At 44.0% G+C, this 72,089-nt stretch overlaps 1 non-coding gene and 1 pseudogene across 1 annotated transcript; both read right to left on the bottom strand.

The window, feature by feature from the left end:
- Positions 1-42,045: 42,045 nt before the first annotated feature.
- LOC103668053 lies at positions 42,046-52,824 on the bottom strand. The gene is made up of 4 exons (XR_005833282.1): positions 52,700-52,824; positions 52,540-52,600; positions 45,302-45,361; positions 42,046-42,093 (listed from the first exon to the last, which is right to left on the bottom strand). It is a non-coding gene; the product is annotated as an ANTXR like (transcript).
- LOC121101337 lies at positions 52,054-52,144 on the bottom strand (annotated as a pseudogene).
- Positions 52,825-72,089: the final 19,265 nt, after the last annotated feature.

Raw genomic sequence — 72,089 nt, 5'->3', positions numbered from 1 at the left:
AAAAAGATCTCTGCATCCTCCTGTTCATTGCAGCATTATGTACAAAAGTCAAGATATGGAAGCAACTCAATGTCCAATGATGGATGGATAAAGAAGTTTGGTCTATGCATTCAATGGAATATTATTCAGCCATAAAAAAACCCATGAGATCTTGCCATTTGCAACAACAGGGATGGATCTAGAAGATATTATGCTAAATGATTAAGTCAGATAGAAAGATAAATACCACATGATTTCACTTATCTGTGAAATAAAAAAACAAAACAAAGAAGCAAACAAAGAAAAAGCAGAAAGAGACTCATAAATACAGAGAACTATCTGATGGTTGCCAGAGGGGAGGGGGTTGGAGGGAGGGCTGAAATGGGTGAAGGGGAGTGGGAGATCCCGGCTTCCTGCTGTGGAATGAAAAAGTCACAGGGATGAAAGGTACATCATAAGGGATATAGTCAATGATATTGCAATAATGTTGTATGGTGATAAATGGTAGCTACACTTGTGGTGAGCATAGCATAACATATAGAATAGTCAAATCACTATGTTATACATCTTAAACTAATACAACTTTGTGTGCCACTTATTCTTAAAAAAAAAAAAGGAAAGAAAAGGAAAATAAAGCAGCCCCAAGCTGTCCTGGAGCCACTGTGCAGTGTGTAGACCTGTCTGGCTGGGACAGGACACAAGTCAAGTAGCCTGGTCATGACCTTCTGCCCTCTGTCTTTGATATTTACAGCCTTGCTCAGGCCTCCTCTGTCCCCCGTCCGATGAGCATAGGGTGGGAGATGCTGCTTTGCTGGTCCCATGGGTATGGCCTGGTTTTCTCTGCACTCGTCACTGTCTCAGGCACAGAGTCCTGGGGAAACCCCAAAGCCCTGCCTTGACCATCCACGGTGAACGTGGGGCACACCCATGGATGTGCCACTGTGAGTCCCCACTCACGATGTGACTGGCAGGGCTGCTAGAAGCTACTGGGTCCCCCAGGAAGGCACACTACCCTCCAACAGGTAAGGCTGAGTTTGGAAAAGGTCATCCTGATGATTGATACATCTGCCTTGTCCCATCCTCCCCTGCCCCAGACCCCTGAGGTTGACTCGGTCCCCCAAGCTTCTTCCCCTCTGGATTGCCAAAGGAAGTAGCGAGCTGCTTCATGAGAGCACTAGGGATCCTGTGTTCATGGGCTCCTGAAGAAAAAGCCACAGGCTGGGGAAGCAGCCCTGAGCGTGTCCGTGCAAGTGGATAAGCAGGGATCCCCTAGCTGCCACGGGTATGTGGCCAGACAGCCGCTGCGAAGACAGATTTCACAGGTGGGACTGGGACACAGGAGGGGCTGGGGGCTTAGGTTCAGGCCAATCCCATGAGATGAGTGGAGCTGGCACAGCCAGACTAGGAAAGTGTGGACCCTGAGAAGGCTTCTCGCTGTGGGGAGTGGAGATGTTGCTGTGGGGGGAGACCTGAGAGCCCCAGGTCCGGCCCTGCCCAGCTCAGCCCAGCCCAGGAGGTGAGGTCTGGTACCCGTGCCAGTAGAGGCCAAACCAGGCACTGCCCTTCCACCAGAAGCACTCCCCGTCCTCTCTCATCACACACTGGAAGATATGTATTTTGTGAGAGCACCCCCAAGTATGGGGAACTCTCAGCTCTTCCCAGTGTCTGGCCCAGAAGCCCCAGGCCAGGCATTGTTCTGGCCCATAGGCTCCCCTCCTGGGAGTGCTGCCCTTCCAGTCTACTCCCAGCTCTGTCCATGGAAGGGACACCAGGCCCGTTGTCCCCTAGCAGTCTCTCTTAATACATGTGTCCTTAATACATGAGTCCTTAATACATGTCTCAACTCCTTGGAGTCCTCTATCTCTTCCATGTTGTCATCCTCCTGGCCAACACCCTTGGGGGTTTCCTAGCCCCTGTGCCACCTGGCTTCTCCAGCATCCTGAACAAACCCCTCTTGGACTGTATCTGCTTAGCCTGTTCGATCTTAGCAGAAAGGGCTCAGAAAGCACCAAGCAAGGTCCTAGCGTTGGTCCTACATTCTCTGCAGACCTTCCAGAGTCACACTTGTATCGAGTAACATTGTCCCCTCCTGGAGCCCCTTGCATGCCTGGGCCCACCTGGGCTCTCAGCCACAGGCCTCCTCAACTCCTAGGCAGTGGGGCACATTCGGGAAAGCCCAGTCCCAGGCTGAGTCCAGCTACAGTCAAGATCCTGTGGGTTTCTCAGGAGCTGGCAGCCTTAGGGCCCTGATCTGAGTGTGAGTTCTCTTCCCAGCTGCACATCTTGTGCCATACCCAATTTCACATCTTTTCCACTCCCCTGGGCATCACTGCCACTCCTGAACCCTCGCCTGGGGAGGACGTCATTATGTTCCCTGTCCAGAGAGGACCAGGAGGCCCTCCCTGAACCCCCACATAGCTTCTCACATCTGGATCCCAAGCCCAGAGGGAGGAGGCAGAGGTCTTCCTCTCTCCAAGGGGAGTTCCTCCACCAGAGCCTCTTGTCCAGCAGCCTTGCATCTCTCTGCTACCTGCCAGTGTCCCTCCCAGTGTTCCTTCCAACTCATATGCACTCAGGTCTCTCTGTCCTAAATGTATAACCACACATATGCACAAATCCGTGCCTCCACTAGTGCTTGGAGATGCAAGCCCACTCCCTGCTTGTCTTGGAGTTAGACATGAGAGTACTGTCTCCATGTACTGACACCAGGACACCCCCTCCCCTGCAGGCTGGTTGTTCTTGCTCACCCTGCTGCTCCTGGCTTCTCTCCATGGTGCTGAATGGCAGATCTGTGACTCAAATTCTGGGGTCCATCCAGTCCTAAGGATGTTCAACCTCTCTTTGCTGCTTAACTCTCTCTGAGTTGGGTTCCAGTCAACTGTGCCCTCAGGAATCTTAACTTCCCTAGTCAGCTACTCAGAAGCTCCATAACTCCCTACTTCCAGGCTTTTGGGAAAGCTGTGGGGCCCACCATGACCCACCTTGGATTTGGGCATGTCATGCCTTCCTCAAGCTTGATGTTCAGAACCCCACTCATGGGCTCCCCTGTCTCAGACCCACCAAGGAAGCAGGATCCCCTTCATTGAGACCATCAATAATTAGATATTACTCATCCTTTTCCTCCCTGCTTATGACATTTTTCACTGGCACCCCCACTGGCTCAGGGCAGAGAGAGACACATGACAACAGATCTTTAATGCAGGTCACTGTTTGTAAAGGAACCACACATCTGCTTGGTACAATCCTGGGAGTCCTCACAGCCAGCCTGTTCTAAGAACAGGGAAGAATGCAGAAAGAAGGACTCAGGACAGGTGAAAGGCAGGGCTTAGGGGGCGGAGAAGATCTAGTAGCACAGGTCGACCAATGTCAGAACAGCAGGGGGTCAGAGAGGGTTGGGGAGCCAGAGCTGGGAGTCATGGTGCCCAATGAGGGGAGCCCAGGCCTGACTAGCTTGCACTACAGGAGTTGGCTGCCTACTGTGGTCTCGGAGAACCCATTTGCTCCCTGGCTCTGTCTGCAGTTTTACCCATTGGGCTTGCCTTGGGGGTCAACATGTCACTTACTTGTCTGATGTGATTTTCATGAGGGTGTGGCCATCTGTGGAGTAGGTGATGAAAGATATCCGCACTTTTGGGCTGGGAAGGAAGCATGTGCTTGTGAGAAGTCATAGAAACAGGCTCAAAATGATGCCAATGAGAAGCCAGGGAGGGGTACATGACAGTTTCCCTGCCCCCATCCATTCTTCTCCTTTGGGGCCCATTTCCCAAACCTAGAATTTCCTATAACTTTAGTAAGGAATTCTGAGGCCTGTAAGACATCTGGCCTTTCTGGAAGAGTGTGCCAGAATGACATCTTGATCCACCCTTACACTCACAACATCCTAGTAGTGTTTGTCCGTCTGTCTGTCTGTCTGTCTTACGTGCACGCACACACACACAAACACATACACACACACAGATGCACTCACACAGGCAGGTACTCACACAGACAGCTGCATGAACAAGGAGATAGAGAAACATCTGTACACTTCTGCAGGAGTGTCTCCTACCTGGCCTCTCTTCTCTAACATTGTTTGGAACTTCACTGTCCTTCCTTCCTTGCATGTCTTCCCCCACCTCATCTCTCCTCTCAAAGAAATTAGTTTCCCTCTTGGCAACCATTCATCTACATCCCTCCCTTTCCTGCTCCTGGCCATTGTCTTCTGGTCTGCTGACCTTCATTATCCTTGGCTAAATTGGTACCATAGGTCCCTAGCTGAACTCCCTACTGCTCTTGGCTCTTGTTCCCACTCATTTTACCCATTTCTGTCAGACTTTTCTCCTTGACGCACAACCTTGATCATGTCAGACCCTTAAAGAAGAATCATCTGTAGCTCCCTATTGTTCACAGCACAAAATCTAGGCCCCATGACCTGGCACTATGAGCTATTATGGCCTTGGCTCCAAGCCAACATGCCCATCTTCATCTCCTAGCCCTCTCATGAGATAACCCTACTCTGCAGCCAAACAGACCACTTACTCCACAAGAAGTCTCCTTGACGGTTCTTGTTACCCTGTCTTTCCTATCCATCAAAGCCTAGTTAATATCACCACATCTTCTGGGAAACCATCCTTGGAATTAAAATTCTTCCTTTTTCCTTAAGCTTGTCATATAAATTCTTTGTCTTTTTCTTTTGGCCCCTGCCACCTTTTAACCAGGTGTTTAATTACTGTGTTGCTGGTTTTTCTGTTTCCTAATCTGTTAGGTTCTCAGGGCATTATTACTGTGTCCCCAGTAATATGGCCTGATTCTCAGGCAGGAGCCAAGTAAAGTTGCTGAGACCCTTGGAATCACTGTGATCTGTCCTTTCCTGCTTCAGAACTTCACTCTGTGCTCTGTGTTCCTGACTGGAGGGACTCCCAATGCCCACTGAGTCTAAACAGCTCTGTACTGTGTCTGGCAGAAGAAAACACCCTATTAACACAGAGAAGCCATACTTATCAAACTTCTTGACCAAATCTTCCACCATGTTGTAAATGTCCATCCAGTTGTTGTTCACACTGCCCGACCTGGAAATGAAGAAACATGAGTTGGAGAGATGACTCACATCTGTTGCGTAGGAATAGTTCCTGCCTTCTCTGCCTTCCTACAGGCCCTTTTGCAAGCTCCTCACCCCTACTCTCCTCAACATAGCCAAAGCCTGCCACACACTGTTCAGTGACCTCAGTGGGTCATCAATGTGAGTTGTGGGAAGATTGTCTAATGAGACCTGTGTGCTAGGGACTGAGGAACTTTCAAGGATGAGGGACTTCTGGTGGCAAACCAGAATGTTTGGTCATGCTAGGTGGTGCTGTTGGACAAGAAACGAGGGAGGATGCATTGGTTGGTAAAGCCTCCAGTGATTCTGATTTGTTGGCTCTCCTGGTTGCCCATTGTCTCCCAGATGTCTGCTCCTCCCCTGACCCTTAAAGGTGTGTGTGGTTGGGTGGGAGGCAGAGCTCACTGACACCACATCCCAACAAAATGCTCCTGGCTTTTTCTTTATATCATTTCTTCTCTCTACTCTAGACTACATCCAAAACTATCAATGGGTGGTTTCTAATGATGTCAAGATTATCATTCATGGAGCATGTATATACCAGGCCTTTTACATGCATTATTTCCAATTCCAGAACAACCCTATGATATCAGCAGTATTCCCATTTTGCAGATGAGACTCACAGGTCATGATATTTGCCACAATATCAATAGTGATATGGATCTGAACCCATACCAAGCTTCAAAACCCATGCTCTACCCATTGCACTAGGCAGATCAGGGTGAGTCTGGCTGAGTAGGACAATTGCTGAGTAGGAAAGTACTATGCTCTGACAATCAACCCACAACTCAGACTTTCTTTCGGAAGCTTCCATGCTAAAGTGCAAGACAACTTCCTTAATTAATGGAAACCCTGTCCACTCTCCTCATTACTTTTCTCTCCTGTTTTTCCCCTGAGTGAAGAGGATCTTCCAAAGATGATTTACAGGAAACAAGAATCTTCAACTCACCCACTTACTCTGGGGAAGTTTCCAGTTTGTGATGATTTTGAAGAAATATTTAGACTCCAGAAACCCTTGGACAAATATGAGTGCTCCTGGATAGTGGAAAACACTGCAGGTACTACAGGTATCTAGGAAGGAGGCAATATGGAACAGCAACTATGTGGGTTTCCAGCACACAGAGCTCCAATCATGTTCTCATGTCTCACTCTTAAATGAGAATGAAGATGATCAGCAGACATTTGAAGATATCTCCATCATTGCAGCTTGAGGTCAAAACACCCTAGTGATATAACTATGTTGGAAGAATGGAGAGGATGGGGAAAATCATGTGGGGAACCTGATCTGTAAGAAAGCTAAATTCTCTTCCCTCATAATAAGGAGTCAATAGAGAATGAATAAATCTCACACAGCAAAAAACAGCATCAGTACTAGCATGGTATTAGAAACAGCATCATAATACCAGAAGAAAAATCTGTACAATGACAGATAAAAAAACAAGACCCAGATAATTGTTGCCTACCAGAGACTCATTCAGCTTTAAAGACACATGTAGGTCCAATGTGAAGGGACTGAAGGTATTCCACACAAGTGGAAACTGAAAAAATTGTAGTTATACTTATATCAAACAAAATAGACCTTAAGCCAAAAATGGTAACAGAATCAAAGAAAGTTATATAATGATAAAAGGATCAAGATGATCCTTTTACAAAAATTATAAATATATACATACCCAACATCTGAGCACCTAAATATATTAAACAATACTAACAGTTCTGAAGGGAGAAAAGATAACAACACAATAATAGCAGACAACTTTAATACCCTAGTTCCAGCAATAGATAGATCATTTTGATAGAAAAGCAACAAGGAAACTTTGAAATTGAATCATGCTATGGCCAAGTGGACTTAAAAGACATATATAGAACATTTCATCCAACTGTTGCAGAATGCACATCCTTTTCAAGTCCACACAGATTATTCTCTGGGATAGAGCCTATGATAGGACACAAAATAAGTCTTAGCAAATTTAGGAAGATTTAAATCATAGCAGCTATCTTTTCCAATAACACGGAATAAAAACCAACAGGAAATCTGGAAAATCTACATATATGTGGAAATTAAACATACTTTTGCATGACCAATGGGTCAAAGAAGATGAGAATGGGAAAAAGAACCAAATAGGAGAAGAAACCCTTAAGACTAATGGAAATGGAAACAAATAGAAAAACCTATAGAATGCTACAGAAGCAGTTCTGAGAGGAAAATGTATAATGAGAAATGCATGTAGTAAGGAATTAGAAAAATATCAAATAAAATATTTTACTTTACATGTCAAGGAACTAGAAAAAAGAAGAACAGATGAACCCCAAAGTTGGCAGAAGAAACAAAATAATAAAGGTGTTGAAATAAATGAATTTAATTTAAATTAGAAAGAGGAGATACTGCAACTGATACTACAGAAATACATAGAACCATAAGAAACTACTCTGAATAATTATATATCCACAAATTAGATACCCTAGAGCAAATGGATAAATTCCTAGAAACATACAACCTGCCAAAACTGAAACATGAAGAAGCATAAAATCTAAATAGACCTATAGACCTCAATAGATCTGGTAAAGAGATTGAATCAGTAATCACAAATCTCCCCAAAGAGAAAAGCCCGAGACCAAATGGTTCCATAGGTTAATGTGACCAAACATTTAATAAAGAATTAACACCATTCCATCCCAAACTCTTCCAAAAAATTGAAGAACACTTTCAAACTCATTCTATGAGACCTGCATTACTCCAGTATCAAAGCCAGACTAATACTACAAGTACAGATCAATATCCTATATGAATATGGATATAAAAATCCTCAACAAAAAAATCTAGCAAACTGAATTTAGCAGCATATTAAAAGATTTAATTCCATGACTAAATACAATTTATTTCCACAATGGAAACATGATTCAATGCAAAAATCAAACAATGTAATTAACAGAACAGAATATAATAGGCTTAATAGATCAAAAAAAACAAACTACATGATCATTCCAATTGATGTAGAAAAAGCATTTGATAAAATCAACATACTTCCTTCATAAAAACACTCTTTTTAGGAATAGAGAAAAGTTCTGTGGTAAACCTAATAAGGGCCATATGTGAAAAACCCACAGCTAACATATCAGTAGTGAAAGACTAAAAGATTTTTCTAAGATCAAAAGTAATACAAAAATGCCCAGTTTCATCATTTCAGTTTGATGGAGTATTGGAAGTTCTAGCTAGACCAATTAGTCAAGGAAAAGAAATAAAGGCAAGCAAATTGAAAAGGTAGATGTAAAATTGTCTCTGTTCTTGGATGATATGATCTTACACTTACACGTAAAAACACCACATAGATTCCACACACAAAAAAACTGTTTGACTAATAAAAGAAATCAGCAAAGTTGCAGGATACAGAAAAACATATAAAATCAGTTACATTTTGATATACACTAACAATGAACATTCCAAAAAGGAAATTAAGAAAACAAATCCATTTACAATATTATCAAACAGAACAAAATACTTATGAGTACATTTAACCAAAGAGGCAGAAGATAGTACACTGCAAACTACAATATGCGGCTGAAAGAAATTTAAAAAGACACAAATCATTGGAAGGATATCAATATTCATGGACTGGAAGACTTAATATCCTAAAGCTGGCAATAGCAGCCAAGGCTATCTATGGGTTCAATGCAATCTTTCTCAAAATCTCAACAATTTTTTTTTTTTGCAGAAACCGAACAATTCATCCTAAAATTCATAAAAAATCTTGGGGTTACTCGGTGGCTTGGTTGGTTAAATGCGTAGCTCTTGATTTCCGCTCAGGTCATGATCTCAGGGTTGTGGGATCAAGCCCCGTGGGCTCTGCCCTCAGCAGGGAGTCTGTTTGAGATTCTATTCCTCTGCCCTTCCCCCTACTTGAGCTCGCATGCACCTGTGCACATGCTCTCTCTCTCATTCTCAAATAAATAAATAAATCTTTTTTTTTTTTTTAAAGATTTTTATTTATTTATTTGACATAGAGACAGCCAGTGAGAGAGGGAACACAAGCAGGGGGAGTGGGAGAGGAAGAAGCAGGCTCCCGGCGGAGGAACCTGATGTGGGACTTGATCCCAGAACGCTGGGATCACGCCCTGAGCCGAAGGCAGACGCTTAACGACTGCGCTACCCAGGCGCCCCTCAAATAAATAAATAAATCTTAAAAAAAAGTCTTGAATAAAAACAAAGTTTGTGGACTCACATTTTCTGGTTTCAAAATTTATTACAAAGCTACAAGAATCAAAATTATGCTAAGTGAAATAAGTCAAGCAGAGAAAGACAATTATCATATGGTTTCACTCATTTATGGAACATAAGAAATAGGAAGATCAGTAGGAGAAGGAAGGGAAGAATGAAGGGGAGGTAAACAAAAGGGGGAATGAAGCATGAGAGACTATGGACTCTGAGAAACAAACTGAGGGCTTCAGAGGGGAACGGGTGGGGGAATGGGATAGGCCAGTGATGGGTATTAAGGAGGGCACGTATTGCATGGTGCACTGCGTGTTATATGCAAACAATGAATCATGGAACACTACATCAAAAACTTGGGATATACTGTATGGTGACTAACATAACATAATAAAAAATATTATAAAAAATAGTGTAGTACTGGCATAAAGACAGACATATAGACTAATGGAATAGAATAAAGGGCACAGAAATAAACCCTTGTATATATGTTCAATTGTTTTTTTAACAAGGATGCCAAGACCATTCAATGTGGGCAAGGACACTATTTTCAACAAATAGTGTTGGTAAAATTGTATGTCTACACGCAAAATAATGTAGCTGAGCTCCTACCTTATGCCATATACAAAAATTAACTCAAATGAATAAAAAACCAAAATGCAACAGCTAAAAATATTAAACTTTTAGAAAAAATTACAGAGGAAAAGCTTCATGATGTTAGATTTGGTAATGGTGTTTTGGATATCACACCTAAAGCACAGGCAATAAAACAAAAAAATAGATAAACCAAACATCAAAATTAAAAACTTTTGTGCAAAGGATACTTTAAAAAAATGAAAAGATAACCCATAGAATGAGAGAGAACATTGGCAAATCGTATATCTGAAAAGGGATTGATATCTAGAGCATATAAGGAATTCCTACAACTCAACAATAAAAACCAAACAACTCAATTCAAAAATGGACAAAGGACTTCAATAGGCATTTAGCCAAAGAAAATATACAAATAGAAGATGGTGGAGGGGTAGGCGACCCTAAGTTTGTCTGGTTCCTCAAATACACCTAGATAGTTATCTAATCATTCTAAACATCTGAGAAATCAGGGGCGCCTGGGTGGCGCAGTCGTTAAGTGTCTGCCTTCGGCTCAGGGCATGATCCTGGCATTCCAGGATCGAGCCCCACATCAGGCTCCTCCACTAGGAGCCCGCTTCTTCCTCTCCCACTCCCCCTGCTTGTGTTCCCTCTCTTGCTGGCTGTCTCTCACTAATAAATAAATTAAAAAAAATAAATCTTTAAACATCTGAGAAATCAATTGAAGATCTGAGAAAAAAAATGCTGCAAGTCTACAAGAAGAAGAGTGACCATCTTTTGGAAGGTAGGAGATGCAGACACTTGAATCCAGGGTGAAATAGCTGAGGATACTGCGTGGGGAGGAGCGTGCTTGAGGAGGGCTACCGCAAAGTATTATAAGCGGTGCAGTGTAAAATCAGAACTTCTAGAAGTGTGCTATAGTGGGGTATGTCCCTGGCTTAAATGTACGCAAATGGCAAAGCAGGGTGGAATCCCAGGTGTGACAGTGTGACCTTAGGATCCCCAGGGTCACAAGAAGAACAGGGGTGCCCGAGTGTGGCAGAGTTCCCAGGCATCAGAGCGAGGAAGCTGACTGAGAACAGCAAGTCTAGGTGCCGGCTTTCTGCTCTGTGATACCTTAAACTGCGAACCATTGAACAGTTGTGCAACTGCTTTCCTGGGAGGGGTCCAGAAAAAAGCAAAAAGTGAGCCTAGACTCTCCCTTCTCCCTTGGAGAGGAATAGCATGAGTCCGAAAAATTTGGAGTTTTGAAACTCAGTCACGTGCCAGATAAAAACGCTCAGTCACAGGCTGGGTGAACACAGAGTTGCGACAGAAACCAGGGAGACGAGTGATTGACTACTTTTCTGTGAGGGCTCACTGAAGACTAGGGGGAGTGAGCTTTCAGCTCCAGAACTAGAGAGCAGGGCCCATCAGTGCTGAAAGCCTTCAGGGAGGAAAACAGCACCGCAGACTGGAGTCCAGAGTTGCTGACACCGAGCCCTAACTCCCTGCACACTGCAGGTGCGGTTTTCCACCAGGGCCAGTGCCCCTGAGAATCAGTGCAACAGGTCCCTCCCCTAGAAGACCAGCACAAACCACTGTCTTGCACCAAGTTCACTGATCATAGAGGGCTGCAGAGCTTCAGCTCTTGGGGAAAACAATATACAGCATTCTTGATATTTTTATTCTTTAGTCTTTCAGTATTATTTTTTTCAGTTATTTTCTTATTTTTTTAATTCTTTTAAAGTTTTTATTTATATTTATATGTTATATATATTTATTTTTCATTTCCTTTCATTGTATTTCACTTTATATTATGTCTTTCTTTCTTATTTTTGAATCTAGTTTCTTTTATTTTTATTTTTTTATTTTTTATTTTTATTTTTTAAAGTTAAATTCAATCAGCCAAGGTATAGTACATCATCGGTTTTTGATATGATGTTCAATGATTCATCAGTTCAATATAACACCCAGTACTCATCACATCTTGTGCCCTCCTTAATGCCCATCACTCAGTTACATCATTCCCCCACCCCCACCCCCCCACCCAACTCTCTTTCAGCAACCTTCAGTTTGTTTCCCGGAGTCAAGATTCTCATATAGTTTGTCTCCCTCTCTGATTTCTGGCCATTCAGTTTCCCCCCACCCCCACCCTATTGTCCTCTGCATTATTTCTTATGTTCCACATATGAGTGAAACCATATAATTGTGTTTCTCTGATTGACTTATTTCAGTTAGCATAATTCCTCCCCCCCAGCCCCTGTTCCATCCATGTTGATGTAAATGGATCTGGTTTCCTTTAACAAGCAAACTAAAACACACCCAGGATCTGTTTTTTTGTTTTTGTTTTGTTTGTTTGTTTTGTATTTTTTTTTAATCATTGTTGTTATTGTTTTTTCTCTTTCTTTCTTTTCTGGACAAAATGACAAGGTGGAATAACTCACCCCAAAAGAAAGAAGAGGAGGTAGTACTCACTGCCAGGATTTAATCAATACAGATATAAGTAAGATGTCTGAACTAGGATTTAAAACAACAATTCTAAAGATACTAGCTGGGCTTGAAAAAAGCATAGAAGACACTAAAGAATCCCTTACTGTAGAAATAAAAGAACTAAAATCTGGTCAGGCCAAAATTAAAAATGCTATTACCAAAATGCAATCCCAAGTGGAGGCTATAAAAAAGAGGATGAATGAAGCAGAAGAAAGAATCAGTGATATAGAAGATAACATGATGGAAAATAAGGAAGCCAAAAAGAAGAGAGAAAAAAAAAACCTATTAGATCACAAAGAGAGACTTAAAAAACTCAGTGATTTTATAAAGCAAAATAATATCTGGATAATATGGGTCCCAGATGATGAGGAGAGGGAGAAAGGGGCAGAAGGTTTATTTGAACAAATTATAGCTGAGAACTTCTCTAATCTGGGGAAGGAAACAGGCATTCAGGTCCAGGAGGCACAGAGAACCTGTCTCAAAATCAGTAAAAATAGGTCAACACCCAGACATATAATAATGAAGCTTGCAAATTTCAAAAATAAAGAGAAAATCCTGAAAGCAGCTGAGGGCAAGAGGTCCTGAACCTATTAGGCAGACACATAAGGTTGGCAGCAGACCTGTCCACAGAGACCTGGCAGGCCAGAAAGGACTGGCATTATATATTCAACATGCTAAATGGGAAAAGTATGCAGCCAAGAATACTTTATCCAGCAAGGCTGTCATTCAGAATAGAAGGAGAGATAAAGAGTTTCCAGGACAAACAAAGACTAAAGGAATGTGTGAACACTAAACCAGCCCTGCAAGAAATATTAAAGGAATCCTGGGAGCCCGAAAGTAACAAAGAGAGAGAGAGAGAGAGAGCAAGAGTGAGCAAGAGAGCCCCAAAGTAGCAAAGACCAGAAAGGAACAGAGACAATTAACAGGAACAGCAAATTTACAGGTAATACAATGGCACTAAATTAATATCTTTCAATAATTACTCTGAATGTAAATGGGCTAAATGCTCCAATCAAAAGACATAGGGTATCAGAATGGATAAAAAAAAAAAAAACGCAAAAAAACAAGACACACTGATATGCTGCTTATAAGGGACTCATTTTAGACCCAAAGACACCTCCAGATTGAAAATGAGAGGTGAAGAACTATTTGTCATGCTAATGGACATCAAAAGAAAGCTGGGGTAGCCATCCTTATATCAGACAAACTAGATTTTGAACCAAAGACTGTAAAAAGAGATGAAGAAGGACACTATATCATAATAAAGGAGTCTATCCAACAAGAAGGTCTAAGAGTTGTAAATATTTATGACCCTAACTTGGGAGCAGCCAAATATACAAACCAATTAATAACAAAATTAAAGAAACTTATTGATGATAAATACAATAATATTAGAGGACTTTAACACCTCACCCACAGAAATGGACAGATCATCGAAGCAGAAGATCAACAAGGAAACAAGGGCTTTGGATGACACACTGGACTAGATGGACTTCACAGATATATTTAGAGCATTTCATCCTAAAGCAGCAGAATACACATTCTTCTCCAGTGCTTATGGGACTTTCTCCAGAATAGATCACATACTAGGTCACAAATCAGGTCTCAACCAGTACCAAAAGACTGGGATTTCTCCCTGCATGTTTTCAGACCACAATGTTATAAAACTTGAAGTCAATCACAAGAAAAACTTTGAAAGGACCACAAATACATGGAGGTTAAAGAACATTCTACTGTAGAATGAATGGGTCAACCAGGAAATTAAAGAAGAATTTAAAAAGTACATGGACGCAAATGAAAATGAACGCGTGACAGTTCAAAACCTTTGGGATGCAGCAAGCGCAGTCCTAAGAGGTAAATATATAGCAACACAGCAAGAGATGTTTCAAATACAAGACCTAACACTTTACACCTAGGAGCTGGAAAAAAGAAGAATAAATAAAGCCTAAATCCAGCAGGAGAAGAGAAATAACAGAAATAATAAAAATTAGAGCAGAAATCAATGATACAGAAATAAAAAAAAAAAAGAACGAACAGATCAATGAAACTAGGAGCTGGGTTTTTGAAAGAATTAACAAGATCAATAAACTCCTATCCAGACCTTATCAAAAAGAAAAGAGAAGGACCAACATAAATAAAATCATGAATGAAAGAGGAGGGATCACACCCAACACAAGAAAAACAAACAATTGCAAGAGAATATTATGAGCAATTATATGCCAACAAATTAGGAAATCTGGAAGAAATGGATAAATTCCCGGAAACATATAAACTACCAAAACTGAAACAGGAAGAAATAAAAAACCTGAACAGACCCATAATAAGCAAAGAAATTGAGTCAGTAATCAAAAATATCCCACCAGAGTCCTCCTACCCCCAACCCTAATGCCTAAGAGAGAAATCACCATCCCCCTGGGCTGCGCCAAATATCATTGAGGCAAGACCTGCTCAGGGCAATTCAGAAGTCCCTCCACCAGACAGTGAGGAGGGACTCATTCCAGTGGGCAGAGTGGCTGCCAGCTCCACTGGCTTTGTTTAGAAGCTGGTGGCTGGGCACACATTGCCCCCACCCCCAGTCATCAGTCTCCATGGAGAATAAGAGCCTGGGATGCTACAATCAGGGCACAGAGGAAGCCTGAGTACTGTCATCTCCACCAGCCTGGGGGCTACTTCATGCAACTTCCAGATCTCACCCCCTTCCCAGGAGACAGAAAGTGCAAATGTCTTCCCTGCTCAACATCCCAGGGTGGTTTTGAGGATGATGGAAGTGCAGTGAAAGGGTACTGGAAACCAAAATATGCTTCGATGGTATTATTGACTGTCATACCACTGATAGTATTGACCCAGTAAAGTTCATTCTCAACCCAACAGACAAGTTGGAAATGGAACCAAGGCAATGTCTCCAATTTCTCCCAGCATGAAGATCCATCCCCTTTCCTTTTTTGAGTGCCACAGGGTGTCTAATGCACAGTCCAGCTTCCCAGGACAACACCTGGTCAGACCTAGCTGTTCTGGAAGGGCACACAATCTGGAATGTGGTCTCCAAGTGGTTGAAGAAAGAAGCAAAGGCCTTGGCAGGAAAGCAAAGGATGTTCTAAGCAGTGACACTCTGAGAATGCCCAACGGAAGCAACAGGGCAATCTCTCTGGCAGAATCCATGTGGTGAAAAACAACACAAGCAAAAACCCACACAGACAGAAATAGAAACTCAGCGAGCTTCTAATAACTGCTGAGAACCTTCTAGCAATCACCTGGCCCTTCAGGTGTTTAAGGGGTATGTAGGTCACAGATCCTGCCCATGTCAGAGGAGGGACTGAGAGCCACTCAGAAACCATACGGTGGCCTTTTCTCCTTTCCAAAAGGAAAAGTCCCAGAGAACAAATTTTGGGGGCATTCCTTCTGCCTCAGGAGCGAGGAGGCTGCAGAGGTTCCTTGGGTCTGACCAAGACTCCCCCTCCCCTCCCCTCAAGGAAGCTGGCATCCCCTTTGTCCGTGTCTTGCCCATATTGACCTCAGGGACCGTGCTGCCCTTGGGGCACTGGGTAGGGCAGGAGGGCCACTCACTTGTCCAAGACGAAGTAAAGATCCAATTCGCTCTGGCAGGTTTTCGACTCTTCTGCCCGGGTCTCCTGGGAATAGCGGCTCGGGCCGCTGTTGGGCTGGAGGACTTTCCCATGAGGTTGGAGGTGGTGGTGGTGGCTTTTCCTGCTCTGACCGGGGTCATTCAAGTCTCTGGAGGCATGGATGGTGTGCAGGAAGCTTCTGGCTTTCAGCAGCGGAGGTGGCAGGACCAGCAGAAGGAAGAGTGCGGGGCCTGGCAAGCCCAGGCTGCGGCTCCCCATTTTCTGGGCCACCCTCGTGGCACTGCTGGATGCTGGCCACTTCAGGTCACCTCAGGTGGCTGCCTCCGTGGACTCCTCCCGTGCCAAAGAGGCCTCCGCCTCTCCAGCCCTTTCCCAAGACGCACTTCAAGCCTCCACCTCCTACCTGCCCTTTGGGCGGAAGAGACAAGTGGCTGGCTCTGGGGTGATGGCCTCACTACCTGCACAGCCCTTCCCCCACACCCCCGGGGCAGAAGGCCTTGTTATGATGGACAGGAGGGTTGGCATGGTGACTTTGTGACCTGCAGCTCTGCTCAGGGTCCTGCCTGCTGACAACCCCGGGCAGGACTCCTGGGATCTTTGGCCAGGGTGGGGTGGGCTGGGGGGTGTAAGATGAAGCTGCTGTTTGTCCCTTATCCTAAACCCTCACAGGTGGCCATTAAAATCCTCAAGATCCTGCTTTATTATAACTCAAAGCAGGCAGCTGAGGTGGCTTGGATGGGGACATCCCTGCAGGTGAGGAGGTCCAGGAACTGGGAGACTAGAGTACAGTATTGGTCATTGGTATGAACACTGAAGCCACCCATGGACATGGAAGGATCTAGAAGATCTAGAAGGTTTGTGCAAGCATTCCAAAGTCCTTTGTGAATGAGGGACATTCCGGTTATGTACTGCTGTGTAACAAACCACCCCCAAATTAGTGATATAAAACAAGAACACACTTCCTTTGTGCACAGTGTCTGTGGATCAGAAATGCAGAGAGGGCTGAGTGGGGATGGCTTGTCTCTGCTTCATGGAAAAACATGGAAAATCCATTTGCTCTTTCATATAAATTTTAGAAGCACTACTACATAAATTTCATATAAATTTTAGTAGTTCTTCTTCTTCCTCTCCTTCTCCTTCTCCTTCTCCTTCCCCTTCCCCTTCCCCTTCCCCTTCTTCTTCTTCTTCTTCTTCTTCTTCTTCTTCTTCTTCTTCTTCTTCTTCTTCTTCTTCTTCTTCTTCTTCTTCTTCTCCTCCTCCTCCTCCTCCTCCTCCTCCTCCTCCTCCTCCTCCTCCTCCTCCTCCCTCCTCCTCCTCCTCCTCCCCCCTCCTCCTCCTCCTCCTCCTCCTCCTTTTTCTTCTCCTTCTTCCCCTCCTCCTCCTCCTTCTCCTCCTCCTTCCACTTCCTTTCCTCCTCCTCCTCTTCTTCTTCTGAGGACCTCTTATTTTCATGTAGATCATAGGCTTGCAATTTTTCTAAATTGATTCTAGAAAACTTTACACACTGCAGCCTCTGAGAACAGTAGAAGCTGATATTGCTTGGGCTATACTTTCAACATGTCCAATTTCGAATTCAGATTTGCTATTGGCCATTTGTTTTAGTTGACTGATCTTATGAAAAGTCTCCCAAACTTCTTAATACTTGATTATAGTAACAGTAAATATATGGATACTTTGGTCAGATTTGAATCTGCCATCTGGACTCCCAATATCAGTGAACCTGGAAATGTCTCCATTTATTTATATCTTTTCCAGTTCCTTGCATATAAATTTCCCTATGAAGATCTTGACTTTTTTTGTCAAGTGCCTTCCCTAAATACCTTATATTTTTGCCATTAATGTAAATGGAATTTTAAAAATAAAGCTTTAAACTGGTTATTGGTGTTGTGGGCAAATGTATTAATTTATTGATTATTCATACAACTTGCTAAACTCCCTCATTCTAAAATATGTCTGTAGAGAAGTTTTGATTTCTATAAAAAATAGAAACCAAAAAACATTGCTCTGACTGGTTCTCCAATGACATGTTGTCTGCAACTTGTGATGGAGGCATTCTTGACTTTAAAAAGAATACTTCTAATATATCAACATTAAGAATACTATTTATGAAAGTCTTTTGATAGAAATTCTTTATCAGATTAGGGAGTTTCCTTGCTCTGCTTGGTTTGTTAGAAATTATGCGTAAATGAATTTTATCCTAAAAAGAATTAAATTCCTTTTCTGTATATTTTGTGATGAATATATGTTTTTCACTAGTAATCTATTCATATGATTAATTGCATCAATGCATGTAAAACTAATTTTAACATTTTACAAACAAAACCTAACATGGCCATGGTAATTTTTTAAAAACACTGCTGGATTGAGGTTACTATTAGTTTAGAATTTTTTTATTTTTTACCTACAATCATGAGAGAAATTGGCTTATAATTTCCTATTTTTGTCCTGTCCTTATCTGGTTTGGATATTATGTAATACTAGCTTCATAAAATGCACTTGGGAGTGTTTTTACCTTCTTTTCTCTTGGAAAGACTTTGAATATGATCACACTAGTCTACTCCTTGAATATTTGGTATTATATCATCTGTGGCTGTTTTCTTTATGGGAAGTCAATAAACTACAGATATAATTTATTTAACATATACTGAATGTTATGACTGAATTCTGCCCGTTCCCCTCATTTATATCTTGAAGTCCTAACTATAATGTGACTGCAATTGGAGATACAGTTTTTAAGAAGGTCATTAGGCTTAAATGAGATCACTAAGTGTGAGCCCTTAGTCCCATAGGACAGGTGTCCTCATAAGAAGAGAAATGCCACAATGAATCATGGAACACTACATCAAAAGCTAATGATGTACTGTATGTGACTAACATATAATAATAATAATAATAATAATAATAATAATAATAATAATAATAATGAAGAGAAATGCCAGAGCTCTTTTCATGCACACACAGAGAAAATAGAAAAGGGCCATGTAAGGACACACCAAGAAAGTGGCCATCTGTAATCTGGGAAGAGAATCCACATCAGAAGCCAACCCTGCTAGCATAGTCCAGCATCTAGACTATGGGAAAATAAATTTCTGTTGTTTAAGCCACCCAGCCTGTCGTACTTAGTTATGGTAGCCAAAGCAGACCAACACACTGCATTATTTAGTGCTTCTATTTCTTTTAAAAGTCATTTTAGGTATCACATTTTCCAGGAATTTGTTTTTTTTTTCATTCATGAAGATACAAGCATTTTCTTTTTTTTATTTAAATTCAATTAGCCAACATATAGTGCATCATTAGTTTCAGACGTAGTGTTCAATAATTTATCAGTTGCGTATAATACCCAGTGCTCACCACATCACATACCCTCCTTTTTTAAAATTTAAATTTATTTATTTATTTTTTTAAAGTTCCATGATTTATTACTTGCGTATAACACCCAGTGCACCATGCAATACGTGCCCTCCTTAATTCCCATCACCAGCCTATCCCATTCCTCCCCCTCCCCCGCCGCCCTGAAGCCCTCAGTTTGTTTCCCAGAGTCCACAGTCTCTCATGGTTCCTTCCCCCTTCTGTTTACCCCCCCTTTCTTCTTCCCTTTCTTCTCCTACTGAACTTCCTACTTCTTATGTTCCATAAATGAGTGAAACCATATGATAATTGGAATTTGAACATATATTTGCATATATTGGTATAAAGTTGTTTAGAATAGATTTAGTTTTTATATTTCTGCTCTATGTTTTAGTTATATCTTTCTTATAATTCCTACTATAACTTAATTATGTATTTTCTTACTCTATGCATTCACAACAGGGAGGCTATAGCCCCCACGGGGGTGAAAATTAGTCATACTTTTTAAAAGTATGGAAAACAACACATAAAGAGATATAGAATATACCTGTGGTTCTCCATTATTGTTGTTGTTGTTACTTTTATTAGTTTTACCTCCTTTTATTTCATCCAATTTATGTTAAAAAAGTCATTTTGTAGAATTTCCCACATTTTAGACTTGGTTGGTTGTTTCCTAATTATCTCATTAATTTTAATTCTATCATCAAATATCCTGTAAGCCAGTAGGTAGGAGCTAGAAGCTTGGTGAATTTCAGGTTCATTTTTGTTATTGTTGTTATTATTACTTCTGCATCACATCAGGAGACACATGTTTGATAGTTGCACTTTTAGTGATGCTAAGATTGGTCAAAGGGATCAAGTTTGTGGGTCTGTTACCACCATTCCTCCAGAAACATTTCAAGTCATAGTTAAATCTCCTGACAACATTTTATCTGATGGTTAAAATCACTATAGATAGATGTCTAAATCTATTATTTCAATGAGAGTTGCAAAATGATGATTTCAAAGTTTACTATTTCTTCTGCATTTATTAGCTGAGATTCTCTTTTGCCCAGTTTTATTTAGATATAATTGACATATAGCACTGTATAAGTTTAACATGTACAGCATAATAATTTGACATATATAGTGTGAAATGGTTACCAAAATAAATTTAGTTAACAACCATCATCTCATATAGATACAGAAAAAAGAAAAAAAACTTTCCTGTGATAAGAATTCTTAGAATCTACTCTCCTAACAACTTTCAAATATACCGTAAAGCAGTGTTTTGCTTTATACCCCTATTACTTATCTTATAACTAGAAGTATGAACATTTTGACCAACTTTATCCAGTTCCTCCTCCCACCCCTGCCTCTGGTAACCACAAACATGATCACTTTTTCTATGTTTAAAACGTTTTTTTAAGATTTCACACGTAAGTGAGATCATACAGAATTTGACTTTCTCTTTCTGATTTATTTCACTTACCATAACGCTCTCAAGTTCCATCCATGTTGTTGGAAATGGCAGGATTTCCTTTTTTAATGGCTGAATACTATTCATTATATATATATGCCACAACTTTTTGATGGCCACTTAGGTTGCTTGCATGTCTTGATTATTATATATAATGCAACAATAAACATGGGGGTAAAGGTATCTCTTTGACTTAGTATTTTTGTTTCCCTCACATATATCCCCAGAGGTGGGATTGCTGGATCATACAATAGTTCTATTTTTAAAATTTCGAGGAAACTCCATACTATTTTACGTATTGGCTATACAAATTTACAATCCCACCAATAGTGCACAAGGTTCCCCTTTTCCCGCATCCTCACCAGCATTTATTACCTCTTATTTTTTTGATAATAGCTATTCTAACAGGCATGAGGTGAAACATCATTGGGATTTTGATTGAATTTACCCTTTGATTAGTGATGTTGAGCACCTATGATGTACCCATTGGCAATTTATATATTTTATCTGAGAAAATGTCTATTTAGGTCCTTTGTTGGTTTTTAAATAGATTATTTGTTTCTTTGCTATTGAGTTGTATGTGGTCCTTATATATTTTGGGCATTTTTAAATTATGTTATGTTAGTCACCATACAGTACATCATTAGTTTTTGATGTAGTGTTCCATGATTCATTATTTGCATACAACACCCAATGCTCCAAGCAATACGTGCCCTCCTTTACCCCCCTCACCGGGCTACCCCCTCCCCTCTCACCCCCCTCCCCTCTGAAATGTCAGATTGTTTCCCGGAGTCCATAGTCTCTCATGGTTCATCTCCCTCTCTGATTCCCCCCTCCTTCAGTTTTCCCTTCCTTCCCCTAGTGTCCTCCATGCTATTTCTTATGTTCCACATATGAGTGAAACCATATGATAATTGGCTTTCTCTGATTGACTTATTTCACTTAGCATAATACCCTCCAGTTCCATCCATGTCAGTGCAAATGGTGGGTATTCATCCTTTCTGATGGCTAAGTAATATTCCATTGTACATATGAAGCACATCTTCTTTATCCATTCATCTGTTGAAGGACATCTGGGATCCTTACACAGTTTGGCTATTGGACTTTGCTGCTATGAAAATTGGGGTGCAGAGGCCCCTTCTTTTCACTACATCTGTATCTTTGGGGTAAAAACCCAGTAGTGCAATGGCTGGGTCATAGGGTAGCTCAATTTTTAACTTTTTAAGGGACCTCCACACTGTTTTCCAGAGTAACTGTACCAGCTTGCATTCCCACCAACAGTGTTAAGAAGGGTTCCCCTTTCTCCACATTCTTGCCAACATTTGTTGTTCCCTACTTTGCTAATTTTTGCCATTCCGACTGGTGTAGAGTGGTATCTCAATGTGGTTTTGATTTGAATTTCCCTGATGGCTAATGATGTTGAACATTTTTTTTTTCATATGTCTGTTAGCCATTTATGTGTCTTCTTTGGAGAAGTATCTGTTCATGTCTTCGCTCCATTTTTTTTTAATGATTTTTTATTATATTATGTTAGTCACCATACAGTACATCCCCGGTTTCCGATTTCGCTCCATTTTTTTAACTTGTCTTCCCCCTAGGTGCTTTCAGGATTGCTTCTTGGTTCTAAGGCTTGTGAGTTTTACTATTATATGTCGGGGTGTTGATCTGTTCTCATTGATGTTGGGAGGGGTCCTCTCTGCCTCTTGGACACCAATGCTTGTTTCCTTCCCCAGTTTAGGGAAGTTCTCAACTGCAATTTGCTCAAATATATCTTCTAGTCCTCTCTATCTCTCTCCACCCCCTCAGGGATCCCAATGATTCTGACATTGGAAAGTTTCATGGTATCATTAATCTTTCTCAGTTTAATCTCTTGGGCTTTTAGGTATTTATCCCACGCCTCCTTGGCTTCCTTCTTTTCTATCATCTTATCTTCTAGCTCACTAATTTATTCTTCTGCCTCATTTACCCTGGCTGTCAGAGTATTCAGTTTAGACTGCATCTCATCCATAGCATTTTTAAGTTCGGCCTGATTAGATCTCATTTCTGCCCTTAGAGATTCTATATTATTGCTAATATTTTTCTCAAGCCTAGATATCAACTTCATAATTGCTACTCTGAAGTCTATCTCTGATATCTTGCTTATACCCATATCCTTTGGGTCTGTGGCAGAGGCCATAGTCTCTGATTGTTTTCTTTGTTGGGGGTTCCTCCTCTTAGTCATTCTGTTGAGTGGTGGTTGAGGGAATGTACAGAGTCCAAAGTATTAACCATGACCCAAGCAAGACAAACTCATTTTATGGGGACCCTAGGATTGTTGTCTTCTATTTTTCCAGACTGTCTTCTGGAGGAAGAGCCTGCTGCACTGTTACTCATGCAACCCTGCTTGGGCAGAGTTGCCCTGCCCCCTGTGGGGGTGGGGGGTGAGCTCAGGGAAAACTGGTTTTTTGAGCTTTTGTTCTCTGGCTGCTTTCTGCATCCCTTATGTCTCTTCTGAGAGTCAGAGCAGAAATGACTGCACCCAAACCTCTGACCCAGAGCAGAGAAATCATAGTCTCCTCTTCACTGAGGTCTCCAGCACATGCAGTATCCATTTCTGTCTGTGCTGCTAAAAACTGCAGCCAGTGGTGCACCCCACAGCAACTCTCCCAGAGGTTGATCCCAGGGCTGGGGTGTGTCTCTGCCCTTTATGCTTCTAAAACTGCGAGCTGCCCTCAGTTTGCACACATGCACCTGCAGCTCCTGGATCCTATCTGGGATAGGACATATGCACTAAAGTCCTTTCCCCACCACTACTGGTTGTGAGTCTGTGCCCAGTCCCTAGCATGGGATGTTTTTGGGCTCCGGTGTCATATCACCTTCCTGATGCCAGCTTATGGCGGCTCCCTCCCCCTTCTGTTTATCTTCCGATATCTGCATGCAGATTCATGGCTCCTCCTTTCGTACCTCGTGACCACCAGAGATTTTCTGCTTGTAGAGATCCAGATATATATTCTTACATCTCAGGCTGATTTCATGGGTGTTCAGAATGGTTTGGTAGATATCCAGTTAAATTCAGGGGACTGGTTGAAATAGGGTCCCCTACTCCTCTGCTATCTTGCCATTCTTATTTTGGGTGTTTTAACAATATTAATTCTTCCAGTTCATGAACATGGAATACCTTTCCATTTATTTGTGTCTTTTCAATTTCTTTCATTAATCTCTTTAAATTTTCAGTGTAGAGATCTTTTGCCTCTTGATTAAATTTATTCCTAAGTATTTTGTTTTGATGCTGTTGCAAATGGGGTTGCTTTACTTATTTCTTTTTGGATGTGTTATTAAGTGCTTTCTATCAGACATATGGTTTGCAAATTTTTTCCCCATTCTGTAGGTTTTTTTCATTTTGTTGATTTTTCTTTTGCTCTGTGGAAGCCTTTTAGTCTGCTATACTCTAGCTTGTTTGTTTTTGCTTTTGTTGCTTGTGCTTTAGGTGTCATATCCACGATCATCACCAAGACCAATGCCAACGAGAATTTTCCTATGTTGTCTTCTAGGTGTTTTATGGTTTAAGGTCTTATATTTAAGTTTTTAAACCATTTTGTGTTAATTCTTTCTTTTTTAAATAAATTTGATTTCTTAGAGCATTTTAGACTCATGGTAAAATTGTGGGGAAGGTACAGAGATCTATCATAAACCCTCCCCCTCACACCCCAGGACATATACACAGTGTCTTCTATTATCCAACACTCATCACCACAATGGAATAAGTGTTACAATAGATGAACCTACTCTGACATGTCATTATGACCTGTAGGCCATGGTTTACCTTAGGGTTCTGTCTTGGTGTTGTATATACTATAGGTTTGGACAAATGTACAAATGGTGTGTATCCACCATTATCATATCATATAGAGTGGTTTCGATGCCCTAAAAATCCCCCCAAATCCTCTATACTCCACCTGTTTATCCCTACTCACACTGCAACCTCTGGCAGCACTGATCTTTCTACTGTCTCCATAATTAATTCTTATGAGTGTTATAAGATAGGGTTGTACTTTCATCCTTTTACATATAAATATGCAATTTTCCCAGCACCATTTATTGAAAAGACTATCAGTTCTCCATTGAGTATGCTTAGCTCTCTTGCCAAATATTGTTTGATTTTATATGCATGGGTTTATTTCTGGGCTCTTGATTCTATTCAGCTGGTCTCTGTGTCTGTTTTTATGACAGTACCATACTGTTTTGAATACTGTAGCTTTTATAATATACCTTGAAATCAGAAAGTGTGATGCTTCTGTCTTTGTTCTTCTTTCTCAGGATTGTTTTGGCTACTTGGGGACTTTCTGTGGTTCTGTATAAATTTTAGGATTGTGTTTTATATTCTTGTAAAAATGTCATTGGAATATTAAGAGGGATTGCATTGAATTTACAGGTGGCTTTGGGAAGTATGAGTATTTTAAAAATATTTCTTATTTTTTTTTATTATGATACGTTAGTGACCATACAGTAATAATTATTCTTCTAATTGATAAACATAAATAAAATTTTCATTTATTTATTTGCACATTTGTGTCCTTAATTTCTTTTCTTAATGTCTTTAAGTTTTCAATGTAGAGATCTTTCATTTCCTTGGTTAAATTTATTCCTAAGAATTTTATTGTTTTGATGCTACTGTAAATGGGATTGCTTTCTTTATTTCTTGTTGGTTAATTTGTCATTAAATGCTTGCATTCATATAGAAATGCTACTAATTTTTGTGTGTTCATTTTGTATTCTGCAACTTTACTGGATTCATTGATTAGATATAATAGTTTTTTGAGTGGAGTCATTAGGATTTCCCACATCTAAATTCATGTCATCTGCAAATGGGGCCAATCTTACTTCTTTTTCCAATTCTGATGCCTTTCCACTCCTTACCTTATTGCTCTGGCTAGGACTTCTAGTACTATGTTGAATAGGAGTGGTGGGAGTGGATACACTTGTCTTTTTTTCTGATCCTAAGGGAAAATATTTCATCCTTTCCCAGTGAGTATGATAGCTATGGGCTTGTCATATACGACCTTTATAATGTTGAGGTGGGTTCCTTCTATACCTAATTTGTTAGGAATTTTTACAATGAGGGGTGCCTGGGTGGCTCAGTTGGTTAAACATCTGCCTTTGGCTCAGGTCATGATCCCAGGGTCCTAGGATTGAGCCCCATACTGGGCTCCCTGCTCAGTGGGGACTCTGCCTCTCCTCTCCATCTCCCTCTTCCCTAGCTCATGCTCTCTCTTGCAGTCTATCTCATAAAAATAAACAAATAAAATCTTTTAAAAAATTTTAAAATAGTGAATAGGTGTTGAATTTTGTCAAGTGCTTTTTCTTCATCTGTTGAGATGATCATATGATTTTTTCATTCTATTAATGTGATGTATCACATTAATTTATTTGCATGTGGTGAACCCATTCTTACATTTTGTGGTTAAACCCCACTTGATCATGATTAATGATCCTCTTAATGTGCTGCTGAATTTGGTTTGCTAGTATTTTATTGGAAATTTTGCATCTATATTCTAGATTTGCATCAAGGATATTGGCTTGTAGTTTTCTTTCTTGGTAGTATCCTTTCTGGCTTTGGTATCCGGATAATACTGGCTGTATAAAATGAGTTTGTGAGTATTTTCTCCTCTTTAATTTTTTAAAGGAGATTTGGAGAAAGACTTGCATTAAATTATCTTTAAATATTTGATAAAATTCACCAGTGAAGCTGTCTGATTCTGGGCTTTTCTTCACTGGGAGATTTTTGATTACTCAAGCTTTTCTACTTTTCTGATTTAATCTTGGTAGGTTATATGTATCTAAGAGTTTTTCCATTTCTGGAAAATATATACCATGGAAAATATTTTCCATGGAAAAATGTATGTTTCTAAGGGGTTTTTCATTTCTGGAAAATATACCATAGAAAATATCTTCCATATCTGGAAAAATATACCAACAAACTGTACAACCTAAGTAGGTTGTGGGGTATTGAATTCCCCAAATATTATTTGTTGTATTGATGTTTATTTTTCCTTTTAGCTCTATTAATTTTTGCTTTATATATTTAGGTGTTCCAAAGTTGGGTGCTTAAGTATTTACAACTATTATATTTTCTTGATGGATTGACCTCTTGATCATTACATAATGACCTTCTCTGTCTCTTTTTACCATTTTTAGTTTAAAGTCTATTTTGTCTGATATAAGTATAGCTACCTCTGTTGTTATTGTTGTTGCTGTTTTGGTTATGATTGGTTTGAAATATCTTTTACCATTTCTTCACTCTAACTACATGCATCTTAAAGGCTAAAGTGAGTCTCTTGTAGATAGCATACCATTGGATCTTGGGTTTTTTTTTTTTTAAATCAATTCAGTGATTCTATGTGTTTTGATTGGAAAATTTAATCCATTTATGTTTAAAGTAATTATTGATAAGTAAGGACTTACTATTGCTATTTCGTTGTTTTCTGATGATTTTGTAGATCCATTTTTCCTTGCCTCTTATCCTGTTATCTTTTTTTAATGTTTTGATATATTTCAATATCAGTATGCTTTGACTTCTTTATCATGTTATTTTGTAATCACATAGATTTTTCCCTTGTGGTTACTATGAGACTTACACAAAATATATTAAAATTATAACACCCTATTTTAAACTGATACCAACTTCACATTGACAGAATTGCTGAACTTTTGTTGTCCATATAATATAAATATATTGTATATCCAATAACAGACTATTGTAGTTACGGTTACTTTTACTATGTTTGCTTTTTAACTTTTAAACCAGTAGTAAGTGAATTATACACCACCATTAGTATATTACAGAATCTAACCAACCTTGATTACATATTTACCATTACAAGTGAGTTTTACACTACCTTCTTATGTTTTTGTAATATTAACATCTTTTTACTTCCACTCAAAGAACTCTCTCTTTTTAAAGATTTTATTTATTTGACAGAGAGAGAGAGCAAACACAAGCAGGGGGAGAGGCAGGCAGAGGGAGAAGGAGAAGCAGGCTCTCCACTGAGCAGGGAGCCCAATGCAGGGCTCGATCCCAGGACCCTGGGATTATGACCTGAGCTGAAGGCAGATACTCAACCGGCTGAGCCACCCAGGTGCTGCAAAGAACTCTCTTTTGTATTTCTTGTAAGTCAGGTCTGGTAGTGATGAACTCTCTCAGTTTTTGTTTTTTTGGGAAAGCGTTTCTTTATTTCTGAAGGACAGCTTTGCCAGCATGTCAACCAAGACAATGCTTTTTCCCCCTTTTAATATTTTGAATATGTCACCCCTTTCTCTGCTGGCTTGAAATGTTTCTGTTGAAAAATCTGCCAACAGTCTCATCACTGTTGGTTCTCCCATCTTTAACTTCTTTAGCTTCTTTCAAAATTCTTCCATTGTGTTTGACTTCTACATTGTGTTTGACTTCTACAATTTAATTATAATGTGTCTCAGTGTAGACCTACTCAGATGTAACCTGTTTGTGGTCTTTTGGATTTTATGGATCTGGATGTACACAACTCTTTCCGGATTTGGGAATCTTTCAGCCATTATTGGTTTAAATGTACTTTCTGTCCCTTTCTCTTTCTCTTTTCATGCTGGAATTACCATAGTGTAGATATTGTTTCCTTTGATTGTGTTCCATAAGTCCTGTAGGTTTTCCTTATTCTTTTCCATTAACTTTTGCTCCACTGACTGGATAATTTCAAATGTCCTGGCTTCTAGGTCATTGCTTCTTTCTTCTGCCTGGTGGAGTCTTCTTGTGAAGGTCCCTACTGAATTCTTCATTTCAGTCATTGTGTTTTTTCAGCTCTAGGGTTTTGTTGGATTTCTTTTGATGGCTTCTATTTGTTGAATTTCTCATTTTGTTCATGCACTGTTGTCTTAAGTTTATTTAGTTGTCTGTATGTTCTTGCAGTTTACTTCTTTAACAAGGTTATTCTGAATTCTTTGTCTGATATTCATAGTTCTCCTTTTCTTTAGGATCAGTTATTAGAGTTTTATTAGTTTCCTTTGGTTGTGTCATGTTTACCTGAGTTTTTGTGATTATTGATTTTTTTTATGTTAGTATCTGCATGTTGGAGTAAGTGATCTCCTTTTCCAGACTTTACTGGTTTACTTTGGCAGAAATAGTTCTTCACCAGCCAGCTCAGTTTGGGTTTCTGGATGTGTCTGCTGTCATGTCCTTGGACAAGTGAGGCTTGTTACCAGGGTCTATTTTAGAGAAAGCCACTTACTAAGCTCTGAGGTCAGGGGTTTGGTGCTAGTGGCTGAGAACAGTTGGATAGGACTGTTATTTCCCCAAGTGACACTGTGGGTTGGGTCTGCAGTTGCCTGGGTTCTCTAGTCAGGCTTACTAGATGGTTGGGATTGATACTATATTCAGTAGTAGGTGGGGATCTGAATTAATTTCCCTGCCCTGGTGTGGTAGCAGAATAGACTCTAGGACTGGCATGGCTCATTGTTTAGGGACCTGAATCAGGAAAGACTATGCACTGGTTTCCCCGGCCAGACAGGGTCACTGGTTTTGCTCTGCAGATGGGAAAAGCCATGGGCTGTGTTCCCTGTTCATGTGTCACTATCACAAGGGCTGGTGGATGGCTTATGAAGTCTCCTGTGTGCTCCACTTATGTTCCCTGGTAGGGGAAGCTGGAAGTTCAGCAATAGGTGGGGCGATGGATGGATTTCCTTGCCTGGGCAGAGCAGCAGAACCAGCTCCAAGACCAATAAGGCTTTACTTGTGATCTCTGCTCAATTCAGCCCACACCCTAAGTTCCCTGGCCAAAAGGTGTCACTAGCTTTGCTCTGCAGATGGTCAGCTCTGCATGCCAGAATATCTGCTCAAGTGTTGCAGTTTTCTGGTGTTCCAGCTAGGTTTTCTGGTTAAGTGGACAAGGAGCTATGCTAAGCAGAGAGTGGAGCTATGAATGAACTCCTGCCTGGGCAGAATAGAAGGTCCAGTTCCAAACAGTCTTCCCGATGTTCCTGGTCAGGCTTTCTGGTCAGAAGGGGCTGGGAGCTACACTCGACAGAGTGTGTTGGGTGGGGTTGGGGACTATGAATTAGTTCCCTGACTAAGCAGAACATGGGAACTAGCTCCAAGGCCAGAAGTGTTCTTTGTGGTATTAAATAAAGCCAACTTGCTCTCCAGATTTGCTGACTGAATGGTGCCTCTGGCTTTGCTTTGTGGATGATCAGGTCTGCCTGCTATACTCTCTGCTCAAGTGTTGTTGGGCTATACAGCTTGTAGGTGTTCTGGACAGGCTTTCTGGTTAGATGGAGCTGGGAGGTACATTCAGCAGTAGTCTGGGCTATGACTCAGCTCTCATGCCTGGGTAGGAGCAGACCAGGCTCCAGAGCCATACAGAACATTTACTGAATGAAGAAGAAACAGGAACTCAGAGCTGGTTTTCCTTTCAGTCCCTCCAGGATTTTATCTTAATCTCATCTGCTCTGCATCCCTGGCTCAGCTCAAACAACAACCCACATGCCTGATTGCAATTGCACCAACAATTTCAGTTATGTGAGACTTTACTTCCATATTTCTTTTCCTTCACTATAAGGGAATATCCTAGGTTTTTTGAGCCCTGGTACAAAGGTTGCCTAATCAAAAGCCATTCCATTTAATTTCCAGCATTTCTGTCTTTTCCAGTCCAACCCTCTATGGGTAGTTAAGTTGCCTGACACCTTTGAATTCTGTGAAGTCACAGACCTCATCAGTATTTGGCACGGTGCTACCATTTCACAACTGAGGTGGTTTGGGAAAGGCAGGGAGGCAGGACAGCTCCAGAGCCTTGGAGCGTGTAATAAACAACAACAAACCATGTGTTTTTCACACCATGGTGTGTGTAATGGTTCATTCCTTACAATGAAGTACTTCCTAAGTTGGTCACTAGAACTCTGGTTATTGTCCCAGGAGGGCTGGGTCCTGAGGTAGAAGGATCCCCTATGATAGGGAAGGCTGGGTGTGCTCAGACACCCAATCAACTTGGGGATCTCAATTTCAGAGTTTCAAAAATCACTTCAAAATCCCATGCCCTAGGGTTCATAAAAGGTTGGAGAGTCTGGGATTAAAATGTAGTTTCTTTCATTGGAAAAATATGGGGTAGTACTGAAAAATGTCTGTGAGGCTCAGGGGGTTTCTTGCTGAGATGAGACTGAAAAGATCCAAGGAGGATAAAAGAACCCTTCTTAGGACACACACAACAGAGTGATGAGGACAAGCAGATCATGTCAGGGGGGTTGGAGCTCAGAACTGAGGCTATTGAGGAGAGTGGAGGGACAGCCAGGGGTCCCTTAATATTGCATGGGAGCAAAAAGAACAAGGGGTGCATAGATTCCCTGGAATGTCTGACAGAGAACCATCCTCCGGTTGCAAAGGGTGTTGGTAGGTCCACACAGGAAGGACGAAGGAGCGAGGCAGCACTGAGAAGCCATGCATGTGGTGTCCTGACCCAGAACTCACTGGCCAGGGCATGATGTGACCCCAGAGATGACATCATGCATCTGCACAGGTCATCTGAGAGGTGGATCACAGGACAGGTGCATGAAGCCTGGAGCTGGATGAGACCCAGAGTCTGATGTTGACCCTGGGAAAGGGCCTGTGAGTCATTTGACAGGAAGTGATGAGCATCAGGAGCTGGCACAGGCTCACTGGGGACCGTCCACGTCAGACACACATCATTTTCTTCTCCTTCTCGTTATTACCATTATATATTCATCTTCTGATTTTCTTCCTCTTCCTGTTGTTTCCATTAAGACATGGAAGATACCATAGATGGAACTAGAAGTTGGATGGCTATCTAACACTGCAACTGGCAGAATCCAGACCCACAACAGTCTCAAGAATCTGGAAGGTAGCTCTGTGTTTGGCATTTGGCAGGTTCAAAGTGAGTGCACATGTAGCTTCTTTCCAGGGGTTATTGTGAAAATTGCATGCAATAAAATAAATTAAGCCTTCAGCACGTAGGCATTTATGTAGCCAATAAATGATGACTTCTGTCATCCTCAAAGCCATCAGGTAGAGGGAACACCATTATTCCAAAGAGGAAACTGAAGCATTGGGAGAGTAAATAACTTGCCCAAGAGATTAAGTAACAGCCAGGGAGTGGGGGACACCTGATTGTATTCATATTTCAAAGATGTTTTGGGTTTCTTCCAAAGAGCAAATTTGGCCCAAACTCCATACATACAAGCCTTTCATGACAGATGAAGACCAACCTGTGGGGAGTGGGAGACATTCATGTCTGCATCCATAGACACCAAGGTGCTTTATCTTGGCAGGGACACTGGGGATACATCTCATAAAGTGGAGTGAAGTTCACCAGGTAACAAAATCTCTTATTGATTACCAACAATTCTAACTCCTTTGACCATATATCAAGACTCTATCTGTCCAATTCAGTACACAAAGGGATCTTAACACTCTTGGGTTTTGGGGGCTTTAGAGGCTGGACTATAGGGGTGGGGTGACAAAGTAGCTCTGCAGAGTGTCCAGGCAGGGGAAAAGATCAATGGTGTATCCTGGAGGGTGGCTGGGAGTATATGCTTGGGGGATGTTGGCACCCTGAGCAGCAGCTATTGAAGGGGAAGCATCCCTGGTTGGGTGGAAGGCAGAGCAACTGCCTGCAGAGGGGACCCTGGTAGGAAGAGAAGAGAGAGAAGGTCACCGAGAAGGTACTGGAGATGGAACCAGAAAGCTTTGGTGTCCTTGGCTCAAGGGGGTTCAGTCTCACGGCCCATCAAGACCAACATGGTAGGACCTTTTGATACCCTTCCTCTCCCTGGTTGCTGGCCTCGAGGCTGGGCTGCTATTTCAAGACTCAGTTTAGGTGTTGGAAATCTACCCTGCCTCCCCCAGGCAGCCCCAGTGTTGAGACTCTGGACTCCCTCTGTTCTGGTTTGGAACTCATCTGCTTCCCCCTGGCCTGGGGGCCTCAGGAATGAGAACAAAGCCTGACTGCTTTGCCCAGGTTCTTTCAGTGAATGTGTGCTGAAGGGTTGAGTTCTCACCACAACCCTGAGGCCAGATTCTGGGCCCCCAGGGCAAGGGCAGCAGGGGGCACCCTTGGATGGGATGGGCTGTGGAGGCAGCAGCAAACCCGAACTCCTTGGCTTGGGAAGAGAACAATACAGATGCTTCAGGAGTGTGAAATCTGCCCCTGGCTTACCGTCATCCCCTCCTGCCATTAGCCGCTAATCAGCTGAGGACTCCCAGCCGAATGGCTCAAATAAGCCGGGGGCGGGGGCGGTGTTGGGCACCCTGGCCATCTGACAGCATCCCTGGCCCCTCTAGCTCCAGGAGATACAGAGAGTGGATAAGAAAGGGCCTGCATCTTCTGCAGGCAGCACATCTGAGAGGAGGGAGACCATGTGGGCCTTTCCCAGATACCCAGCTCCCCTCCAGGGAGCAGTTCTTCTAAGACCACAGGGTCTGGCTTTAATTCAAACAAGCCTACTGGCATAGCAAGGAAGCCACACCTCGAGGAACACTGAGTGGGTAAAGCCTCTGGGCGTGGCCCTTCCTTAGTGTGGTCCTTCCACTCCCCCACACACCATGCACACTTGTACCTCCAGGTTCCCATGACCTTCTGCTCATTACGTGCCACACGAAGTGCAAAGTGCCAGATAGGACAGTCCCTGCTCTCAAAGGAGCTTCTAGGTCATTGGCTTGCTGTGCTAACTTGAATAACGGCCCTGACAAAATATCCAGGTCCTGGTCTTTGGGACCTGTGACTGTTTTGGGTTACACTGGAAAAGGATCTTTGAGATGTGATGAAGGACCTTGAGATGAGGAGATTATCCTGGGTTATCAGAATGGGCTCACAGGCCAGCTCAGGTTCCTGCAAGAGGGAGACCTACCCACAGGAGAGAAGGTGACGGGATGGGTGAAGCAGAGGGAGATTCAAGGTGCTGCTCTGCTGCCATATAGATGGAGGAAGGGGCCAGGAGCCAGAGAACCCTGGGAATGCAGTTCTAGAAGTGCAAAAGGCAGGAAAGGGATTGTCTCTAGTCAGATCGTCCAGAAGGAGGGTAGTCCTGGCAAGAAATGGATTTCTGCTCAGGAAAATCTGTTTCACACTTCCAGCCTCCAGAGCTCTGAGGACTCTAGAACTGAAAACCTGTTGTTTTCACATGCTATGTTTATGACACTGTTAGAGCAGCCCCAGGAAAGTAGTACCCTCACCCACCAGAGGACTGACAGGAAACACATAGTCATTCACAACACTGGAGGAAAGAGCAGACTGAGCCCACAGAGCACAGCCCCGTTCAGGGTTCAGGGTTCAGGGTTCAGGGTTTGTGCTGAGTCTTCAGATCGTGCACACCATTCTCTGCCATTGCGCAGCAGCATTGTGTGTGTTCTCCGAGGGGTGTAGGCCACAATGATATGAAGGTCTCATCCACAGATGAGGTGTGCAGACTCAGGAGGCAGGAGAGGGAGAGCATCTTCCAGGCCAGCTGTCTATTGCCTAACAGTAGGTTGGCCCCTTCTGATAATACCTCCCGTGTCCTCCATCTGATCTCAGGCCTCCCTCCATGTCTTGCTCTGTCCCCCTGCCCTGAGTGATCACCGCTGGGTGGGTTCGGGGCACAGGCCTGGTGTGGTGCTCAAGTGACCATCATGGGGCTGTGGTTCTGGGGAGAGGCTCCAGGAGAATCAGATGGAGAAGGGGCTTCTGTGCGAGCATGGCTGGGACTGAGAGCCCTTGGTAGACCCAAAGTCGGGAGCCCAGTCCCAGAGGAGCCGCAGGCCCTCTGACACCAGGTGGTGGCCCTGCTGGGTGTTGGCATGCATCGGGGGTGTCTCCTTAGCAGTGTCCCGAGGCTTGCAGGCCTGTGCAGGACTCCCAAATGCTCACCTTGCCCCGAGGGAAAGCCATGCTTGCCTGATCCAAGGAAGTGCCTAATGCAGCCCTCACTAGAGCTACTGGGGACTACAATGTCCTCCAGGCACCTGGGCCAGTCTGAGCGAAGGGTCTGAGTACCGGGAAGTCAGGTGAGCCAGGAGCATGCTCTTGGTGGGCCCTAGGTCTGAGCGCTGCGGTGGTTTGTGAGGTAACTGTCATGAGATCACGATGCTGACCTTCAGGGGGCAGGGCAGGGAGAAGAGGGGAGCCAGGCCCCGGGTTCAAGTCCAGCTCTGCCACTCCCAGGCTTTGTGACGTGGGGCAAGTCACTAGGCCTCTCTGTGCCTTAGCTCCCCCCTTGGTAAACTGGGCATATTAGTAGTACTTGCAGGTAGAGTTACGGGCAGGATTAAATAGTGAAATATGCAAAGTTCTTAGACTGGCAGGTGGCCCACAGGAGGAACTTACAACAATGAGCTGTCACTACTATTCAATTCCATGGAGGACACCTGTAACAAGCTGGCTTCTCCCCGTTGTCACAGGTCGACAAAGGAGGAACTCTGCTACCTGGTAAAAGCAGTCAGGTGGGCACCCCATGGGGTGTCACGCGTGCCCTCCACCAGTCCTGGCAGAAGAGTCTCAGTGGATGGGGGCAGCTCGCAGACCCCCGGTGGGGAGCTCAGTGGGGACGGATGATGGGTAGGGGCCAGGAAAACTCTTGGGCTGGCCTGCCTCTACAGATTCTTTGACTTAAGTTTGGAGGTGGTCACACTGCCATAAGAAAGTTTCCTGTTGTTCTGGAGAGGATATGCATGAAAATGCAGGCACCACACCCAGGATCTGCCTGGGAGGGTCAAGAGCACCACTTCTCCAAGTCTTGGCATCCTCTCTGGCAGATGCCTAGACACAATCTCTGACCCACAGTCCCCTGAGTGCAACTGTCAAGGGCAAAGAGCAACGGCCTCCTTGCCCATGGGGAGCATCCCCGTGCCCCTAAGCTACCCTCATCCCTAGGCTGACACCACATCAATGGCACCTGGTTGCAGCTTTGAACAAAGTCACACAAGGTATCCAGTTTGCCCTGAAAAGCAGATGTGGCCGTGAGGAAGCTCTAAGGCATGGCAGTCACCTCCAAAGGGTAGAGTCCTCTGTGGCTTGAGATGGTCCCAGAGGGCTCTGTCCCCAGGAACACACAGACGTAGCACTGCAGCTGTCCCTGCAGCAGGGGCCTGGTGGCCTTGTGTGTTTTGGGGCAGGAGTGTCACTGTACATCACGGATTGCTTTGGAATCTGGAACATGTCTTCCTCATGCTGGGCTGCCTGGGGCCTCCCCATCCCTGTCCTCACACCCCCTGCAGGGTTGGGTGCTCCCTCACTGGGTGGGGCCTAGCATGTCCTGGGGTAAGGACATTTCCTTCAGGCCTCCTCCTCCACGACGCCCTGGTCCCTCCATGCCACTGGGCCCCAAGGACAATGTAGTTAGCTCAGTCCCTCAGTCTGCTGAGCAGACTCATGCAAGGCTCGCAGGAGCCACTGGCATTTCTGGATAGTTTTAATAGCGAACAGACCTTGCTCAGAATTCTCCTGTAAAAAATTTAGTTTCTGACCCGAGGGAGCCAGCTTCTGATTGAGCTTGTGTTTCCTTATCCACCTGCTGGCTGGTGAAACTGAACCCACTGCTGGAGTTGCTGTCAAGCTCTGAGAGAGCCCGGGACTGGTGAGCTGTACCCAGCTACCAGCTTCTGCAAACCTGGGTCCGTGCCGAACGGGGAGACCCTAGTGCTGGGCCCCGCGTGGTGGTGGTGTTGGCAGGAGCCCTCACTTTTTGTTCTCTCCTGGGCCCAGGGATAGGGATGGCCCCTGCTTTTTCTCGAGTGCCAAGAGATCAACGTAAGTTTCCATAAAGTTCATCTCCCTGAAAGCCACGGTTCACGGGGACCCTGAACAGGCTTCTCCCTTTCCTTCCTCAGCCTAGCCTGGCAGTCACAGAAGTGGTGTTGGCAGGAGCCCTCACTTTTTGTTCTCTCCTGGGCCCAGGGATAGGGATGGCCCCTGCTTTTTCTCGAGTGCCAAGAGATCAACGTAAGTTTCCATAAAGTTCATCTCCCTGAAAGCCACGGTTCACGGGGACCCTGAACAGGCTTCTCCCTTTCCTTCCTCAGCCTAGCCTGGCAGTCACAGAACCCTCCCTAATGCTCTTCTTACCTCTAGGCGTCTCATGTTGTCTTCCTGGTACATACAACAAGGGACAATCACTGTGGTGCATGTCTGTATACAGGTCTCTGACTCCTAGGAAGAGAACGCACAGTTTATTTTTCTTTCTGGCAGGTCCTGGGGACAGACATATGACATGTGCTGCACCAGCACCTGTCAGTGGCCTCTCAGCAAAAGTGCACCGCTAGGAGATTTTGAGGACAAATGAGGAGCACACTGTCCTGTGACAGTTTCCCCATAGAAAAACAAGCAAACTCGATATATTTGCATAGAGGGCATTTCCCCAAAGGCCAACAAACACTATCCTGTCCCTTTGGTCTCCTGGGGCTGGCCTTGGTGGAGAATCCGGTTTTGGGCTGTGCAGCGTACAAGAGGGCTGTCCAGGTGGGAGCGTTTGCCGGGGACAGGGCTGGCCTCCCCTGACCCTGGCAGATCCATTCTCAGCAGGTGGCACTACACCCATTCCCTGTACAGCCCAGGCAGTGAGGCCTGTTTCCACCAGCTCTCAGGCTCAGGTACCCCTGTTCAGGACACTGTGTACCCACTATAACTCCTTCTTCTGGGAGCTGGTTTGGGCCCCTGCCCTGGGGGATCCACAGCCTTGTCCCCTGACCCTGGCTCCCTGTGCTTATCTGGGCTGGGCCTGCCTCACAGCTCAATGCCAGGTAAGACGCCCTCCAACCTCCCCAGCCTCGCAAGTCCCTAGAGTCCAACCCCAGCCAAGCCCCTGCCCCTGCCAGGGGACCGCGATGGAGATCAATGATATGCACCCCGACATATATCAGAGCCTGGGCAGAGGACCAAAGTTTGAAAATAAGGCTCCTTTTCTAAAGTTCATCTGAGTGTCTCAAACAGTCCTTTGGAAATTGACCATAAGTCCCTCTATTTTAATAAGCAGCACAGCCCTTGCTGAAAGAAGCTACCTCAAGTTGCTAATTCGGTGGCAAAGGCCCTGGATCAGCAGAGCTGCATACTTGGGAAGGGAGTTATGAGTGCCAAGTCCTTCCGAGGCCCTTCGCTAGCCATCGGTTAGCCTCTTCTTTCTGCCAGCTCTCCCTGCCCAGGTAGCTGGGAGATGCTGGGGTGGGCGTGGGGGCGGCAAATCTCCCACAGGCAGCAGGAGCCCTTCTGTGTGAAGTTCAGTATGGGCATTGGGCATGCTGACCGCATCAGGACCCAAATCATGACTTACCGTTTCTATTTTCTCTGGTGTTTGTGGCTCATTGTCAGTCTAGAATGTTAAAAAGACATGAACATAGGTTGGAGTGGCATGGAGGGAGCTGGGTCCATTATGCTAACAGGAGGGGACCCTACTCAGCATCAGCTAGACAGAATGTGGGTTTTAGGGTGTCAATCTATGAACCCATTCCCCATGGGTCTCTGGCCAACCAGCTGCACTGCCCTGAGCTTCAGGCTCCTGGGTTATCAATGGAGAATCAGACCTCCCTGGACGGCGCACTGGGAGACAGCCAGCCTAGGCTGCCTGGTCCCTACCAGAGGCACCCCAGCTGGTAGTTTTCGTCAGTAGCCCTTCCAATATATGAAGATAGGAGAACTCGCCCCCCCTTTCCTTCTTCCTCTCCCCTTACCTCCCAAGTCCCCGCAGCCCTCTCTGGTTCCCTCTGTGGGATGGCAGCACCCACCCAGGCTTTCTGTCCTCACAGATCCCCCCATCTGCAGCAATGGGACCTGCTTGTGTTCAGCAGCTTTGCTCTGTCCTTTGCCACCTGTGCCGTCTCCTCTTCCTTTACCAGCTCTAGCCCATGCAATCCCAGCAGCCAGTGTGTCTGCCCACCTGCCTTCCCTGGGGCCAGCGTCTGTCCTTTGCTAGGGTTCTGCTTGCCATACCCTATGAAGGTGACAGTTTACCTTCCACCCCCTGGTACCAATCCAGACCAGACACCAGACTGTGAGCTCCTGAGGGCAAGGCTGGTGGCAGCTCCATTCCAGTCCCTCTGTGGCCAGCATGGGGCCCAGCATGCCCTGGCTCTTAGTAATGGCTGGGGAAGGAAGGCCTGACCCACTGGACGAGGGCAGAGATCCTTGTTGGTGTCCAAGGCTCCGCTGCCCCAGAGGTCAGGAATCCTCCCAGGCAGCAGGATTCTTGGTTGGGCTCTTTGGTGCCTCCTGCAGGGCCCGCCTTCTTCTCTCGCACTAGAAGCTTCGTCTGGTGCTTGGTCTCCCTGAGTCCTCCAGAAGCCTGGCTGCTGTGAGGCCTCTCTGGTGTCAGGGCTGGAGTAGCTTCTCTCCAGCGGCCAGGGCAGCTCATAGGCCACTCCTATGGCCTGGTCTCCTATGGCGTGTCCTTTGGCCTGTCAGTCCCTCATGAGGCAGGAGGTCCCTCAGACACAGGCTGAATCTGCCCGGGAATGGAAGACAGGCTGTGCCTCTATTGCTCATGTAAGGACCTGGTTGCTGATGGGAACCTGCCCACAGGCAGAATCATGGGGTGGAATGGGCTCATATCCCTTGACATGGGCCCATGTCACAGACTGTGGGGGCAGGGCTCACTCACATTCGTGCAGCAGCAGATGCACCAGATCACCACTGGGATAATGAGCAGGGTTGGGATGAGCACTGGGTACAGGAGAGAGTTGTCAAGGATAGGCTTTTCTGTGACAACCATGTGCACTGTCATCTCTGGTATGACAACTGTGGTTTTAGTTGTCTCCTGTGTGACAACTGTGGACACTGTGGTCATCCGTGTTGTCGTGGTCGTTGTGGTTGTCCATGTGGTCGTCGTGGTCGTTGTGGTCGTCTGTGTGGTCGTCGCGGTTGTCTGCGTTGTTGTCATGGTCATTGTGGTTGTCTGTGTGGTTGTTGTAGTTGTCCGCGTGGTTGTTGTGGGCATAGTGGTTGTCCGTGTGGTGGTCATGGTTGTCCGTGTGGTTGTCGTGGGTGTCGTGGTCATCTGTGTGGTCCTCCTGGTCGTTGTGGTCCTCCGTGTTGTCGTTGTGAACATTGTGGTCATCCGTGTGGTCGTCATGGGCGTCGTGGTCATCTGTGTGGTCGTCGTGGGAGTTGTGGTCTTCTTTGGCGGTTCCTTGGGCCTTAATGGGTCACCCTGCAAAATCCAAACATGCCAGCGACCAGAGTGGGCATGAGCGACCTCTTCTTGGGAGCATACTTTGGTACCCCACACCACACCTCCATATCCACCTGCTCCCATCAGCCTCAGATTTCCCCACCTCCAGGGAGCACTGAGGGACTAGAGGACAGGGACAATATCCAGAGAGCCATTTTGGAGCCCTAGGCCACTGAGTGTACAAGTAGCCCTGCTCAAAGGCTCAGTTCTAGAGCCTTGACAAGGGAGTGGAAAAACCATGGTGGGTCAAAGCCAGTCCTCACGGCACACCTTGGCTGACACGCTGCACAGTGCTGCCCTAAACCAAGTGGTCTGCTTTCCCAGAGGCAGGGGACGGAGAGGGGTAAGGGTCTGTGTCCAGGAGACAAAGCAGCTGAAGCGGGAGGAAGGGTCAGGGCCCATGGTGCTGTGGCTCCTCCTGAGGTCTTTCCTACATGTGTCTGCTGAGGGTGGGCTGTAGTTGGTGGGACTCTGATGGGCAAATGGGTGAGTTGAGTCTGCTGATCCAGGAGTGCATATCCGCACACAAGGGAAGATGCAGTCAGAGGACTGTCAGCACCGCTGGAACCCTCCCAGGCTGGGACTGGACACTAGGATGGTGGCCATTAGGCACAGTTGTCCCTCTTCCCAGATAGCTGTCTTCTCCATCCTAATGCTCTCTGTCACCCATGTCATGCTGCCCTGGGCCAGGGGTCCAGGTGACATGGAGCTCTGAGGAGGGGGCACCTGGGAGCAGCAGCTTCTTTCCCACCTGTAGTTGAGCTGCCTGTCCCTGAGCTGAGTCCCAAGCCCTCCCCACAGCCCTGGCTGCTTCCCCATCCACTGCAGGAGAGCAAGGTCAGAGAGAGTTAGCAAAGAGGGACAGCCGAGGAGCACGAGAAAGCAGCAGAGGCAGAGGGGAGGCTGACGCCCTCTGCAAAATGACAGGGGGTGTTCCCCAAGCAGGCTGGGGCTGGGGCTGGGGGCCAGTGATGGGCATGTGTGGGTTCAGCTCTACCAGCAGCTACATCCATATGCTGGAAACACACCCTGACTGCACAGGGCCACAGCTGGTCCCACCCTCCAGATGCCCTGTGTCCGGGACCTGGATTTGGAGTGTCCTAGTGTCCCAGAGGTCCTGGAGTCTGGCTCCTAGCACATAGCCCCCCAGCCACTCCCAGTTGCCCAGGTGGAATGCAGGATGGAGCCCCGAGCTCCCCACCACTAGACCTGGGCCAGGGGAGGTGGTAAGGAGGGAGGCAGGTGTCAGAGGCTCAGTACCATTTCTAGAGTCTGCTCAGAGCTCTGATTGTCCCCTTTCATGTGCTTCCAATGACACTTGGTTCACACAGACAGCAGAGCTCCACAGGGCCTGGACAGGTGGCTTTACCGCTTGGGCTCTTGTGGAAGCACTCCCAGGGCACCTCAGAAGCCTGTGTGGGGACATCTTGCGATGACAGGCTGAGGGCCCCTACCTCGCTGTGAGAAGTTGCCCCAGCTGCCTGTCTGCGTAACCTACTTGCTCCGGCCCATAGCACCACGTCCCCCTCTCTTGCCTCCAGTAGAGGCAATCTGGAAAGCCCAGGAGGAAGGCTGCAGTCCCACCTCAGCACTCACACAGTTCAGGCTGGTGGCTTTTAAGTTCTCCTCAATGAAGGTGATGCCATTGTTCAGGCTGTATTCAATGATGACCACCCTGAAGCACAGAAAGGTCATATGGTGACAACCAGTCTTGATTCGTATAGTTCTTGTACTCTGTTCAAACCATAGCCCACAGCTCTCCTCATTGCAATGACTTTGGTCATCACATATTGGGGCCACCAGTGAGCACACAGCATGGGTAAGGGAGGCTCACAATTATCACTTGAGGTCAACCTTCACAGTGAAGAATGACCAGGCATGAGGAGTCCTGCATGGAGTCAGAATGCCCTCGTGGCCATGGGCTAAGTTTCCACAGAAGGCAGTTTGGTGTCACCATCCTGACTCTTCTCTATTTAGAGCATGTTGGCTTAGCTCTGAAAGGCTGACTGAGCATCTCAGGGAACCACCAATAAAAACAGTTATGAAGGATGCCCTGAGCATTCTGAAACAGACACGTGGTGCACCAGCAGAAGTAGCATCCTACATTCTGTAAACCTCATGGTGACAAAAATGGCCACATGGCTGCTGACATGAGGTACTTACTTTCCTGGCTTCTTAAAGATATGTCCTGGGCAAACTAAAGATTCATCATCCTTAAATATGGGTTTTTTATCTAAGAGAAAATCACAATACAATAATGTCAATGGCAAGTCCATTCATCCATCTCTTCCTATCTGCTGGCCCCTAACAAGCAGAGTTAACACTTTGAAAGACACCAACTTCTCTTCTCTGCCTTCCTCTGAGCCCCTACTGTGCACCAGGCCTCTAGAATGCTCTGGTTGGAATGCAAAGAGCAGGCTGAGTCCCAGTTCCCAAGGGCCTTACATTTGAGGGACTGGAGGGAGACAGACATTGAAATAACTAACAAGGAACAAAATAAATGCAGACAGTGAAAAGCGCTGAGACAACGAGAAGCAAGGGGAGGACAGAGAGTGGAAGGGAAAAGATACAGCTTAGCAATGGGGGACCTATCCTGTCCTTAAGAGATACCATTTCCTTTTAGAGAAACAAAAATATGCATACTGCAGTGACTTCACTGATGTGATGGCTGGGATTTGCTTCAAAGTAATCCACAGTGATGGCATCAATAACCAGATTGTACAGTGTTGATAATTATTGGAAGTAGATGAAGCTGTGTCAAGTTTATTATACAATTTTTGCTACTTTTCTTTATTGTTGAAAATTTCCATCACAAATAAAGTCTCTTTGAGGAGAGGATCCGAGAGCTGAAACCAGGTGAGGGGAGAGCCAGGGAAAGATCCAAGGAAAGAATGCCTGGCCTGCAGGAGCAGTGTGGGCCAAGGGCCTGGGGCATAACTAGCTGAGCTTGTTGAGAAGAGAAGTGAACGAGGAGAGGTGGGCAAGACACTGTGGGCCCTGGGAAGGGGTTTGGTTTTTATTCTAAGATGATGAATCTGACAAGGGGCTGGCCAGATCCAGATAGGATTTGGACATTGAGGCAACAGTGGACTGGATGTGGAGTGAAAGCAAAGAGGAACCACAGTTGACAGCAGGGTTTGGTCACAATGACTGGGTGGATGGTGGTGCCATTTAGTGAGGTAGTGAAGCCTGAGGAAGGAAGAGGGGCTCTCTTTGTCTGTTTTGTTTTGTATTGTTTTGTGTGAGATCCTAGGAGTTGGCACTCAAGAGGCTCAGGACAGTTCTGTCCCTTGCAGCTGTGGCACCCTCTCTCTCCTGAGACCAAACTCTTTTCATACCCCTAACTTTGGTCACAGGCCAGGACTATTCCCTACAGAATGGTTCATTTCCATGTGGACCAGCCCTGGCCCTAACTCAACTGTCACATTAGCTATGAGCTCCTGAAATGTCTGAACCCTCCACTGGGTTGATAATGAAAGCTAACCACCACATATGCTTTCGGGAATGGCAGTTGTGTCTGAGAGGTAGGATGGCTGGTGTTAATGGGGGAAAAGAATCCCTAAGAAATGCAATTTACTTTCCAGGAGGGTGTTCACAGTCCAGAGCAGAGAGGAACTGATGGCAGGCAGCCAGCACACTGAGGGCCCAGAAGCTTGCTAAGTGGAAAGGAGTTTTCAAACCACTATTGACTCATTAAACTGAATACTCATCTATCTATCTATCTATCTATCTATCTATCTATCTATCTATCTATCTATCATCTATCTGAGTATAAAATTTCTTAAAACATAAAAACATTACACACTAAAGACAGAAAATATAAAGCACATAGCAACACCAGTTTTAAAATTTTCTATATGTTTCTCTGTATTTTCTAAAATGTTTTTCCAGACATTGAAATCTAAGGAAAACATAATTAGAAAAAAAGGAATCACTCCTCACGTCAGAGGTCTTGGCAATAAAAAGAAAATCCTGCTAGGCCACTTGCGACCAGCCACAGAATGCATGCAGAGTGGCCGTCAGCTGAAATGCACAGGAGCATGTGTTGGAGTGTCCCATGGGAGGCCCTGCACCAGTCTACACTGAGGACAAACCCTGGCGATCTCCAGGGTGCAAACCGGTACAGTCACAGGCCACAGAGGAAGGATCTGAGCACATTTCCTAGGAGACAGGTTGTGTCCAGCGCTCTTTAGGAATGTCATCTCAGCAAGGCAAGGCCCAGATGAGGCCATCGGATCACCTCTGTCTGCTTTCCAGCTCTTCCTACACCAGCTCCTGGCTTTGGGCAAACTCATTACTATCCCTCTGCCTCATTCAAGAGCTATACTAAGAAATAACAATAGGTCTATTCTGAGAATTTTGGGACATGACATAGGCAAGGCCTTTAGCACATTACCTGGTATAGTAAGTGCTCCATGAACATTGTTCTCCATCTAAGGCCTTCCTCACTCCCTAAGCCACTCCTGAGGAAGTACTGAGCAGGGAAAATCTGATCCCCCGAGGCCATCTACACACTGCAGATGTGGGAATGTGGCCATAGCAGTGCCCTGTCCTGTTCTGTGTGCCCACAGAGAAGAAGGACAGAGGCTAGAGATGCCCTGGGGGAGAGGATTTGCTATGGATTGACCAGATGGCCCTGGAAGAAGACGTCACTGACCGTAATTTAATCAGGTCAAATGACTGCATCAGGGGACTAACTGGGAGAGCTGAGGAGGACACAGAAAGTCCTCCTGTCCCCCAGATCCCTGGGGAGGATCACATCCACCTCAGCACTGAGGGCACATCTGCTTGCCCACCTGTGTGCTTCCTCAGGCCACTCAGCCATATGGAGGTACACCTGAGCCTGAGTGTTTCCCAAAAATTGCCTTACATAGGCAATATGGCTTAGTTAGCTCAGCTACCATATTGGCTCCATTTTATGATAGAGGAAAGAGAGGCCTAGAACAGAATCCTCATTTGTTGAAGGCCACACATGTAAAGTGTGCCTGTGCCAGGATTCCAGGGCCTACGGCCTGGCAGCTGGCACCCTCTCCCCATCCCAGGTGCACATACCCTTCCAGGAAGCTAGTGCACCTGGCCCAGACTCAGGGCCCCAGGGCAGCCCCAGGACTGCCTCTGTGTCTACCAGCAGTCTCCACAGATTCAGGACAAGGTAAATGAGTGCTGAGTCAAGGGAGGGGGAATGCAGTTCTGGGGCACATGCAGCACCCAGAGCCATTCTCAGTAGGGGTAAAGCCCTGCTCCAAGAGGCTCTGTTGCTTAAGGGGTTGATGACTTCTCAGCTTCCCAGCCGGGTTCCTCTGTCCCCTTGTACACATGGATCTATCCTCACAGTGTCCAAAGTGCATGGTCAGCAAGGGCTTTGAAGGCCTGGCTGGCTTAGGGGAAGGCAGCCTGAGATGGGTAACTTGTCACTTGGAGGCACAAAGGCGATTACTTACCATAGACACTGTTGTCTTCCAACTTGTATCTGCAAACAATTTCATCCTCCGTGTATAGATCTAAGGCAGTATCATAAAAAGTCACAGCATATTCTTCTGCAAAGGCAACATTCAAAGGTCTGTGTGAGGCAGCGCTGAGGGCTGCCTTCCCTCTGATCTGCTAGTTATAGCAGGTCACTCCAAAACCCCATTCCCAGGGACTCCTTCTGAGGAAAGCAACTATGTTGAAACCAACATGTGTGACACCCCAGGGCCAGATCCTTACCCGGTGTCACTGTGGGTCCACTCTGAGTGCTGAGGGGACTTGAGCACTCAGGGAGCCCCTCACCTCCATCCCCGACCCGTGAAGCCCATGAAGGCATCCAGCCCATTCCTCCATGGGGGCAATGCCAGTCCTGGGTTTCTGACCCTGAAATGCCCAAGTACTCCCTGAGGGGTGCAGGTGGTGGTATCCATGGGGTCTTCCACATGAATGAGAGAAGAGCCAGGACCGCAAAGCTGGAGATAGCCCTGTCCCATGCCTGAGCTGGTTGTCCAGGCCTGGTGCTTGTGTGACTTTCTGACACTTGGGATTTCCTCCTCCTGCCTGTCTTTCTCTGTGCCTATGCCAGGCTAGAGACCCCAGGAGCAGGATCTGGAATCGGGTGAAGCAGGCAAAAAGCCCAGGACCCTGCGCAGAAGAATCCCCCAGGGGAAGAGAAGTCCTGTCTTAGCTGTGGTTCTGGAAGTCTGGAGAAAATTGCTTTTCCCCTGCCTCCTCCTGAGGCTTCACAGACTACAACGAACACACCTGGGGTTCAGCAAATACCTCCTCTCTCAGTGTGGAAACACTGATATGCTAAGGTGCAGGTCTAGGCCCTAGACCTTCACCAGGGTACTGTGCTCCCCTGGTGCTTCCTGGTGCTGGAAGTACACACCAGGGAGTAGAGAGGACAGCTAGTAGATAAGATCTGTAAGGATTTAGCCAGGATAACATGCAGGTCTTCAGCTACAAGCCCAAGGTCATTAGCATCCACCACTGCACATTTCCCAGCATGGGTCATTCCAAATCCTAAAGCTTGATTTGCCTTAGGTCATTGAACTAATGGAATAACTTCTTAAAATTTCAGTGCAACCTTGGATATGGGTATCCTGATTTCTCCTACTTCAGGTCTTCCTGCATCTCCCACTGATTGAGGGAAAGTTTGCAAATTCTCTGCTTTAAAGAAAATAGATCTTTGCTCTGTAGCTTTTGCAGGCCTGCTGACATGGTATGTTTGTCTTTCAAGTATTTTCTAAAAATGGGAGTCAACATTGAAAGTCTACATATTTTCTCTAAAAATCCAGATTCCTAGCTTTCTTGGAAAATGAGAACACCTGGCTGGCATCAGTGGGTTCGTATTTCTGCATGAAAACCACTGGCTTAGCCAGGGGCCCCTGTCTTGCTCACAAGGGTGCACCTCCCCCTGGCAAGTGGCTGCCTTCTCTCCATCACACTGTAGCAAATCATCCTTGGCTTGCCCTGACCCATTATTCCAGCTCATGGTACCTGCCTGGCCTCTGAATGCTGCCAATGGCAGGAGCTCTGCCTCAGAAGAGCGTGCACCACATGGAAGCAAGAGGAGAGTACTGAGAAGTTGATAGAGGGCAGGAAAGGCTGGCTGATGGCCTGTGCCAAGAAATCTGCACGTAGTCTACTCCAGGTAGGCTCTCTGTCCCTAAGGAGAACATTCTTCCCGCACACAGCAGCCAAAACCACAATGCTGCTTTGAACCCAGCTGTGCCAGACTGCCTGCTCACTGCTCACCCTTCCCACCATGACACAGGGCTCCGTGACTGGCCTGGAACAAGCACTTAGGCTTGTCTCCTGTGAACCCTTTGCCAGTGCAGCTAGGACCACCCTGAGCGGAGCTGCCACTGCTCAGTCACATGGAAGTGTCATTTCCACTTGACATTCCAGGATTCTTTATTGCAAATGAGTATTTCCTTGCAAGACAGAACTGTAAACTCATAACCCACACTGTTATTAGATACAGGCAGAGAGGGGGGAAATTCAGCTGCCTGCATGTGCGGAGATCAGGCTCCAGAAGAGTCCAAAACAGCGAGTAGAGTCTTCCTGACACTAGCAAACAGGCAGAAGGAACCAGAACTGGGCAAATCTGTGCCAGGCCAAGGCATGTAACACCCGTGTTCATGCAAAATGACACTCCCCACTAACTGAGCATATACTATGGGCCGATCTACACTTTCCTTCACCTCCCAACACGTGTGAGCTAGGCATTATTCCCCAGGTTACAGAGAGGGAAGCTGAGGCGAAGAGAGGGCAGGTGGCTTTCCCCGGAGCCCCGGCAGGTACAGGGCTAGAACCTGACCTCATGTGCCCAATCCAGGTCTCACTTCTGTCCCCTCCACTCTTCATGAGTTCTGACTAACTATCCTGCAGCTCCTCCAGGGATGAGCACTTTCTGATACTCGATATGTGTCTACAGCTTCACAGGCTGTGAGTCCAGAGCTAGAGTGCCCTCAGATGGAACCTGGCCAGTGGCAGACTCATGGCGAAGGGTGGACTCACCTTCCTTGGGCAAGTATGCGACAGGAGAGGGAGGGTGGCCTCTGAGGGCAGGGCTGCCTGACAGCCCAGGACCTCACAGGGCCTGCATCCCTCGAGAATCTTGCACACTGTCCCTCAGCCCAGACTCTCCCCTTCCCATGAGGTGCGCACCACAGCCCTCGGGACCCTCCTCAGTCATCACTACACCTACGCAGCAGTGCCATCTGTGTCCCCAGGCACTGCTGCTCTCAGAGGATCCTGTCGCTCTAGCAAGACTCAGTACGTGGAAAGAAGGGGATGAGATTTTTGAGCAGAAGAGTCATGGAGTTAAAGGATTTTGCTCTGTCCAGTAGCTGCTACTTCTGCTCCAACACCCCTCACCCAATTCCTCCAACAGTAACAAACACAGGAAGAACATGAAGCCCAGGACAGACTAGCATCGGCTTGTGGGAGCTGCATTTCCTACATAGGGGGCCATTGCATTGCAGTGGTCAGCGGGCACGAGCATCCACAGCCCCTGGCAGGGAGACTGGTCTTCTGGATAGAGGGCTTTCCTTCTGGAGCAGAAGTTGTACAGGGCCTCCCAGGGCTCCCGAGAGAGGACCTGGAAAGGCGGGCAGCTCCCCCAGAAGGCCAGGAGGAAGCCGAGCAGTGAGGAAGGGCAACCCACTGACCATGAGACCGACACGGGCACATGAGTGGAAGTGACCGCCCTGGGGAGGGTGGGGCTCTGGGAACAGCACCCGCTGCTCGACACAGGCTCCTTGGGAGAAATTCGACTCTACTGACCAACGTTTAACCTGTGCGTCCTCTTCATGCTGCAATTCTGTGTCTGGGATTGACCCAGGGAATCCTGCCCCATGCCCACAGACAGTGAGCCTCACACTGTTCACAGCCTGCTGTAGCCACATGTTAGGGACAACCAGAATAGCGACCAGGGAACTACTGAAAGAAATGTCCTCCATCTGTGAATGGAATTTGTGCAGATGGCTGGAAAATGTTATGTACTGCATGATCCCATTAATGTGAAAACATCCTGTAAGAGCATATTTAGATAGCCATGTATATACATAAGATGAACTGTCTGTGGTAGGATGGGACGAAAGGGGAACTTGATCATCTTAGAGGGACAGCAGCTACCCACGCTGGTGGCAAATGTGTCTCTGGTCTGTTCCCTGGGTCCTGCCTTCCCCCTCTGGGTCCTCCTGCCCCACACAGCCTGCCCTGCCCTCTGCACACAGTGAGTCTCCTGGCCACCCTGAAGGACCTGCCCACCCGATCTCTGAGGAAAGCCCTCCTCTGCCCTGGGTCCTACTATGTGCCACCATGGATGTGTCCTGTTGTTGGGCTTCTCATAGACGCTCGCTCTGGGCCAGTCACAGACCGGAAAAAGAATGACGAGGTGCCCCCTCCAGCCTTCCTCCCTGACACAAAAATCCAAGTCCACCCAGCGCACATACAGGAAGGGTGAATCTCCAAGCCACTGTGCCGAGAGTACTGGACCAAGCACGATGTTCAAACACAATGTTCATACCACATGAGTCCTAGAACTAGCCTATGGGGGAAAAACTGAGAAGAGTAGCTGCCTTCACGGGGTGGGGGCAAGGATGGTCTGGCAAGTGATCTGAGGGGATTTTCTGGGATCAATGGTAAACTCTGTGTCTTCCTGGGGTGTGCATTTACCAGAAGTCATCAAATGATACACTAAAGTTTGCTGTAATTTGAAAAGAGAACTCTTAAAAATACTGGCATAAGTAGTGAAAGATATGCAGAATGATGGGTTTTGGGGGTGAGGTAGCCTGATGCCTGAAACTGGTCTGAAACACATAAAGAAATAAGATGCACTGTGTCTGGATGTATGTGTGGGTGTATGTGGGTGTGTTTGTGAGAGAGAGAGAGGGAGAGAGGGAGAGAGAGTACTAGATAGATAAAATGATAAAGAAATATGATCAGATATCAAATATTAACTACAAAGTCCAGGTAGTGGAGACAGGGCTGTTCATTGTACAGTTGTTTCCACTTTGCTGTAGGTTTGGAAATTTCCTCCACAAAAGGCCAGGAAAATATCAAAGAACCGAATGGTAAAAATAAACCATGACACGGCCAAGTTGAAGTCACGGCACGTACGAAGTGACAAGTGACTAATGAGAGGGACAGACCAAGGGCTGTGGGAATTCAGAGAGGCCAGTGAACCAGGGAAGGGGCAAAGGTGAGACTCCTGGGAGTGAGGCCTCAAAAGCGGCAGGCTGGGTAGTAAGGAGGGCACGTATTGCATGGTGCACTGGGTGTTATACACAACTAATGAATCATCGAACTTTACATCGGAAACCAGGGAGGTACTGTATGGTGACTAACATAATATAATAAAAAATCATTTAAAAAAAAGGGGGGGGCGGGCTGGACTCTGGAAAGCAGAGGGAGGGGCTTGCAGGAAGCCCAATGCCCACCCCTCCAGCTTTAGAGCTGAGGGAAGACCTGGCTGGCCTGTTGGGGGCCAGGGTCCTCACACTCCCAGACCTGGCTGGGCTTCAGGAACGGGCCTGCTCAGTGCCCCCGGGCCCTGTGCAGAGGACGGCAGCCTGAGCCTCAGAGGTGAAGAGGCTGAGGTCTCACGCTCACCCCTGCCTGCTTTTCCAGGGGCTCTGGCCCTCGGATTTATTCACCAGACAAAGAGCAGACACTCACACAAGTCACACGGACACCACACTCAGTCACACTAACACAGGGCCCGAGGGCACTGAGCGGACGATGGGCTGGAGCCCAGGCCTAGAGGCAGGAAGGCCAGCAGAGGCCTCTGCCTCACCCTGGAGAGCACCCCTAGAGGCTGAAGAGGCCCAGTGTCTCATGCTCATCCCCTATGTGCTTCCCAAAGCTCTTGAGCCACTGATTTATTTCGAATGACAGCCTGATGAAATGCTTCCTTCTATTTCATTTGGGGTCCTGGTTCCTGCCTTGAGCTTGGCCTCCAAGTGACTGGCACATTGTGGCAGCTTCCTCAAGAGGGCAACCATTGAAAAGGTCAGAGCAGGAAATGCTGAGTTAAGCTGTCAGCGGGTGTGTGGCAGGCACCTGTAATCCTGGCCTGGCCACTGTGGCTGGGGGGGGGGGGGGACGATGACTGACATTTGCACCTGCAGTATGACATGTGGCTGCGACACCATGGCCTATGTGTGTCCAGGGGACATAATCAGAGAAATGAAGCTATCAGGTCGGTTGCATGGCTCAGTGCTTTAAACCAGAGGCAGGACAAGAGCCTACTTGTGTGGGCATCTCTTGCCCACCTCCAACCTTGCACTGCAGTCTGTGCAAAAGACAGGAGGAATCAGAGCTGCTGCCCTCAGCTGGTTCAGCTGGACATGCTTTCATCCTGTATGATGTCACCACGCCCTCTACACATGGCCTCTGCAATGGGGCCAGGGGCGCCATGATAATGGGACTATTAGTACCACTACTCCTGCTTAGGGCTGACCAGCTTCTAGATCCTCTGCCAGTCCCTGTAAAATCCTCCGGCCTTACCTCTCACATATGCTAGGGGGTGTTGTCATTTCTACTTCTTGGAGACAGAAGGGGAGCTCACAGATGTTCGCTAGTTTGGTCCAGGTTGCATGTCCATGGGCAGCACAGCCAGATGTGAACACAGTTCTGTCTGACCCCATGGTCTGTTGCACTATGGCCCTACAGTCAAGGGCCCAGAGGCCAGATGCAGCCTCTGGGTCTGCATCTGGCTGGATCCAGCTGTTAGTGGTGGAAGAAATGTGCTTATCTATCCACCTCGCTGTACCAATCCCCGTGATGAGACAGAGAAGCCAGCACACACAGAGCCCATTAGAGAGAGGGGGCTTCTGTCACAAAACTCACTGCATAGGACGTCCTCTCCACACCGACACAGGGACCCCTGGAGGGGGAGAGGGCACCCTTGAGAAGTTCCAGATGTCAGGGAGAGGAGTTGCCCATATAACCATTGGATGGGATATTAGCTGTATTTGTATGGACACCTTTTATCTGGCTATGTTCCCAGCATGACGCTGGCCATTGACCTGTGTCCAATTCTTTAGTCATCCATTGACATTATCATGTTTCTCTTCTGCACATTGCTGATGTGGTAAGTTACACTGATATTTTAAATACTGAATCAGACTTGTATTTTAGGGGTGGTCCCTAATTAGTCCTGATGTACTGTTCTTTTTATATGTTCTCGGATTTCATTTTACAGTGTTCTGTTGAAGGTTTTTAAATAAAGTTTTTTCTTGTTATGTTTTCAACTTTTGGTCTTGATACTACACTTGATCTTAGCCAAAAGGCCGAGAAGCGATCAACTTTTGGTCTTGAGATTTAAAAAGTAATGACACTGATTTTATTGCGGTAATCATTTCACGATATATGCATGTCAAGTCATTATGTTGAATACTTTAAACTTATACACAGGTGTATATCAATTATATCTCCATAATAATGGGGAAAAGTCATTAAGAACATCATCACACCACAACCCTTGCTTGACATGCACACTCCTGTCAATCATAGCTGTATTTACATATGCACATTCATAGGCCCAACATGTTTCTGTACAACCATGTTACATGCACACACCACACTCTGAGACACTCACACACTACACACATACCAGATGTTCACAAACCTCACATCACACACACAGACACACACACACACACCACGTTCTGTCTAGAACAGTGACTACAGCTCTTACCTCCTACACAGACAAAATAACTCTCCCCGGCCATGACTTCATGACAGGAATTTACCACCAGCTAGAATAGAGAGAGGGGTGACAGGTCAGGGATAGTGAATTGGGGGGGGCATGGTGAGAAGCCGCCCCATTCCCCTTCTCACGTTTAGCCGACACTCACCAAGTTAGTAATGTCTTCCAGGGACTTGAATCCATTGTCTATGCCATACATTTGATCCTTTCTTTCTACAATGTCATTCAGCTGCAAGAGAGAAGAGGTGTCTTGGGGCCATGGCCAGGGGTTAAGGACACAGAAATCCCCATCCCAGGAGATAGTCTCTTCCCTCATGCTATGTTAGACTCCAAGGGCCAGGCCCCAGTATCAGCCAGCAGCCCACCCTTAGGGAAGGGAAAGGCCTTCCACCTGCACCTCTGCTGGCAGGTTTTACAAACTCGTCATTCATTTCTGCAGCGGCTATCTGCTGTGCAGACACTACAGGTGGGTTACAGGAGCATCCTTAGGAAAGCTGCCTGTGAACGCTTTCCACATCTAAGCTCACAGGTGGTACCTGTTACCTGTTCAGAATTACCTGGTCTTTTCTATAGTCTTTTACACCCACGCAATAAACTTTGGCGCCCATATCTCGAGCCTTCTCAGCCTAAGAGAGAGAATCCTTTGAGTATAAAGTACCAAATATATGGAACAAAATGCTGTTTACAATGGGTTGGACTCACTTCAGACTTAGTTTCCTGAAATGCCTTTGGTGTCAGTGGTCCTGTGGTCAGAGCAATAATCAGACTGGCAGCATTGTTGCCTGCAGGGGGAACAGGGAGTGACCCCATTGGTAAAGGCACATGAAAGTACTCTCTTTGCAGGCTGCTGGGGCTACAACACTGCTCCCCGTACCTCCTTCTCCAAGGGAGAAGTGCCCAGACCTCAGCACCTGCCATCACCAGCACCTGGAGGACTAGCAGGCCAGTTCTGAAGGGAGAAGAAGCTTTAGCCAGGATGTTAGATGAAGATGGTTCTGGGCAGAGCACAGCCTTCTCCAGTGCTGGAAACACAGTCACAGGGTGACATCAGCCAGAAGGAAGGAACTGAAGGGAAAGGAGCCAGGGCCAGAAATGTGATGGAGACAAAGTGTGGGCAGCAAGGGGGAAACCCAGCACTTTGTTCTGAAAACAGAATCTTGTCTGCTCTAGGTCCCCTGGCTTTTCTGTTTCCTTGTTCAGGCAGCCCAAGTATAGGTTGAGCACCTCACAGTTACCAAGAACCTAGAGGGTACATGCATGGCCCTATGTTGTTCTGAGACACATCACTGGGGGTGGTTTTCATCTTCACTGCACAGAGGAGGAACCCGTGGCCCAGAGAGGACAGCACCTTGCGCCAAGAGTCAGTGCAATGAGGGTCTGCACCAGACCTCCCTGAGGCCCAGACCTGGCTCTGTCCCCACACCTGCCCACAGTGAAGTCACCAGGCAGCTTACCTCCAGCATTTTCTTGTTCAATCTGCTCATTTGCCTGCAAAGAAATGAAGGAGTGTTGGGGGAGGGCAGTGAGAGGACCCAGGAATACTTTAACTACTCCATAAAACAGAAGTCCTCAGAGCTCTAGATTAAGTACCTTTTTAAATCCTTCATGCATATTTGTGGCTCCAGTAGGCTTTATATTCTTAAGTCTGCTAAGACTATTATGTATTTTGTTTCTAAAAGAAATCAGAAAAGAGGTTGAGGTATAATTTGGAGTTGATATTAAATGTTGCTCCTGTCCTGGAGTCACTGTGTAGTGTGTAGACCTACCTGGCTGGGACAGGACACATGTCAAGTAGCCTGATCATGACCTTCTGCCCTCTGTCCTTGATATTTACAGCCTTGCTCAGGCCTCCTCTGTCCCCCATCAGGTGAGCATAGGGTGGGAGATGATGCTTTGCTGGTCCCATGGGTACGGCTTGGCTTTCTTTGCACTTGTCACTGTCTCAGGCACACAGACCTGGGGGATGCCCAAGGCCCTGCCTTGACAATCCACGGTGAACATGGGGCATACTCATGAATCCCCACTCAGGATGTGACCCAGCTGCTACTGGGTCCCCCAGGAAGGCACACTACCCTCCAACAGGTAAGGCTGAGTTTGGAAAAAGTCATCCTGCTGATTGATACTCCTGCCCTGTCCCATCCTTCCCTGCCCCAGACCCCTGAGGTTGACTCGGTCCCCCAAGCTTCTTTCCCTTCTGGATTGGTGCTAAAGGAAGTAGCAAGCTGCTTCATGATAGCACTAGGGATCCTGAAGAAAAAGGCCACAGGCTGGGGAATCGGCCCTGAGGGCTGTCCGTGCAGGTGGATGAGCAGGGATCCCCTGGCTGCCACGAGTGTGTGGCCAGACAGCTGCTGTGAAGGCAGATTTCAAAGGTGGGACTGGGACACAGGAGGGACTGGGGGTTTAGGCTCAGGCCAATCCCATGAGATGAGCGGAGCTGGCACAGCCAGACTAAGAAAGTGTGGACCCTGAGAAGGCTTCTCACTGTGGGGAGTGGAGATGTTGCTGTAAGGGGATACCTGAGAGCCCCAGGTCCAGCCCTGCCCAGTCCAGCCCTGCCCGGCCCAGCCCAGCCCAGGAAGTGAGGCCTGGGACCCATGGCCAGTTGAGGCCAAACCAGGCACTGTCTGTCCAGCAAAAGCACTTTCCTTCTTTTTGCCACATTTTGGAAAACTTTTGTTTTTTTTTTAACCCTCAATATGGGGGAACTCTCATCTCTTCCTAGTCTCTGGCCTAGGAGCCCCTTGGCCAGGGATATGCTTGCTTGTCCCAATGCCCCCAAGGAAGTGCTGCTTCTCCAGACCTACTCTTAGCTCTGAACTTGGAAGGAATAGAGGCTCCTATCACCCTCAGCTAGACTCCTCTTAAAATCTTACTCCCTCACAAAAACATAATTTCACATCATTTCTACTCCCCTGGGCACACTGCCACTCCTGAACCCTTGCTTGGGGACGACATCACTATGTTCACTCTCCAGAGATGGCTGGGAGGCCCTCCCTAAGCCCCCACATAGCTTCTCATATCTGGGACCCAAGCCTCCCACCTTGGAGAAGGCAGAGATTTTCCCCTCCCCAAAGAGCGGCTCTTCCACCAGAGCCCCCTGCCCAGCAGCCTTACTTCTCTCTGGCACCTGCCAGCGTTCCTCCCAATGGATTTGCTTCCTTCCATCTCCAACCCACTCAGGTCTCTCTGTGCTAAACATATAAACACACAAATGCACAAATCCATGCCTCCACTAGTGCTTGGAGCAGCCAGCCCACTCCCTGCTTGTCCTGGAGTCAGACATGAGAGTGCTGTCTCCATGCACTGACATCACCACTCTGTTGCTCCTGGCTTCTCTCCATGGTCCTGAATGGCAGCTCTGTGCTACAAATTCTGAGGCCCATTTCATCCTAAGGGTGCTCACCCTCTCTTTGGTGCTTCACCCTCTCTAAATTGGGTTTCAGTTATTTGTGTCCATGAGAATCTTAACCTCCATGATTTCCCATTCTCAGACTATTGGGCAAACTGCTGGGTCCACCATGGCTCACCTAGGAGGCAGGCATGTCATACTTCTTCAAGTGCCCTATCCCAGCCTTGTGTTCAGAACCCCACTCATGTGCTCCCTTGTGTCAGACCCACCAAGGGACCAAATCCCCTCCACTGAAAACACCAATACTTTGATGCTGCCCATCCCTTCCTCCCTGGGTCTGATTTGTCTCCCATCCACCCATCCTCTCACACTGGCCCAGGACATAGAGTGACACACAACACAGGTCACTGTTCATAAAGGACCAGCACATCTGCTCCATACAATCCTGGCAGTCCTCATACATAGCCCATTCTAAGAAAATTAAAGATCGTGGAGGGAAGAACTCAGGACAGCTGTAGTTCAGGGCTTAGAGGGGTGAAGATGGTCTAGCAGCATATAGTCTTCCAGTGTCAGTGCAGCCAGGGCTTAGAGAGGGCTAGGGAGCCAGACCTGGGAGTCAGGGTGCACAGTGAGTGGAACTCAAGCCAGCCCAGCCTGCACTCCATTGGCCTTCCCACTGTGGTTTCAGGGAACCCTTCAGTTTTCTGGCTCTCCCTGAGACCTGGCTTTTCATGTCTGCCACGGGGGATCAAATTAGTGCTTACCTGTCTGAGGTGAGCTTCATAAGGGTGTGGCCCTGTGTGGAGTATGTGATGAAGGACACCCGCGTTTTCAAGCTGGGGAGGAAGCACGTGCTTGTGAGAAGCCATCGACACAGGCCCAAAATGATGCCAATAAAGCTCAAACAAAACAAAACAAAACAAAACAAAACAAAACAAGGCTCACTGCAGCCAGTGAGGGGATCTATGTCAATTTCTACACTTCCCACTATAACTCTTCTGCTTTCCGGCCCATTTCCCAAATACTGGAGGTTCCCATCAATGTAGTGAAAAATATTGAGGCCTGTGAGATGTGTGGCCTCCTTAGAATAGAATGCCAAGATGGCATCCTGCTCCATTCTTATATTCTTAAAGAAAGCATTCCAAAACACACACACAGAGACATACACACATAGAGGCATATGCACAGTACATCACAAGGAGATAAACATCTTCACGTTCCTGCATGAGGGGCTTGTCCCTGGCCTCTCTTCTACTGTAACAGTCTTTGGACCTTCATTCCCTTCCCTCCTAACTCCTTCCTCACCTCCTTCTCTTGTCAAAGAAATTATTCTCTTTCTTATCAGGCATTTATATACACCCCTTCCTTTCCATCCTCTGGCTACTGTCTTCTGGTCTGTTGACGCTCAGTATCATTCAGATAAATTGTTACAATAGGTCCCTAGCTGAGCTCTTTATTTGCTCTTGGCTCTTGCTCCAACTCATTTTATCCACTTATTAACAGACTTCTTTTCCTGATGCACATCCTTGATCATGTGAGACCCTTGCTCAAGAATCCTATACCTCCCTATAGCTCCCAGTAGGAAATTCAAGCCCTGTGGCCCGGCATTAAGAGCCCCTATATTCTTGGCTCCAAGTTGACTTGTCCAGCCTCATCTCCCAGTCTTCTCCTGACTAAACCTACTCTATTGCCAAACAGACCATTCACTCCACAAGAAGTCTCCTTGATGCTTCCTGTTACCCTGTCTTCCCCCATTCTTCAAGGACTAGTTCAATTTTCCACATCTTTTAAGTAATTATTTTTGACTTTTTCTCTAGGAATTCTTGTTTTTTCCTTTATATTGCCATGCAAGACTTTTGTCTCTTTCTCTTGGCCATTGGTATCATTTAACCAGGTGTTCAGTTACTGGTCAGCATGCTTTAACTTCCTTTCCAAGCTGGTAAGGTTCTCAGAAGCAGACAGTGTCCCCTTTAATATGGTCTGACTCACAGGCAAGAGCCAGCAAAAGCTGCTGAGAACCAAGGGGACAATTTGACTTTTCTTCTTTCCTGCTTCAGAACACTATTGTGGGCACTGTGCTTCTAGCCTGAGGGACTCCCATGCCCACTGAAGCAAAGCAGCTGTGTATCTTCCTGGCAGAGAAAAACAACCTGCAGCATGGAGAGCCTTACTTTGGAAACTTCTTCACCACATCATCCACAAATATGTAAATGTCCTTCCAACTGTCGTTCACACTGTCTGACCTGAAAACAGAGACTTGAGTCAGAGGGATGAGGCATATACATTGGGTGGGAAGTTTCTGTCCCCTACGTCCCATAGTCCCTTTAGCAAGCTCCTCCTTATCCCACATAACTGAAGTCTGCCACACACCCTCAGTGACCTCTCTGAGTCAACTTGATGGTGACTTTCATCAGTGTAAATAGTGGGAAGGTTAGATAACCAGACCCATATGCTTGGGACCAAGTGACTTCCAGGGAGGAAGGACTTTGAGTGGCAAACCAGAATGGTTGGTTTGGTTATGGTAGATGGTTATGGTAAGTGTACAAGAAATGAAGGAGGATGCACTTGTTGGAAAACATATTCTGATTCATGTTGGCTGTCTTAGTCCCCCACTTTCCTTTGGAATAGCCATTAACAGCCGTCTGTTCCTCTTCTACTCTTTAAAGGTATATAGTGGAGGTGCAAGACAGGCCTTTTGGCACCACATTCCATTATATACCTCTTGGAAGCAACAGATCCAGCCTCAGAGAGTGACCCAAGCCAGTCCTGTAATCCTCTGTTGGACTCTGGATTCATGGGTATCAGACTATCTTGACATACCTCCTTAGGTTGGGGATCCATTTGTAAGCCTAAGCCTGACCTGCCAACCATCCCTCATGACACACAAAAATTCTGCTCACACCTTCGTTTTCCAGCACTCACAGAGCCGGAAGAGACATTCGCAACAGGAGCCTGCACCTCAGGCCAGGAAGGATGTGCAACTCAGACTATTTTATTTCCCTTCATGCTTCAAAGCTGAGCCACTCTAGACATGAAAGTCCTATTCCAGCACCACTGCAAGAGGAGAGATAGGAGCAGACCTGGGATACTGATGTTCTGTTGACATCATGCCTTGACCAGCAAGGAAAGACACAGATCCTTCATTTCCTTATTTTCAGTTTCTTACTCATCGGCTCCCACTTTAGTTCCTGGATAGTGAAGATGCTGAAGGGGGTTGGAGCCTTATGACATCCCCTTCTGCCTAGATGTGAAGCCCTTAAATGTGCCCTACCAGCCCACGGTTCAAAGATCTTTGCAATCCAACATCTCTATAGTTCTGTACTAATTCAAGTTTATGATTGGCAAATGTGAGGTTCACTAAGTGTCTTGGTCAAGATCCTGCCAGTGTTAAGGGGTGAAACAATCTGTTGCCCTAGCCTGGACTCTTTTTCTGGACCTATGACAGTTCATGTCTTTCCTATGTCATACAAATTCAAGGCACCCATAAGGAGGCCCTTCCTCTTTCCTCCAGTGATGACTATGTCAATAAACATCCTAAACGTCATGTTTATGTGTATGATTCTCGCATACCCAAGAGCATCCTTCTCCTCTCTACCATTCTTACTGCCTTCTCTGAGTTTCATCTAAAACTATCAACAGATGATGAGGAAACTAAGGATCGATGATTCCAACTATGTCAGGATTATCATTCATGGAGCACATATATATGAAGCACGTTATATGCATGATTTCCAATTCTGAATCAACCCAATGATATTAGCAGTATTCCCATTTTAGAGATGAAAAAATAGGTTCTCACAGGTCAAGGAATTTGGCAAAATTTCCATGGGTAGCATGGATCTGAACCCAAATCTAGCTGTAAATCTCATGCTCTCCCCATTGGACTTGGGAGACTGGGGTGGTACTGCTGTGCCAACAATTGCTAGGAGTATAGCAGTAGACTCTGACAACTTACCCACAATACTGACTTTCTCACGGAAGTGACATGCTAAACCGCAAGGAAGACAATTCCTTTCTTAACTAATGGTAACACTTCCCACTTTCCTTCTCATTACTATTCTCCCCTGCTTTCCCCCAGAGTGAAGATGATCTTCCAAAGAAGATTCACAGGAAACAAGAGTCTTCAACCCACCTACCTGCCCTGGGAAAGTTTCTAGTTTATGATTATTTGAAGGAATGTCTAGCTTCTAGAACACAGAAGAATATGAGTGCTCATGGGCAGTGGGAAAAACCACAGGGATCTACAGGTCCTTAGGAGAGAGGCAGTATGGAACACTGGAGTATGGAGCAATCACATAGAGTTCCAGCATACAGAGCTTCAATCACGTTTTAGCACCCCACACTTAAATGAGAATGGAGAGATGGGGATCACCAGATATTTGAGTGCATCTCTAATGTTGAAGCTTAAGTCCAAAATATCTTAGTGATATCACTATGCTGGGGGAATGGAAAAAGTGGGGAAGATTCATGTAGGACAGCTGAACTATAAGAAAGCTAAATTCTCTCCTTTCATAGTCAGAAGTCAATAGAGAATGCGTAAACCTCAAACAGCAAGAAGCAGCAACTGTATCAGCATGCTATTAGAAATTAATTTAGCTAATTACATTAACTAAATTAATTTAATTTCTAATTAAAATAAGAAAAATCTACAAGATTTGTAATGGCTGCTTCTGAGAAATGGGATCAAATGTGGGGAGGAGGGGCGCAGGATCCTCAATTTTTTGTTGTGAGGTTTGCAATATGTTTGGTTTTAAATTTATGTTCAAGAATTTCTTGACAAATTAAAAAAATGAAAGTACAAACAAAAACTAGTAGCATGGAGGAGGTCAACAACAGGGCAGATTCTGAAGCTCCAAGCCTTCATTCGCCAGTAGTAACATCATAAAAAAAATAACCAGAAGCTTTCTGTACCAACTTTCTGCTTGTAGGAGCTCTACAAAATAATCAAAGGTTTATAGCAATAAAGTAAATGCCCAATCAAGAAACAGCCACCTTCAAAATGATAGGAAAGGTTTGTGGCATTTTTAACCATCCTTCCCTCACTCTCCTTCTAGCATGGTGGCAGTTTGGTCTTGATTAATAGCCCAGTTCCAAGCTCTCCTTGAACCAGAAAGAGCAGTGTAGACCTTACTTACAATTATTGTGTACATCTCTCTTTTTTTTTTTAAGATTTTATTTATTTATTTGACAGAGAAAGACAGCCAGTGAGAGGGGGCATACAAGCAGGGGGAGTGGGAGAGGAAGAAGCAGGCTCATAGCGGAGGAGCCTGATGTGGGGCTCGATCCCATAACGCCGGGATCACGCCCTGAGCCGAAGGCAGACACTTAACGACTGCGCTACCCAGGCGCCCCTGTGTACATCTCTTCTAACTGTCTGGGTCCATCTGACCCTGGCTGGGGTCAATTAGAATGTTCAAAAGCAGTTGTGGACACAGGTACATTTAAAAAGCCACAGGGGCACCTGAGTGGTGCAGTCAGTTGAGTGTTTGACTCTTGATTTTGGCTCAGGTCATGATCTCAGGGTCATGAGATCGAGCCTTGCATTGGGTTCTGCATTCAGCATGGAGTTGCTTGAGTGTCTCTCTCCCACTCCCTCTGCTCCTCCCCCCTGTGGACTTTCCCTCTCTACTTCTCTCTCACTGTCTCTCAAATAAATAAATAAATAAATAAATCTTAAAAACAAACAAACAAACAAACAACCCTGTCTGAAGCATGCTTAGAAATATCCCCAAGAAACCTTAAGCTTTCACTTTGGGCTGATCTCTAGGCTTTGAGCAAGCCTAACAAAGTGGTAAAGGAATGCCCAGCAAAGAACCATTTGTAAAGGCTGGTTGATGTGTTTGTTCTCTGTGTTTTGTTTTAAATTTTTGTGCTGTTTTATGTTTGTTCTAGCTCTTGGCATTCAAGGAAATCTCTGTCAAAATCTTAGCTGAATATAAGCTAAAGGAACAAAAACTCCAGTAATCACTTACAGCAAGGATATTCTTATAATCTTTGCAAAAAATGTTTGGAAAGCTCTCAAAAGAAATGGAAATCTACACACTTCTACAATAGATAACAAAAGCAAAAGCAGACCAGTACCTATGGGGAATTCTCATTTCTAGAATACCACATTAAATTGATAAAACACCCAATTTTCAACAAAAGTAAATCACAAAATGTACAAAGAAATAGGAGAAAATGGCTCATTCAAAGGAACTAAATATAAATTCAAAGAAACCATTCCTGAGGAAGCCAGGGCATCCGACTTAGTAGACAAAGGCCTAAAGCAACTATCTTAAATATGCTGAGAGGTAAGGGAAAAATAAGGACTAAGAAATAAAGGAAATAAGGAAAATGATATATGAACAAAATGAGGATATCAACAAAAACCTAATTATTAAAAAAATCCAGAAATCTGAAGGTGAAATGTGCAATAATTTTATTGAAAAATTTATTAGAGTGGCTCGATAGCAGATTTCAGCATACATAGCAAAAAATTAGGGATGCTAAGGATAGGACAATGAAAATTTTTAAGTGTCAGAAGTAGAAAAAAGAATGAAGAAAAGTGATAAGCATCTTTGGGACCTATATGAAACCATCAAGCAGACCAACATATATATTGTGGGAATCCTAGAAAGAGATAAGAGAAAAGAGCAGAAACATTATTCGAAAAAACAGCAGCTAAACATGTCCCAAATTGAATATTATTCAGCCATAAAAAAGACTGAATTCTTGCCACTTGCAACAACATAGATAGATCAAGACAGTATGATGCTAAGTGAAATAAGTCAGGCAGACAAAGAAAAATAGCATATGATTTCACTCATATGTGGAATTCAAGAAACAAAAAAACATAAAACAAATGAAGGAAAAGAAGAGCCAAATCAAAAAACAGAATCTTAACTATAGAGAATAAACTAATGATTACCAGAGGGAAGATGGGTGGGGGGATGGGTGAAATAGGTGAAGGGGATTAAGAGTACACTTATTTTGACGAGCACTGAATAAAGTATAGAATTGTTGAACCACTATATTGTACACCTGCATCTAATATAACACTGTATGTTAACTATACTGGAACTAATTTTTTTTAAAAGTCCAAGATTAGATAAAATATATAAATCAACAAATCCAAGAACCTCGACTAACTTCAATTGTAATAAACTAACGACCCATTCTAAGACACATTATAATAAAACTGTTGAAAGACAAAGACAACAAGAGAATCCTGAGCAGGAAGAAAGGCTTGTAACATACAAGTAGTCTTTAGTAAGGTTGTTTCTCATCAGAAACCTGGGAGGCCAGAAGGTAGTAGAGGGAATATTTAGAGTGCAAAGGAAAAAAAAAGTCAAGTGAGAATGCCAAATTCTATAAAACTGTCCTTCATAGGTGAGGGAGAAATAAAGACATTTTCAGATAAACAAAAGCCTAGGGAGTTCATTTCCATTGAACCTGTCCCAAACTTACTGTTAAAGGAACCATAGTCCAGTGATGGGTATTAAGGAGGGCATGTATTACATAGAGCACTGGGTGTTATACGCACACAATGAATCATGGAACACTACATCAGAAACTAATGATGTACTGTATGGCGACTAACATAACATAACATAACATAATAAAATAAAAAAAATAAAAAATAAAAAATAAAGGAGTCATACAAATTAAAATAGAAGGATATGAAACAATAACTTGAAGCCATATGAACATAAAAAGATAAAGATTTATCTTTCTGATAAAGATAAATACAAGAGCAAATATAAAAGCTAGCATTATTATAACCCTGGTTTATAACTGAACATTTATTCTCTACAGAATTCAAAAGAAATGCATTAAAGTCATGATAAATCTATGTTATCAGGCACACAATGTGTAAAGATGCAATTTGTGACATTGACACAAAGGGGGGGTTGCAGCAGTAAAGGAGTAGAGTTTTTGTGTGTAATTAAAGTTAAGATGGCATTAATTATATTTAGATTGTTATAGCTTTACCATGCTACAGTTAATGCTCATGTAATCATAGAGAAAATATATCTATAATAGAATATTCACAAAGGAAATAAGAGGGTAATCAAAACTTGATTATTTTATTTTGTAGTAATAAGTGTTGATTCTCTTCTCAGAAGTAGGCAGAAAAAGAGAAAATAAGAAGCAAAAATCTAGAAAACATACATAAAATAAATAGCAAAATGGCAGAAGTCCTTCTATATAGTAATTTTTTAAAAATGTAAACAGATTAAACTATCCAGACCAAAGGGATAGATTGGCAGAATGAATGAAAGAAAGATCTAAGTGTATGCTATCTACAAGAGACTCACTTTAGAGGTAAGGACACAAACAGGTTGAAAGTGAAAGTACAGAAAGGTATTCAAGGCAAACAGAAACCCAAAGAGAGCTAGGGAAACTATATTAGACAAAAGAGACATTAAGTAAGAAACTGTTATAAACGGCAAGGAAGGACATTATATATTCATAAAAGGGTAAAATAATCAAGAAAATAAAAGTTATAAACCGATATGCACCAAACGTCAGAGCTCCAAAAGTTATGAGGCTAACATTGGCAGAATTTAAGAGGGAATTAGAAATCTCTACAACAAAGATTGAAGACTTCAATATTCTACTTTCAATAATGCATTGAACAACTAGACAAAATATAAGGAACTAGATAAATAAGGGAATCAAAGATGTGAACAACAGTATAAGCTAGTTGTACCTAACAGATACGTAGAGAACACTCTATGTGACAAGAGCAAAATGCATTTTCCTCAAGTGTTTGTGGAATATTCTCCAGGGCAGATTACATGTTAGGCCAGAAAACAAGTCTTAACAAATTTAAAACAATGGAAATAATTCAAAAAGAAATAGAAACCATAAAAATAAATCATACAGAAATCCTGGTGCTAAAGAATACAATGATTTCGCTGAAGTGTTCAACAGAGGAGTTCAATAGTAGACTAGAAGAAGCAGAATAAACTGTCAGTGAACTAGAAGATAAGGCATTTGAAATTATCCAGTCAAAGGAGCAAAAAGAAAAAAAAAGAATGGAAATGATCAACAAAATGTTCTTTATTACAACAAACAACAAATTTTCAACTATAAGAACAAGTTAAATGAATTACTGTATACCATTCTTGGTTAACACTGTGCAAATACTCAACATTTTAGAGTTAAAGAATGGATTATTATGGGTAAATACATGCCCAGAATATCTGTTATGAACTTACATATAGGTCTATATATATGCAAAGCTCTACAATAAAATCTTGATCATGGTGAAAAAAAAAAGGGTCAAGGAAAGCCTACAGGACTTATAAGAAATCAACAAAGGAAACAATATGGACATTACAGAAATACCAATGGGGAAGAGAGAAAGAGACAGAAAGTATACTTAAAGCAATAATGGCTAAAAGATTCTCAAACACAGGAAAAGAGATGAGAAATCCAGATTCAAGAGGTGCAATGAACTCCAAATACATTAAGCCTAAAAAGGGCTACACCAAGACACATTATATTTAATTTTAAAAAGTCAAAGACAAAGAGAATTTTGAAAGTAGCAAGAGAAAAATGCAGTCACATACAAGGGAACCTATCAGAAAACTGTCAGAAGATGTCTCAACAGAAACTTTGCAGGTCAGGAGAGAATGGAATGATATATTCAAAATAATGAAAGAAAAAATTGTCAACCAGAATACTATACTGAACAATGTTGTTTTTCTGAAATGAAATATGGTAAAGACTTTCCTGAATAACAACAAAAGAAGATAAGGGAGTTCATCATTGCTCGACTTGCCTTATAAGAAATGCTATAGGGAGTTGCTCAAGTATAAATAATAGAACGCTAATTAAAATCATAAAAACATGACAACATGGGTATAAAACCCATTGGTAATAGTAAATATATATTCAAAGTAGTATTTTCTAGTATTATAATAGTGGTTCATAATTCACTTACAAGTCTAATTTAAACAAAACAGATGAATATAGAGGAAGGGAAGGAAAAATAAAGTAAGATAAAAACAGGGAGGAAAACCATAAGAGACTCTTAACTCTAGGAAATAAACTGTGGGTTGCTGGAGGGGAGGTGGGTGGGGGGAGGGGTTAATCGGGTGATGGGCATTACGGAGAGCACTTGATGTAATGAGCACTGGGTGTTATATGCAACTGATGAATCACTAAATTCTACCCCTGAAACTAATAATACACTATATGTTAACTAAATTGAATTTAAATAAAATTTTTTTAAAAAGTTAAAAACCAGACATAATATAATTATTCATAACCATGATAATTTGTTATTGGATACACAATATAAAAATGAATAAGTTGTAATATCAAAAACCTAAAGTGTGAGGGAAAGAAGTAAAAGTGTAAAATTTAGTAATGGTATCAAAGTTAAGTTGTTGTCAGCTTAAAGTAATATTATATTTTATGTAAGTCTCATTGTAACTATAACAACAACAAAATACAGTTGACCTTTGAACCACACAGGGGTTAGGGGTGTTGATCCCTCAATGCAGTTGAAAATCTGCTTTGTTAAAAAGAAAACCACAAGCACAAAATAGCATCACTTACATTAAAGCCTCAAGTCAGTAAATCACGACTTAGTATCTAACCTAACTCTGTTTCAGCCCCCTAGAAATGTAACCTTTAATCAATCACTATGAGGATTCCTGGTCAGCACTGATAGATCCCTTCTGTTCCCCTTAGCAGGGCAACCTTGCCTAAAAGAATGGATTCTTTGCTAATGATTTCCTTTTTTCCCCCCTTAATCAGAATATTTATTAGTCAAGAAAAAAGACCCAGGCTGCACCCCACTCCCATTCCCAAGTCACCTGCTTAATCAAGGGACAGGATTTAGAGAAACCAGAGGTCTCAAATAAGCCAGAACGTATCTGGGGAAGAACAGTCATTCATTTCCTAGACCTGACACTGTAATTATATATGTTTTCCAGGGAGAGGGACCAATCAGAGTAGTGGATGGCCCAGATGAGGGGAAACAGGATGGCCCTTCTTTGTCATAGCTTGGGTTCAGAGAAGGGTTGGAATAAACAGGTATTTAAAAAGAGAGATGACGACGAGAGGCAGGGGGTGCAGGAAGGTCAAGGGCTAGTTTCACCCAGATCACACAGGATTGTACAAAGATCCAAGGTAGCAACTTGAGTTCTCGGGCTGGAACTGGGAGTTGAAGGCCACGTCCTTTCTACATTTAAAAACCTCTGTTTTTCTGTAGCCATTTGGGGCTCCCCTCTACTTGCTAGATGGGGTGCTGCCTGATTCATGAATTGATTAATAAAGCCAATTAGATTTTTAAAATTTACTTGGTCGAATTTTGTTATTTAACAGCATATAACATTTGACTCACCTAAAAGTTAACTACCAATAGCCTATTGTTGACCGGAAGCCTTATTGATAACATAAACAGTTGATAAACACATATTTAGTGTTTATATGTATTATACATTGTATTCTTAGAATAAAGTAAGCTAGAGAAAAGAAAATGTTAAGAAAATCATGAGGAAGAGAAAATACAATTATAGTACAACACTGTATTTATCAAAAAACATCCACATATAAGTGGAACCACACACTTCACACCTATGTTGTTCAAGGGTCAACTGTAGTAGTTACACACAAAAAAATTATGAGAGTCAAAGCACACTGCTACAGAGAGTCATCAAATCACAGCAGAAGACAACAAGAAGGAAGGAACGATGAATTTATCAAGCAGTCAGAAAACAAAATGGCAATATAAATCAATTAAATTCTCCAATCAAAAGACACAGAATGGCTGAGTGGATAAAAAACCAAAACCAGGGGCGCCTGGGTGGCACAGCGGTTAAGCGTCTGCCTTTGGCTCAGGGCGTGATCCCGGCATTATGGGATCGAGCCCCACATCAGGCTCCTCCGCTATGAGCCTGCTTCTTCCTCTCCCACTCCCCCTGCTGTGTTCCCTCTCTCGCTGGCTGTCTCTATCTCTGTTAAATAAATAAATAAAATCTTAAAAAAAAAAAAAACCAAAACCAAAAATAACCCAGACCCACTAATAGGCTGTCTACAAGAGACTTATGTTAGCCTTATAGACACACATCTTGAGAGTAAAGAGATGATAAAAGATATTTCAAGCAAATGGCAACCAAAAGAAAAGAGTTGTAGCTATACTCATATCAGACAAAATAGACTTTAAGTTGAAAATGGCCAAGAGAGACAAAGAGGGTCATTATATAATGACAAAGGGGTCAATCCATCAAGATGATATAATAACTATATTTATTTATGCCCCAACATCAGAATACCTAAATATATAAATCAAACACTAACAGAAATAAAAGGGGAAATAAACAGCAATACAATAGTAGTTGGCCCAGGACTTTAATACCCATGTTCAACAATGGATATATCATGCAGACAGACGACTAATAAGTAAACAACAAATTTGAATCACACTATAGAACAAAAGGCCCTAAACGACATATACAGAACATTTCATCCACAAACAGCAGTATACACATTCCTCTCAAGCACACAAGGAATATTTTCTAGGATTGATCATGTTAGGACACAAAAGAAGTCTTAATACATTTAAGAACACTGAAATAATACCAAGGATCTGGTCTAATCACAGTGGTATGAAACTAGTAACCAAGCAGGAGGAAAACTGGAAAATTCACAAATATGTGGCAGTTAAACAAACACTTCTGAATAATCAGTGGATCAAAGAAGAAATTAAAATGAAAAAAAAGTATCTTGAGACAAATGAAAATGGAAACACAACATACCAAACGTTATGAAATGCAGCAAAAGCAGTTCTGAGAGGGAAGTTTGTAGCAATAAATACATCAAGAAAAAAAGAAAGATTTCAAATAAACAATCTAACTTTCAAATGAGTGAATCAGAAAAAGAATAAACTAAGCCCAGATTTGGTGAAGAAAGGAAATAATAAAGAATAGAGCACAAATAAATTAAGAGAACAGAAAAAGAATAGAAAAGATTAAGACTTGGTTCTTTGAAAAGATAAAGTTGACAAACCTTTAGTTGGACTAACACAAGAAAAAATAGAAAAGACCCAAATTAATAAAATTATAAATGAAAGAGGAGACTTTACAACTGATACCACATAAATACAGAAGAACATATGAGATTACTATGAACAACTATATGCCAACCACTGGACAACCTAGAAGAAATGGATAAATTCCTAGAAACATACAACCTACCAATATTGAAACAAGAAAAAATTGAAAACCTGAAGAGACCAGCAATGAGTAAGGAGATTGAATTAGTAATCAAAACCCTCCCAACAAGGAAAAACCCAAGACTAGATGGCTTTACTAATGAACTTTACCAAATATTTAGAGAATTAATGTCAATCCTTCTCAACCTGTTCCAAAAATTGAAGCAAAGGGAACACTTGTAAACTCATTTTATGAGGCCATTTAATTCCCTTGATACCAAAACCAGATAAGGACATTATCAGAAAAGAAAACTACAAACTAAATCTCTGATAAACAAACAAACAAACAAAATTCTCAACATTATACTAACAAACCAAATTCAGCAACACATTAATAAGATAATACACCATGATCAAGTAGGATTCATCCCTGGGGTGCAAGGATAGCTCAACATATGCAAATCAATAAGGGGGAAATATCACATTAACAGAATGAAAGATAAAAACCACATGATCATCTCAATAGAGGCAGAAAAAGCATTTGATAAAATTCAACATCCATTTATGATAAAAACACTCAAGCAAACTGAGGGCTTCAGAGGGGAGGGGGGGTGGGAGAATGGGATAGGCTGGTGATGGGTAGTAAGGAGGGCACGTATTGCATGGTGCACTGGGTGTTATATGCAACTAATGAATCATCAAACTTTACATCAAAAACCAGGGATGTACTGTATGGTGACTAACATAATATAATAAAAAATATTATTGTAATAAAAAAAAGAAATTAGGTATATAAAAATAATATGCCTAATATAATAAAGGCCATGTATGAGAGTCCACAAGTAACATCATACTCAATGGTAAAAGTTTGAAAGAAATTCTTTGAAGATAAGGAACAAGATAAAGATGTTTACTCTCATTACTCCTATTCGGTAGAGTACTGAAAATTGTAGCCAGGAAGGAGAAAGAAATAAAAGGCAACAGAATTAAACAGGAAGAAATAAAATTGGCTCTATTTGCAGATGACATATTTTATATCTAGAAAATCCTGAAGACTACACACACACAGACACACACACACACACACACACACACACACACACACACACAAACTCTGAGAGCCAATCAACAAATTCAGAAAATTGGCAGGATATAAAATCAACATACAAAAACCAGAAGCATTTCTAATACATACACAATGAATTATCTGAAAAAAAAAAAAAGGAAAACAGTCCTACTTACAATAGCATCAACAATTAATACTAAGAATAAATTTAACAAAGGTGAAAGATCTTTACACTTAAAATTAGAAGACATTGATGAAAGAAAGTGAAGAAAACACAAATAAAGGTAAAGAAATCCTGTGCATTTAATGGAAGAATTTATATTTTAACAATATAAATATCCAAATAACCCAAAGCCTTTAAAATTCAATGTGATCCTTATTAAGATTCCAGTAGCATTTTTCACATATATTGAAAAAACAATTCTAGACTGTGTATGGAACCACAAAAGATCCCAGATGGCCAAAGCAATCCTGAGAAAGAAACTAAAGCTGGAGGCATCCCAGTTACTGATTTCAAGCTATATCACAAAGCTAGAGTAGTAAAAACAGCAGGGTACTGGCACAAAAACAGACACATTGACCAATGGGATAAAATCAAGAATCTGAGAAACCCATGCACATATGGTTAGTTAATATTCAACAAGGAAGCCAAGAATATTCAATGCAGAAAAGACTATCTTTTTAATAAACGGTTCTGAGAAAATTGGATATTCTAAATAAAAAAATGAAACTAGACCCTTATATCAGTTACAAAAATTAACTCGAAATGGAGTAAAGACTTAAATGTAAGCTCTAAAAAAAATAAAATTCCTAGAAGGAAACATAGGAAAAACGTTTCTTGACTTTAGTCTTGGGAATAATTTTTTAGTTATGACATCTAAAGATAAGCATCAAAAGCAAAAATAAACAAGTGGGACTACATCAAAATAAAAAGGCTTTGCATGGAAAAAAAAAGATCAGAAAATGAAAAGATGACCTACAGAATGGGAGAAAATATTTGCAAATGACATATCTGCTAAAGGGTTAATATACAAAGTACATAAGGAACTCATAAAGTCAATCACAAAAAAACAAATAATCCAATTTAAAAATGGGTGTAGGGCCTAAAGAGATAATTTTCCAAAGATACTCACATGTCCAAAAGTTACAAATTAATAATCAAAACCTCAATTTTCAACAAAGAAAAGTCACAAAACATACAAAGAAACAGCAGAACATTGTTCATTCAGAGGAACTAAGTAAATTTACAGAAATCATCTCCAAGAAAGCCAAGACCTCATACTTACTAGACAAAGACTTAAAACAACTATTTTAAATATGCTAGGAGGCAAAAATCAAGCAATCCAATTTAAAAATGGGTAAAAATACCCGAAGAGACATTTTTTTCCAAAGAAAATATTCAAATGGCCAAGAATAACAGGATGAGGTGCTCAGCATCACTAATAATTAGGGAAATTCAAAACAAAACCACAATGAGATATCACCTCACATCTGTTAAAATGGTTACCATCAGAAAGACCAGTGATAACAAATATGAATAAAGATGTGAAGAAAATCTCCCTGATATATTTAAAAAAAACAAATTGAAGATAGTATACTTAGAGGGTGGGTCAACCCTTTGATATCATTCAGACTGCAATCCAGTTTTTCAGTAATAAAAACAGTGGTACTCATCTTACAAATTGAGTCTTTATAAGGACAGGAAGGTTCTATAGAAGTGATTCAAAGCCCACTCATCTCTTTTTTTTAACCAATCCTAAGAGAGTACAGAGTACTAGCTACCAATCCCAGGAGAGAACTCTAACTCTTCTGATCAGTGCATCATGGTATAGTATTGGAATGGTATCACCAAGGAAAACACAATAATCAAGCACTGGATGGAACAATACTTTACTAACATAAAGAGACAGAACAGGATCAGCTTCACTAGTGGGCATTAGTCCCCATGCCCAGTGGGTATCTCCTAG

The sequence above is a fragment of the Ursus maritimus genome, unplaced genomic scaffold, assembly GCF_017311325.1.
Source record: "Ursus maritimus isolate PB19 unplaced genomic scaffold, ASM1731132v1 scaffold_7, whole genome shotgun sequence".
NCBI lineage: Eukaryota > Metazoa > Chordata > Mammalia > Carnivora > Ursidae > Ursus > Ursus maritimus.
Note: the sequence above shows the minus strand (reverse complement) of the source record. Positions and strands in the feature narration are given on the sequence as shown.